At 47.2% G+C, this 72,089-nt stretch overlaps 2 protein-coding genes across 5 annotated transcripts; both read right to left on the reverse strand.

Moving 5' to 3' along the window:
- Positions 1 to 1,290: 1,290 nt before the first annotated feature.
- LOC143015820 (phospholipid-transporting ATPase IH-like) lies at positions 1,291 to 27,201 on the reverse strand. 4 transcript variants are annotated; one of them, XM_076169923.1, is made up of 30 exons: positions 26,676 to 27,201; positions 18,839 to 18,961; positions 18,627 to 18,716; positions 17,798 to 17,878; positions 16,935 to 17,042; positions 15,729 to 15,857; positions 14,785 to 14,888; positions 14,617 to 14,667; positions 14,439 to 14,503; positions 14,266 to 14,347; positions 14,019 to 14,169; positions 13,722 to 13,919; positions 13,459 to 13,632; positions 13,202 to 13,368; positions 13,014 to 13,085; positions 12,324 to 12,397; positions 12,120 to 12,223; positions 11,688 to 11,869; positions 10,985 to 11,218; positions 10,725 to 10,902; positions 10,539 to 10,641; positions 10,287 to 10,432; positions 9,855 to 9,914; positions 9,625 to 9,752; positions 9,405 to 9,540; positions 9,006 to 9,029; positions 8,163 to 8,228; positions 7,651 to 7,754; positions 7,345 to 7,510; positions 1,291 to 4,326 (listed from the first exon to the last, which is right to left on the reverse strand). In XM_076169923.1, the coding sequence occupies exons 1-30, from the start codon at positions 26,712 to 26,714 to the stop codon at positions 4,078 to 4,080; spliced, it is 3,588 nt and encodes a 1,195-aa protein (XP_076026038.1). In that variant the 5' UTR covers positions 26,715 to 27,201; the 3' UTR covers positions 1,291 to 4,077. The 4 variants fall into 4 exon arrangements, with proteins under 4 accessions (XP_076026038.1, XP_076026039.1, XP_076026040.1 ...); XM_076169925.1 differs by lacking the exon at positions 1,291 to 4,326 and adding an exon at positions 5,955 to 6,763; XM_076169924.1 differs by lacking the exon at positions 9,006 to 9,029 and having other exon boundaries at positions 26,676 to 27,200.
- A 22,947-nt stretch (positions 27,202 to 50,148) lies between these two features.
- LOC143015833 (transcription factor Sox-1a) lies at positions 50,149 to 51,186 on the reverse strand. Its single transcript, XM_076169942.1, has one exon. It carries the CDS (start codon positions 51,184 to 51,186, stop codon positions 50,149 to 50,151), a length of 1,038 nt encoding a protein of 345 aa, XP_076026057.1.
- Positions 51,187 to 72,089: the final 20,903 nt, after the last annotated feature.

Genomic DNA, 72,089 nt, shown 5'->3' on the forward strand with positions numbered 1-72,089 from the left:
GAGGTGAAGATGGAGAGAAGCGGGGGGGCGAATGTCGCAGATGTGATCCCGGCAGAGCAGAGGGGGAGAGGAGGGAGGGAGGGGAGGCAGAGGGGTGAAGTCGCTGAGGATGTGGACGTGATGAAGAGAGAAGGGAGAAGAGGTGCTTGACTGTCTGTGGTAGAGGAAGGAGAGGCGGAGAGGAGGGGGGTGTGCCACGCTGGGAGAGATGGACGCTCACGATAAGAGCGGCAGATGATGGGGTGGTGCTGAAGCTGCTGCGGCCGTGACAACGCCTCCGCCGAGGGATGCAGAGGAGAGGACGCCGGCGCAGGAGAGGAAGAGGAGGAGGAGGAAGGAGGGAGGCTTCATTCACACATGCCCACGTCAGCCCCAGCACACATGATGGTGCAAACCTGTACAGACAGAGCGCGGGAGGGGGGAGGGAGGAAGGGGAGGGAGAATGAAGGTCAGCTCGTCGTCAGCTTTGCGGTTTCACACCTACAGCTGATGTGACGGCGCCCTCTAGCGCGGGAGAGAGGAATAACAGCGGTGTGACGAGGCAGCTCCAAGACAGACGTGCGTTCATACTGAAAGCCAACACTGCCCCCGTGTGGTATAAAGCTGTAGTGACAACAAGAGCACGCGCCCTGATGCTGATATTTGACATTTGAGCGTCAGCTGTCGGTGGTTTCAGAAAATATGAACACACAGATAAACATTCAGCGTTCACTTCCCTCACCGGTCTACAATATGTGACAGTGGAGTCACTTTACCGTAATGTATCCATGGAAACACACATTTAAGCCCTCACACACCCCAAACCCCAGAGAATATCTTGTTTCATACCAAAATATCAGTATTACACACAGATATAGTTCTGTCTGTAAGCTGTTATATAACCAGACAGACAATAATACCTGCTTGTTGCCAAATATGTCCTGTTGTGTAATGTTCCTAATAGGTAAAGTAATATCCCTCATTGAACTGTTTCCTGTCTGCTTCCCTAACAAGAAAATCAATCCATCAGGCTGAATCCCTCCAACCTTACGTATCTGAAGAGCAGGAGGAACAGTGTGTATACGTGTATGTGTTAGTTCTGATGCTTACGTGGACAGAGGGAGGACTCGATCAGCTGGAGTGTGAGGGGTCTCAGCTTGTGGACATTCACTCATTATTGGAGGGTGAGAGATGCAAACCTGAGTAAGAATCAAGAGTTTCATGTTATAAGAAACAACGTGACCTCTGGACCGACACCTCAGGTTTGACCTCAACGACCTACAGAATACAGAGCAGACCCATTTTTACTCTTTCTTTATTACAAGCAGAATGACACTACAGTGCTTTGCCCTCGTTTTGCTACAGACAGGCTGGCAAAGAAGTCAACATCTTTTAAAATCTTTATACAAAAAAACCAAAAACAGGTTCTCAAAACCCATTTAGTAAATAGAAACAGAGCTGTACTGAAGGTGATGAAGATGACGTGCGTGCCGCCCCGCTCGCCTTTGTAAGAGCGCAGCAGTGTGTCGTTGACGTTTTGGGGACCTTTCGCCGAAGCTCGGGCGCCACAAAACGAGCACCTGCTGTCCGGCTGATGGACGTAGAAAAAGCTGTTTGACATTCTGATCAGCAGAAGAAGAAGAAGAAGAAAGGCTGGTGCGATAAACCCACTGGAGACTGGAGACACCGAGCGACGTTCATTCCTATAAGTCAAGTTATTTGGTCACTTTTATTCACACCCCCCCTCCCCCCCCCCCCACTGACTACAATCCTTGTAGAAAAATAACTTGAGAGTGAGGAAGAGTGAAGAAGTGTAAATCCCCAGCAGACAGACGATAGACCTTTTGTTTGAGAGGGGAAACCATCCGTCGCAGAGCAAAGTGCAGAGTGTGTGTAGACCTATTGGTTATTACGTAATCCTCTACCGTCCTCATATAATGTATTCTGCTCTCATTTTGGTTACAAACTTGGAACACGCACACACACACACACACATTCTAACAGAGTTAAAATAGAATATCTTCTCTCTGGGATACAAAAATAGCAAAAGAAAGAACAACAATGGACGACGACAAAGAAGAACTAGTGAGAAGGTGGTGGTTCCCCCCTGTAGTGCGTCTGGATAAGGACAATAAAATATACACTCTTCTTCCTCTGTCACACTATGGTAATAAAATAGACCTTACTATAATACTGTTGTGAGCTTTGAGTGTGTGTGTGTGGCAACAGCACAGTGAGGTGGACACTGCAGAACAAGCATAGGGGGGAGGAGGGGGGGTCTAAGGGGGGACGGGGGGGAAACAGCAACCAAAGAAACATCCTGATTTGTGATAAAGCATTTGTGTCCCGTCACACCGGTTCTTAAATCTGTACATGTAGGCAAATGGCAATGTGTGTGAACAATAAAATGTACAAACGTATAAAAGTGCCTCAGAGTCTGAGCGTGGAGACGTAGAGACTCGGCGGCTGTGTGATGAGGGAACAGAGACGCTTTGGAGAAAAAGGAGGTGGAGATGTTAGAAATGTAGAAAAGATCCTTCAAACACCACCGGCTACAATCTTCACCTAGAGGACGACGCCGACGACGCCGCAGCTCCACATTCTATTGATTTGATTGTGACATCGCCGATTCAAGTCTCCCTCCGACTCACAACAGACTACAAGAACCCCCGTCTCTATATAATACATATCAAAAGTATAAGTTACATCCATACATCAACAGTGACTGCCATCAGTACTTTTTAACAATATTAAAAACAGGGAAAATGTGACCTGACATTAGCATTCTTACAGATCGGACATTAACTTTTGCATAACACGTAGCATGGCAGCAAGCAAACACCAGAAGAGTCCAACAGAGTCAGCACAATGCAACACAGAGTCACAGCCAGTCGTTCAGAGCGTCCGCACACGGAGGCCGCAGCACCAAGAAGCCACCTGCAGCCTCTGCTAATGACTAAGGGGGCGGGGGGGAAACATGCTGCTGTTACCATGCACGGCCACACGGTGGCGGGAGAGGGCAGAGTGTGTGCTCGTCGCTGGGTAAGGGGAAAGAAAAGGTGTCATGATACGGTTGGTGATGAACGACGTCTGAGAGTAGGAGACGAGGGAACAACCGGGGGAGAAGAAAGGACGGACGAGCGGCGGAGGAGATGCTACACGCTGCGCCGGAAGATAAGACGGGAGACAAAAGTGGACACAATGGCGGAGGTACAACAAAAGAGGAGGAGACACAGTGAAGCAGACACTTCTGCCCCAGAGCGTCCTCATGTACTCTGGAAACATGATTAAACCCACTACAACTCTGACCCCGGGAAATGAGAGTGTATGAATTAAGGCAGGGCGGCTAGAATACAGAATGCACGTCCCTCTTCCTCCTCCTCCTCGCCCTCCTCCCTCCTTCAGCTGATGGGTGTGTGTGTAAGGCTTTAGAAACACACCGCCTCCGCGTTTACACCTTTCCTCCTTTTGGCTCCTAGCCTGCTGCTGTGTGGTAACTGTAAGGCAAAGGTGTGTCACATACATACAGTACAGCTCGACACAGGCACCCACACACCCCCACACGTACACACGCACACACGCACACATGCACACGCACACACACACACACCGGCAGGGCGTGAAGGCGCTGCCCTTACTTGGCTGGACCACGGACGTAAATATTCCCAACGGACATTTAACACTTAGGGGAAAAGTCAGGACACGAGCGGAGGAACAGGCAAGAGAGGATGAAGAGTGAAGACCAGGATGAAGAGAACAAAAAAGGGGCCTAACCAACGCGTTGGAGACGAGACGGGACAGAGCCGCCACGTTTGAACACTGGGAGTCTCAGACAGCGGGACGTCTTCAAGTAATTCTTCGAGAGCTCGGGCGAGGCTGAGACGGAACGGAACAGAGGCGTGACCGGAGTGAGGATGAGGAGTTGGGCGGCCGTATGTAAAGGGTTGTCCTGTGAGGTGGAGCCCAGAATGCACGTGGTGAACGAGGCTCCGTGCTGCAGACCGCGTGTACAGTTTGGTGTTTTGTGTTTGTTTTTGTATTTTGGAGATCCTTGATCCTTGAGATGCACGTTTGCCCGCAAAACATTCACTGAAACGTTCACACCGACGTCTCGGGCCCGGGAGCGTAGTAGGCGAACCCCGCCCCCGAGAGGCGGAGCACACGTGGGCTGAGGGCGCGGAGGTCGGCCCCGCCCCCTTCAGCCAGGCGGGACAGCAGTTTGTGGGGGAGGGGCTCCGCCGCGCCCCGCTGGAGGTGAGACGAGTCTGCGCTCTGGCCTTTAGCCGACCGACGGGAGGACAGCGGAGTCAACTCTGCCACGAGACCACGGACCGGCTTCTGTGAGGCCTGCAGGAGGAGGAAGAGGAGGAGAAGAAGGGCGAAACATCGTGAGAAATACTGAAGTAGAAGAGGAGAGCAAGATGGTGGTAAACATGCGGGAGAGACCAGAGAAGAGAGACTGAACGGGACGGCTATGATCAGAGGGTTTACAGGTTTGTTACTCATTGATAAGACAGATAGTTTGTTCAGCTGGTTCAGGTTCAGAGAGGACAGGAGACTGAAGCTCTCTGACTTTAGGACAGAAACCTACTGGACAGATTGTTCCTCTCAGTATTGAAACCCTCTGATCATAACAAACACCCATCATGTTCCACTGGTTAGGATGAGATTCATGCAATGGGAGGTCACTCAAGCCTGCACTCCCACTTTCCAACACTAGATGTCCTAAGAGTTTCCTCCTCTGCAAAGATTTGTCAGGATGCTTGAGAAATCTGGGGGTTAAACTATACTGTACTAGTTTTGTGAGTATGTGTGTGTGTGAGTGTGTTGGATTAATTACTCAGAGTAATCTGACATCAACACACAGGACACACACACAGGGGGGCGTGGCCTGATTGATATCTACCGAGTCAATCTGTTAAATGAAGAGGTCAAAATCTCAAACTTGAGGATCTTGTACTGTGTGAGTGAGGCGCCCCCTGCTGGCCGGTTCCTTCATTAGGAGGGGGAACAGATACCAGATAGATTCTCTCTGCGTCTGAACCGGGTCACTGGCACTGTACTGATTGACTGACACAAACTGGAGTGTTTTTAGCCTGACCCCACCTCAGCAGTCAGTCCAGTGGTTTGCTTCATGAGGCCTCTGAAGCTAACAGAGCCTTACTGCATTCCCTCAACAGTGCAAAGACACTTAAAGCTAAATCCACCTTGTGATGCTGTAATGACTCTAACACTCTAACCCAATCATATCCACACCCTTCTCTCAGCTGCTCTAACCTCATGAGCTGCAGAATGATGAGAGAGCCAAAACGCTTTCTGAGGCAGCCGTGGATAAATTGGATCCAAATAAATGTTTAACTTCATTTGGTGCGGCTTTTAAGAGCTCTATAGATCAGGTGAGGTGGATCCATGAGGGTCCCTTCAGAGGCCTGCAGGGCGGAGGTGTTAAGTGAAGCCAGCGACCCGGGTCAGACGCTCATTTCCTGTTAACATGTTGGTGAGAGTGCTGGAGTATCACTTGAAGCGGTGTGTGTGTCTAATCACATGGCTGCAGCTCAGCTGGTGTTAATATGCGTCCCACATGCAGCAGGAAGCGCAGCGTGCCTTCAGACCGCCACTGCAGAGTTAATAGGAGATTGTCGTTCCTGAGCGCAGGTTGTGATGGAGACAGATCTCTAGTGCGGCGGCGCCTGGATGCAGCACGGCCCCCATGCAGCGGGCGCAGAGCGGCGCGGGAGCATCACTGCGCCCGGCATTAATAACCCAGCTCCCCGGCGACAAAGCTCGCTGCGCGTGGTTACCATTGTGACCCTGGCCCACGCGGCGTGGCTGCGGGACATCATGGAGTCGTAGGTCCGAGCTGCTTTTCTTCCACCGTCTCCCTCGCCGGTCCTCTCGGGGTGTAGCGGGTCTCTCTCACCGCCCGCCTCTGCACCAGCGGGGCCCGGAGAGCCCGCGGCCTTTACCTTCTGTGGACCATGTTAGAGGAGAGAAGGTGATGACGGGCTCCGGTCAGACTCGTATCCGCTTCCACTCCAGTCTGCCGGCTGCCATCAGACTCCATCATGAATACGACCCGATCGCATTTCGCTTGGCCGCTCACATTTTGATTTGATGTGCGGGAAAGTGTGGCCGCTGCTGAAGTGACAGATTACACCTCTGCAGATTTGCTGATTTGCATGCAGCCACAGATGACAGACGATCTCTGGTGCAGACGACAAATTACTATCAGAGCTGTTTGATGGACGCAGCGCCGAGTGTAATGGATTATAATAGATTCTTTCCTCTAAACCCTTTAAATAAAACGGAGAAAAGCTGCAGATCTTCACATTCAAGGATTTGAAGTGAAGCGTTTGCAATCTTAACTTAACTTCACCTCACGTTGACGTTTCACAAACACACGGCGAGGTGGACATCAACAAACATGATGAAGATGGAGAGCATGCCAACGACACGGTGGATACAACGGACACACAACACACACAAAACACACACATGAAATACAAATCAAACCTGTCTTGTATTGCAGAATCGCCAAGACTTAAGCGTTGCTGTTAGTGTCACAGAGTGCGAGGTGTGTAGACGGTGTGTAGACAGTGTGTAGACGGTGTGTTAGACATGCCACCATGCAGACAGAGACGGGAGCGTAAAAGAGAGAGAGAGAGTCACCTCCTCTTGGCGCTCCTCTCTCGTCTCTCTGGGCCGATCAGAAACTCAATCTGCTGGACGACTGAGAAAGCATGAAGATGGTGGACGGCTCCACAGTAAGGCACGGGCGTTTGGACTGCAGACGGTCCCGCCGGAAAGAGCGAGCCAGAGGGGGAAGGAGAGGAAGGAGAGGAAGATGAAGAAGGGCAGGAGGAGAGAATTCAGACAGAACAAAGGGCGTGTGAGAGGGAGGGAGGGAGGCGTGGAGTTTGATGGTCCGTTAGGAAGCAGCGAGAGGAGAGAAGAGGAAAGAGCAGAGCAGGAAGAAATCAGTCAGATCGTTCATTCTCATATTTGTGTTGGCAAGATGAATCCTAACGCAACGCTGGAAATAATCGTCAATTAATACGGGAGGCATTTGGAGCAAATCCCACTAAATGCCTCCTGCACACTGAGCGATAACGCCTGAGTGTGTGTGAGACGCTGTGTGAGAGGAGAAGAATATGGAATGTTAGTCAGAATTTGTGTCAGGTTGCAGAATATTAAGACTGAGGCAGAGCAGATAAGTCAACACATCCTCAGCTCGTCCTCTATCTGGCAGGCCGACGCACTCGTTTACCCCACGTCTCTCACGCTGCCATCCAGGACGACTGGCTTCAGCTAACAGTGTGTGTGTGTGTGTGTGTGTGTGTGTGTGTGTGTGTGCTCAGGTCCCACCTGTGCACGTTCGGTGGCTGTGGGACACGTGGCCCTGCAGAGGATCTTCTTGATGACGTCTGGCAGCAGGCTGACGGTGATGAGCAGGATGATGCTGAGCCAGGCCGGACCGCTGGACAACATCTGCATGAAGACGTAGTACATCCTCTGGTAGTTCAGGAAGGGCCTGGGAAAGGGGGGGGGGGAGAGGGAGGGGAAGGGGAAGGAAAGAGAGGATCAATACACAAGCTCCCCCCATCGCTCTCTTGTGCGATCCGTGCGTGGGTTGGTCAACGTGAAGGTGAGCGTGCAGAAGGCAGCAGGTACCAGATGATGCCTCCCCACAGCAGAGAGAAGATGACGTAGAAGAGCAGCGACCCCCAGATGACAAAGTGATTGATCCAGGTCCAGTGGTGTGTGTCCAAGGCCAGCTGCAACACACAGAAGACATAAACACTCCGCGCTCGCCCAATCGATAACTGCGCCTACGGGCATCACCGCTGTGCAAACTGAGAGGCCCAGCGCAGTCAATCACGTAGATCACATGCTGCTTAGCACGTGCCTCATTACACACACACACACACACCCTCGCTCGCTCGCACTGACGGTGAACTCATTCCCGACAGAGGAATTATGTAAGGTGTCAGCGAGTGACACACACACACACACACACACACACACACACACACACACACACACACACACACACACACACACACACACACACACACACACACACACACACACACACACACACACACACACACACACACACACACACACACACACACACACACACACACACACACACACACACACACACACACACACACACACACCTTGAGTGTGACGGTGAACACCAGCACAGTGAAGACCAGAGTCCCGAAGGTCCAGTTCCCAAACATCTACATGGAGAAAGAGGGGAAACAAACACAGGTCAGTCTGGTCAGTGGACACACACACACACACACACCATCACCAAACACCCTCACATCACACCCTCACATCACACACACATCTGCTGCAGTGGGAGGTCTGGGTCAAACACGTCCACATTTCTGTGCTGGACGATTCTCTGGAGGTTTTTGTTCTGTGTTTTCAAAGCAGACATCAGGAGAGGACAGATGGGAGACGAGAGCAGGGAGGGAGGAGGGAGGCAGGGAGCGAGGGAGGAGGGAGGAGAGATGGAGGAAAGGAAAACGCAGAAAACTGGGGATTTATGTAACAGCCATGTTTGGCTGTGGGTGTCGGTGTGCCCGTCTTTACTCCACAAAGGAACTCACACACACACACACACACACACACACACACACACACACACACACACACACACCCAGCCCCAATGCAGAAACACACTACACATGTAACAGAATTTATGCTACCGCAACAAAAGACAAGAATAATGTAGGAGGGGAGGGGGGGAGCGTCTACAGTCTCTACTATGTTAGTGGAGTTGCTAAGATCAGGTACTGTGCAGGATTCAGAGATTAGGAGACGATGGAGCGCTAAGGAAGCTACACATCCAGATGGGAGTGCATGGGTGACTCAGAGGTGAGGGAGAGGATGGAGGTGGAGTGGATGAGACGGTCAAACTGAAAGCCTGAAAGGGTTAACGACGGGAACTTAAAAAGAAGAAGAAACAAAACAAAGAGAGAGAGAGAGAGAGAGAGACAGAGGCTTACCATCTGTGTGTTGGTGGTCATAAGCTGAGGAAGAGGAGCAAAATAACGAGAGAGGAAGCAGAGGAGGAGGAGGAAGAAGAGGAGGAAGAAGAAGAGAGAAAAGAATCAGGACAAAATGAACTTCAGGATGTTTCAACTTAAAAAAAAACCAAACAGGACCAAAAGGCAATCCAGAACTGTTGACATGATACAAATTAACAACACAGAGAAAGATGCTACTGCTCTGTCGCTATGAATGAGAGCCCAATGTGTGTCTGTCTACAGGGGGCGCCACTGAGCCAGGAACCTTACCGTGACTGACCGAGACCGCACAGTTCCTCCCTCCTCACTCACGGACGAGTACCAGTTGTGTGTACATGTAGGGGCAGGCGGGACGGGGGCTGGGTGGGCGGGGCTTACCTGGCCGTTGCTGGTGAAGGTGGTGTTGTCAAAAAGGAAGTAGGCACCAAAGAAGAAGATAACGGCGTCGAACACACCCAGGCACGTCCAGTACAGGAAGACGGGCCAGCGGAGGAGCGAGTTCTTGGCGATGTCCCTGAGACGCACGGAGAGGGGCGGTAAAGACCAGAAAGGACCGGCGACCTGATGGAGGCCAGTCTGGCGTTTCCATGGAGCTCACCTGTACAGAGAGGGCTCCCTCTTCAGCGCCTCTATGGTGAGGTGCTGCTCTACCAGGCTGTAGAGGAGGATGGGGAGCGAGGTGAAGCTGATGTTGTAGAGCGTCAGATAGGCCGTGTCGTACAGGGGCTGCCAAGAGAGAAGCGCCCGACATGGTTATGTGTGTTTAGATGTGTTGTGAGGGCAGAATACACTGAACTGTGAGCTCTGAGATCTAGCGGAGATGTTTACCTGCTGGGAGAACCCACAGAAGAACTGATACAGGAACTGAGGGAAGATGAAGCACACGTTCTGGAGGGATTTAAGGGAGAATAAAGGAGCAAAAGGAGAAAGTGATTAGCATGTGATGAGCAGACGCGGGGAGATTTGGAGGATGTAAAAATGCTACTATCTACACATTTCTGTTTATGCAAAGACGTGCGTGCTATAAGCTCATTGAGTGGGCCGCAACCAGCCGGCCTGCCAAGCGGAAGAGCGTGAATCCGTTGGCAGGGCAGCGGGATGCCGCCTACGCTGATCATCCTCGCCCAGGTTCCAGGAGAGAATGATGCACCGGGGATTCATGAGATAGCTCCCAAATCTGCTGCTTTGTTTGGTTTGGAACTGAGACACGGTGATTAACATGTGTGAGGCGGGGGAACGCACAGATCATTCATCTCCTACCTTGTAGAAAAAGTACTGAACAAGCTCAGCGATCCGGATGTAGTAGTAGTGGCCGTGAACCAGCAGCATCTTCTTCAGGTGTTTGAACTTTGGGATGGCGTAGTCGCTGTTCCTCGCCGCCTGCCGTCCTTCTTTACCCATAATGCCTGCGGGAACAAGAGATCTGTTACGTGGGATCTACACAGGGACATAACATTGTGATGATGTGAGCGCGCCCGTGTGTGTGTGTGTTTGCCGATGAGATGAGCTCACCGATGCCCACGTGTGCCTCCAGGATCATACTGACGTCGTTGGCTCCGTCCCCGATGGCCAAAGTTATGGGTTTCTCCTTAGAGGCTTTGATTAGCTTCACAATCTGCGAAAAACAAAGAAAAACTTGAAATCTGCCTCCCTAGAGCCTCAGACTGTTTGGCAGGTGAAGCTGCAGGTTTTCCGTACCTGCGCTTTCTGCAGCGGCGCCATTCGACAGCAGAGCACGGCGCTGCAGTTGCGACAGATGTCCAGGAAGATCTCCCTGTAGCTGGCCGGGCCGGAGCGCTCCTCGCTGGGCTTCAGCACCGCAGACAGAGTGGCCCCGTCGATGATCAGACCAAAGTCCAGGCAGTCCACTGACAACCTGGAACAGATACGCAATGTGAGCCCGCCTGCAAAGAGTGTGTAAAGTATCGGTTTGCTCTGTTTACACTTTGTCCCCATACCCGGACATGGAGCGCTGTCTGAGAACCGTCCTGTTCAGCTCAAACAGAACGTCGTGCAGGCTCTGCTCCTCTGTGCGTTTCTTGGTCAGCTCCAGGATCTGCGTTGTGCGGCGGAACAGCTTACTAGCGTAGCAAGTAGCCGCCGCCGTCTCCATCTTGTCCCCTGTCAGGACCCACACCTTCATCCCGGCCTTGTGCAGGGACTCGATGGTGTCTGCAGCCTTCTCCTGGAGCCTGCGTGTCAATATGTCGATTACTCCTTAAACCCGCAGGTTGGTGAGGTTAAAGCATCCATCAATCTCCCAATCTATCAATTAATCAGCCGCTGATAACTCATCAATAAATGACCACCCCTGTCCCGCTCCATCACCGGTTTGTCTTTCAGGGAATCAATCTGCCAGTCAGAGGATTGATCAGTTAGAGAAAAATGACTTTAAACGTCAATACTGAAGTCACACTGACTGAGCAAAGATAAGACGGCAGGACAGAAAATATTGCAACAGGGAAAAGGAAACAAATGGCTCAGGAGAGGCAGGAAGTCACGTTTTAGCACTCAGAATGAGTCTTGCTCACCCTCATGAGTCGTGACAATGTTACGGTTACGGCTTCATGACTCATTAATTCTCCCTTCTGTCTCCCTGCTGCTGCACCGCTTCTATTTTTTTTTTAGATTTTCCACCTCTCGCTCTCTGTGACGACCAACCTGTCCTCCACTGCCGTGGCCCCCAGGAGCACAAAGTCCCTCTCGATGATGTCATAGGCCTGGGCCAGCCTCTGCTCCCTGTCCTGCAGGGCCAGCTTGGCCTCGGTCAGTTGGTGACACGCCTCCACGTAATCTGACGGCGACAGCCTCCGATAGGCGACGCACAGCGTCCGCAGGCCCTCCTGTGTTACAGCAAAGACAGAGATGCTGGATGATGTTGTGACACTTTTCCCGTGTGTGTTCTGGGATTTGCTGAATTTGATTCTCTGCAGCTTGGAAAAGCAACTGGAGCAGCATATAAAGTCATCACGGGACTCATTAATTCATTTCTTTTATCTGGGGCAGTGGCTCCTTAATACACAGAGCCTCATTACTGAGCTAATGAGGATCATCAGAGCCGGTAAATATTCTCTCTGACGTCTCCGCACTCACCACAGCATTCTGCTCCACCCGGGCTTTCACTTGCTCCACTTTCCCCGACACCACACGTGGGAAGATGGACGAGTCTGCCCCCTTGCAAAACAGCAGGTACTCTCCTGAGGGACCACAGACACACGCATGGCCACATACATGAACACGCAAGAGAGGAAGAGGAAGCACACTCAGCAACTCAGCATGTGAGCGTAGAGGTCTTACCTGAGCTTGACCTGACGATCACGCTCATTCTCCTCCTCACAGAGTCAAAGTTCAGCACGTGAAGCAGCTCAAACCTGCGGGGCAAAACATTTCTGATTGATTGAAGTAAAACAACAAACTCAGGAGCCAAACTGAAAAGAATCTGAAAATCTGCTCTTATTCTTCTTTCTATTCCAGCTGATCTGGCTTTTTCTATTCAGTGAATTGTAGAACGGTCTGCTGGTTTAAACCACGAGCCAAAAAGAGGAGGCTGAAGTATGAAAGTAGCATAGTGCAGTTTGCCTTTCGGTGCCCCCCAAAGTCTCACATCTGCTGGATACACATCGTTCCTTCTCTACCTCCACTGCTCTCTTAAAATAGCTCACTATTGACAGGCCACTGCAGAGAGTGATGGAGGCAGAGAGAGAGAGAGAGAGGGGGAGAGAGGGAGAGACAGAGGGAGGGAGAATTTGCTGCCCTTCATTCTTTTTGGGAGAATTTTGTTCTGACTGGACAGATTCTACCTCCTAATCCTTGTCACTCTTTGTTGTGGCTACACTTTTTTGTAAGCGCTGTGGAATATGATCTATAAAGCTGATATCTGTTTACCCCCAGGGCAGTTTTACATGAGGAGGAGGAGGAGGAGGAGGAGGAGATTAACTCTCATTTAATCCTGTGGTGTAACACACACAGGCACTTAGCAGGACGCACCTTTCAATTTCATCATCTTTGTTGAGGATCTCCATGTGGTTGTCCTTCAGTCTCAGATAGGTGTAACCCAACCTGGCAACACAGGGGCGAGGGAGGCGGTGAGTGAAGTTACTGTGTTACTACGCATCTGCATGTGTCACACAAGCCTGAGTCCAGACTCTGAGCCCGGCGGCGTGTTTGCGTCTTACCTCTTCATCCCTTCCACTAAAGCCACCTCGTCGGGCGAGGAGGAGATGTAGAAGGAGGTGGGCCTGCCCTGGTGGATGCCCCTCTTGATGCCGTCCACCGTCTCCTCCTCCTTCACCTGCACCGTGTGGCACAGACACAGCGCCCGGAAGAACAGGTCCTCGTACTCCTGCGCCGCCACGACACCATCAACTTTAGTTTATGTTTTCTTTGGCATTTGGAGTTGCGGTGTCACGTGTGTGTTGGTGTGTGTTCTTACCCTCCTGTATCCTCCGGGCGAGGAGTCGATCATGTCTATGCTGGAGGCGGCACTGAGGATTTGGCCGTTGCAGATGGCGTGAGGTATGTACACGTTCCCGTCCACGCAGCACTCGATGAACTCCATGTTGTTCTCCGTCAGAGTTCCCGTCTTGTCGGTGAACACGTACTCCACCTGGCACGAGGGGAGGAACGCCATAAGGCCGGGTTAAAGGTCACGTCTGTACACATCTGTGACGTATGCTCTCGCCTGAGCGTGCGTACCTGCCCCAGCTCTTCGTTCAGGTCGGAGGTGTTGACCTGCGCTCCTTCTCCCAGCTCCTCGTCAAACATCTCCTCGTCCCAAGTGATAAAATAGGAGCCCAGGAATTTTTGCATCTCCACAGTGACGTACATCGACACCGGAATGATGTAATTAAACAGAACCATGAAGGCCAGGAAGTCTGTGAACGCTCGGATCACCTGAGAGAGAGAGAGAGAGAGAGAAGGAGGAGCAATGTTAGAGGAGACTGAGGGTGGATGCCCAGGATGTAATTGTGAAGTCGGCTGTAGAAGACCAACCACATGGCGCTGGCGTTCGTTCTCGGTCCTGTGGTTGTACCAGGGCTCGTCTCTGTCAGGAGACCACTGCCAGGCATATTTCAGAACGGTGTTGATCACCGCTTTACTGATCAGGATGCACAGATAGACTATCAGGAAGGCATTCATTGACCTGCAGACAGACAGAGGAGGTCAGGGGGGGGGTCAGGACGAGTTGCCTGGCCAAGAACGTAAACTTAATGGTGCTAGGTGAGGATGTGAGTCGTACTTTTCTACAGCGGAGCGTTTCTGAGACTTGGACTGGTAATTCAGTGCCATCTTGGTGTCCATGCCAGTGTACACCGCAACAGCTGAGGGGAGAGACAAACCCTGGGTTACCATGACAATACCGACGTCAGCCTTGTTCAAGAGACACGAAGCAGAGCAAAACCACGGTGCTACCATAAATATATTGTGTGTTCTTCAGCGTGGCTCCTCTTAGAAGAAGGTTCTCAGCCCCGAGAGGTCTGCAAGAACAAGAGAGTCTGAAATAAGAACACAATCTAAGGCATCTGAATCATGCGCACAGTCTGCGTCATCGTTACAAAGCATGATTGATGAACATTAAAGACCAACCCACCTCGCCACAGGCTCCTCTTTGTCCTTGTAAATGTTGATGCGTCCCACAAATCTGGAGGAAAACAAACAAACGGATCATCGGAGGGCGAGGCAGAGAGGAGCGTCTGTTTCCAAGAGTTTGTGTAGGTGTTTACATAAGAGTGAGCATCAGTGAACATGTCACACTCACTTGTAGAGGTCAGGCTGCGGTTGTTCACATTCAATAGTGGCGTGTAGAGAATCCACCTCCTGCTCCGTTCTAAAGGCCATGGTATCTGGTACTGCATAATAGGTCTGAGGGAGGGAGGATAGGAGGAAGGGCGGAGGAAAGGGGGGGAAACACGGGGAAGAGGGAGAAAAAGACAGGAAAATGTCAGCCGCAGTTACTAATTAGAGTCGGGTGGCTTCTCTCAAGTCTGGTGTCGCGGCCCCCAGCTGGCCTCCTGCATGACGGGCTGGAGACAGCAGGCGGGGGAGCGGCGTCATTATACGACTCCTCAGGTCAGCAGAAGGCAGCATGCTGGGACGGTGAGCACACCAGGGGGGATGGAGGAGGAGAGAGGATGGAGGTGGGGATTCTATCGGCTGTGTGTGTGTGTGTGTGTGTGTGTGTGTGTGTGTTCAGTCATGCATAGGGTTGTGTGAGTGACACGGATGAACATCACTAAGGAGGATGAAACGTATAATGGGATTCATCGCTGCGTGCCATATAAGTTTATGAATTTTGCATGTGTGTGTGCGTGTGTGTGTGTGAGAGGTTGTAGCTTTACTAAAGTCAAACTTCACTCAAAAAGCAAAGTACAATATCAACACACTACAGTTTCATCCAGTTCTAGATCATAAGAATAAGGTGTCGAGGCAATGAATCACCATAAAACCTAAGAATAACAATTGGTTAAACGAATTAAAAAAGAAACATGGAAACAAAACGGAACAATTGGAACACAAGAAGGCTTTGTGTCGGTGCGTAATGAAGAAAGATCTATTTATGTACCGCTTAGATTTAGCTCCTTTACTTTAGAGGATTCCTATATTTGTGATCACATGTGGTGTGAATCATAGCTTTGAAGTGGCTCACACACACACACGCTCACACACACACACACACACACACACGGCTGTACATCCTGGTACCTTGTGACTGGACTCCCCATCCAGGCTGGCGGTGGTGACGTAGCAGGTGCCATCTTGGCGGCAGGAGGAGAGCAGGATGAGGTCACAGGGGAACGTCTCGTCCTCCCGCACCACCACCACGTCCCCCACCTAACAGAACAGACAACACATCACACACACAACATCACATCACAATATCGCATATTAACTGTTTAAAGACCAAAAGACGTGCAGCTCCACATCTGCTCTGCCTGTGACATCACTCTGAACGTTTCCACAGGATTGTAGAGTTGCGTAACAGATTATGCGAGCGGAGCGGCTTAAGCGGGGATAAATCCCATCGCCACGGCAACTGTACACACGACACATGCTCTCTGATTTTTTGCACAATTGATACATTCATCATTATTCCTGTTCCCCGTCCTCCTACTCTAATCCTTCCCTGTTGGATGTGCGGCGAGAGAGCGGACATGTGCGGCACGTGGACCGATGTCTTTCACATTTCCTGACCTATGAAATTCAGTTAAGATGACCGCCGCGGCCGCACACACAGCTGTTCTCAATCCTGGTCCTCGTGAGCCAAAGAGCTGTGTATCTGTCATCCCTCCCCGCACTGCACACAAGCGAGGAGCTAAATCTGGAGCTGTAGTAATACAAACTGCAGCGTTCTACAACCTTGTAGCGCCGCGAGGCCTCATTCTTAAGATAACCTGCCGCCCACACAAGCCCTCAACACGGGCAACAGCACCTCTGCATCAATTAGATGCATTGTTGGAGTCGTTACACCTTCCCACATAAAGAGAAAGCAAACGGTACATCATCGTCATGGTACCGTGTTTGGTACCTCCATGTGTGACTTCCCGGCTCTTAAACAAACCTCAGAATTACACAGGATAAGACGGGGAGAAGATACAGCCTTAAGTTAAGAGCAGCATTGGTCCTAATCATTCTCCAAGGGACTGGCGTGGCGCTCTAGGGGACTCTGACTGCTCTGACGCTAGAGTTTCGGGGCAATTTATGACTGGGAAAGGAATAGAGACAGGAAAAGAGAGAGAGGAACGATGGAAACAAAGTGAGAGAGAGAGAAGGAGCTGGAGAGAGATTGAGAAAGAGTGAGTGAGTGAGTAAGTGTGTGTGTGAGAGAGAGAAAGTGAGCTCTGCAGCAGTACAGTGGCTCTGCCTTTGTGGCCTCAGGTGCTTGTGCTGCTCTAATGAGGCCATTCTTACCCGTAGCTTGTGACTCTGCGTCCTCGCCACCTTCCCCTGCTGCACCACGTCCACCGGACACTCGTTTATAGAGCAGTCCGCCTTGTGTCTGAGCCAGTCCTCATAGCCCTGAGAGAGGGAGGGAGAGAGAGGGGGGGAGGGGGCGGGGGGGAGAGAGAGAGAGAGAGAGGGAGAGAGAGAGGGACGCAGAGGGACGCAAAAAAGATGGCGGGGAGGAGAAGCCAAGAGGAGGGGAGGGGGGGAAGAGAATATAGATTATTGTGCAGAGAGAATTGAGGCCAGAGCACAGTGTGAGAGAGGGAGGGAGAGAGAGAGAGAGAGAGAGGACGAGAGAGAGAGAGAGGGAGAAGTGAAAATCATACAATGTAATTAATAAGTATTGTGCTCCTCCAGCTAGTTGACCCGTTTCCTGGATTTGTAGCCGACAAGTCGCATTTTAGATTGATGTCCCAGTAAAACCCAGTAAACCTGCGGCTCCATCTATCACTAACACCGCCCCATCGCTCAGCATCGGGACGCCACCACCGCCACCGCAGCCGCCGAGAGGAAGCGTCTCCTCCAGGGGGCACGGGACACTCAGCTGGAGTGATTAACAGAGGAGAGCATTCATTATCATATTTCCCACATCACCAGACACACTCAATGGCATGTCCTTTTCTCCCAGAGAGGAATGTGTGTGTAGGAATAATAGAGCGGTAGATTGGTAGGAGTGTGTGTGTGTGTTCACGCGAGGACGGGAGCTGGTGTTTACGAGGAGGGGCAGGCTATATTTCCTGGGAAATGCGAGAGAGTGTGTGTGTGTGTGTGTGTGTGTGTGTGTGTGTGTGTGCGTGCGTGTGTGTGCGTGTGTGTGTACACCCTACCTGTTTTATGGCGGTGACGGTGATAACGAAGAAGAGGGGCAGGCCGCTGGTGACCGGGCTGGTGGGAGTGTCGATGATGAGCTGTGAGAGGAGAGGAAGATGCAGGGTGAAGATGGGAGGCAGAGGAGAGGGGGGGGGGGAGCTCGACATAGAGCGGGGAGGGGGAACGGAGCGAGCAAACAACAAACCCAGAGTGAGGGAGTAATGTGAGCCCGACCTGTCCTCTGCTATTTGCTCATTACAGACGTTACAGTAATTGGCGTCCATGCTGGCGGGGCTGAAACATGATATTGCACTAATAAATCCCAGAGAGCCCCGGTTTGGGTAATTTGCAGGTGGGAGGATGTGTAATCGTCTTGGAGGCATCTGAGTAACACGTACGCGTCACTTCAACAGCTTTTTAATGACTGTATCCTGCATAGAACAAAGAATCTGATACAAACAGAAATAAGGCTGCTGAATCTATCAAAGTTAGCCCAGATTACAGATCAACTCAGATTAGTTTTACTGTCAAATATCGATAATCTGTAACGAGAGATTCAAAGTCTTAAACGTGCGCTTTAGCATTCATAACAGTCATTTTTAAAGATAGTAAATAAAAGCTTAAGAGGACTTTGGTCTGGATACAAACAGAGTAGGATTAACTGTGTGTGTGTGTGTGTGTGTGTGTGCTGAGCCAGATTAGTCCTGTGAAAAGAGTGTGGAATTTCACACAACACTGACAAGAACGCACAAAGCCTCACGCTGCGGCCGACACTGAGGGGAAACATCAGCAGCTCAGGGAACAAATAGCATTGCTTTGTTTCAGTGCTTTGTCTGCAGAGCTCACCTGGACCAGGAAGATCACCAGGAAGTAGAAGTTTGCGATTCTTCGGAACTGCTCAAACAAGTTCTTGGGTATAAAGTTCCAGAAGGTGTACTGGCAAAAGAGAAGAGCAGCAAGAGTTTAGACGGTCAGAGGAGGGATTATGCCGTTGTCCCGGCGATGAAGAGCACGGAGCGGCGTTGAGCTCGTGCACGCAGGGGCCGCGGCTTGCTCACCTTGGAGGAGACGATGCGGTTGTCAGGGAAACGTTGAAGGATGTAGGCCTCGGCTCCTGGAGGAGGTTCTTTGTGCCCGATGTACACCGTCCGACTGTCCACCCAGTTCTCCTCCCCCACACACTGAAGGAGAGAGAGAGAGAGAGACTTCTGCTCACTTGTAAGGTAAATCTATCTCAATTTACAGATTCTAATGTGCCTAGTCTGCATATCTCTGCACAAAGAGGGGGAGGGGGGGGGGGAGGGGGGGGGGACTGGAGCACAGGGGGAGAACATGCAAACTCAACACAGAGAGGCCCGGTTGGCTTCACATTAAGGGCCTTCTCGCTGTGAGGGAGCGGCACAAACCACCCAGCCACCGTGCCAAGCATAAAGAGGTCACCACTGACTGATTCTTAATTTGATCCGCTCAAGGAAACAGCCTGAGGAACTTGAGCTAATTGTCCCTGGTGGAACAAGCTGCAAAAAAAAGGAAAGAAGCGAGGCGGCTGCATTGGGTTACTTTGGATGATGTGACTCTTAAAACAAACAAGCTCACACCAGAGGACAGGAAGCTGAGTGAAGTACGAGTCCAGGTTGGAGTTTGCGTAGGAGGGAGTCACAAAAGGATCCGAGTCATAAAAGTGCTGACTCGTCATTTCTCTCTCACGCTCTTCCCTCTCGTCCTCCCTGCAGCCTGGACCGTCCCTCAACGTCTCACTCTTTCCATCTGCAGTCTTCAAAAACAATCCGCTCCTTCTGTTCCTACCGTGCCGATCCAATGTCCTGGAGTCAGAGAGAGATTTCATATTGGATCGTGTGTGTGTGTGTGTGTGTGCAAAAGCTCCGTCTATGATCCTCCCTCATCTGAGCTAACAAAAGCGATTCTGCAGGATTTAGTAATGCGTCTATTAAACACTGATGCGGGATGTGGAGGCGCTCCAAGGAAAGACAACAGGCAGGAGACCGCAACATTCCTTTTCTTTCCACTTGGCTTCCCTGCACGACGACAAACGCTTTGGCCTGAGAGCGCTGGCAGAGCACCACAGCCTGACACAGCTCAAAGAGAAAAAGTGTTGAGCACGGGCAGAAAAGTTTGGGAACAAACGCTTCAGTGGAACCAACTTCCCTGCTTAAAATGTCCTTAACGACTTGGCAGAGGAAATCTAGCAGATCGCTGCCACTGACTGACACTCTGGGTGTGTTTAGGGGCCAGGGTTTGCGTCCTCTGACCCCGGTTACACGTCCGACCGTCATGATCTGAGTCCTCTGGGTTTAACACGAGTTGAAATTCATACACAACTACAGGTTTACAAGGTTACACCTAAAGCTTTTTCTCTGCTGCAGGTCTCACACAGCGATCAACAGGCGACTGGCAGCGGTGTAAAAATAGAAGGCGAGCCAACAGTGTCAGCTGACTTGAGACCCCTCCAAAACGTTGTGGGAACAACAACACTGACAGGGACGCAGTGGAATGAGGGGGAACGAGAGATGAGAGCAGAGGCAGAAAACGACTGCGGGACAGAACGATGACGTGAGGAACAAAGACACAAAAGGGAAGAGGAACAAAAGTGAAAGGCTGGAGTTTGAGAGTCGGTAGAGATAAAGAGAGATAAGAAACAACGCACAAGTTCAAGCGTTACAAAGATTCAGTGGAGAAACATGAAAGACAAACAGCAGGTTCATGAAATAGAAACTGTGCTGACCAGATGATGTAAGGAGTAAGAAGAGTTTGAAGTGGATACAAGAGACCCGAGACAGAATGACACTCCATCCCCTAATGACAGATAGGCTGTATGTGTGTGTGTGTGTGTGTGTGTCTCTATCTGTGTGCTTTGATGAGCTCAGACCTCTGTAGTTTCAAAAGTCAAAAATAAAACCTTACACCACGTCCAGGAAAAAGAGAGAGAGATGGAGGGAGAGAGAGAGAGACAGAGAGAGTGAGAAGGAGGAGAGAGAGAGGGGGTCAGAGAGAGAGAGGGAGAGAGAGGAGGGAGAGAAAGAGAGAGACAGAGAGAGAGTGAGAAGGAGGGAGAGAGAGAGAGTGAGAGCGAGGGAGAGAGACAGAGAGAGGGAGGGAGGGAGGGAAAGAGAGAGACAGAGAGAGTGAGAAGGAGGGAGAGAGAGAGAGAAGGAGGGAGAGAGAGAGTGAGAAGGAGGGAGAGAGAGAGTGAGAAGGAGGGAGAGAGAGAGAGAAGGGGGGGAGAGAGAGAGAGAAAGAAAAAGGGAGGGAGAGAGAGAGAGAAGGACCTGTAGGGCCAGAAAATGTCAGCGTGTGTGCTTGATATGAAAGAACAGGAGGGGAAAAGTGGCTGCTGCCACTCTGTAATTACAAACCTGGTAATTACAAATCCAACATATTGTGTTAGGAGAGAAGGTTGGATTCAAGTTCATAATGCAGTTCAGACACACTGCACTCTACTGTACTGTTGTTATTATAGATATGCTACAACAGAATACAAGAGGAACAGAAACGCATAGGAACACTAGCATGTCCTCTCTCCTTCTTGCCTTACTCCACAGCTCCTTCTCTCTATCCTTCACTGACAGCCTCATATTTCTGTCTGTGCAGCGCTCCTCTCTCTTCACCCTCGTCCCCTGGCAGCCTGTCTGTCTCCAGCCCTGACAACAGAGAGGGATGGAGAAGGAGACACAGACAGAGATAAAGAGCGTTGTGGTTTGTTACTATCTGATCATTAATCCTCACTGATCCGTATCAACCCCGGCCTGCTATTCCCTCTTCACTCCGCTGCTCCGTCAAACAAAGTGGCTGCTTGCTCGCTTGCTGGACACTGAGGCTTTGTCTTTATTAACCACACTGAAATACTCTCCGCTTCATCATCAGGGCATGAAGAGGAGAGCGAGAGGAAGGGTCAGGGGGCACAGGACAGTAGATGGGACAGAATGGGACTTGTGTGTTCTCTTTGCTGGACGTTTCAGTAGAAGCGCCTTGTTTTCACTCAGTGTGCATGGTCCTGCTGGCGCTAAGTGAGGATAGAAGCGCATTAGAATCAGCGAGGCAAACGTGTCCACTAGGCAGGAAACAAAGTTAAAAATACACGCTCCGACACGTGTTCAAACCAACACGCAACCTAAACCACAACATCATCAAGTTACATACGGTGTCAACACGCCACGCATCCAAACCCAACACACACGCACACGCGCACGCACACACACACACACACACACACACACACACACACACACACACACACACACACACACACACACACACACACACACACACACACACACTATGTATATGTGTGTGTTTCTTTAAGTAAGAGATCTGAACCAGCAGGATAGAGCGGAGACATATGCTCACACTTGTTATGTTTAGATTCATTTTGGCCATATAAGGTAAAGTGTGACTCCCAGGAGAGAAAGTCATCCTGGCATCATCTTATGTAAAGCTTTTCCATTGTGTTCATAAATCACTACATTTACATGCACGCCGGACTGCGACGGAGGCAGAAACGCAGAGTAAGCCGTACGTACAGTATGGACGGGATTAATGGGATTCCATTGTCCACAGAGTGACCCCATGCTTAATCTGGGAACTCTGCCAGATGAGGGAACACGGGCACAGAATGCTTACGCCCACGTTAAACCCAGGCCCCTTTTTACCTGCATCAGCAAACTGACTCACAATCACATCTCCCTCTGTCAATTTATGCCCATATCAATCTGATCCTGATTGTTTACATTAGAATTTTTTAAAACTTCCCATCAGATTAGAATCCAAGTTTGCCTGTAAACAAAGTGACTGATGTGAAACTAAACTGTGCTGACCGACGCCGTTTCATCTCTGCAAGACAAATCAAACACAATAATGTAGTACAGCCCATTTAAACTCCTTTATGTAAATTAAGAGTGAGAATATAAAGGGGGGGGGTTGAATACATTATGCATTCATATTTGCTGTGGCCTGTCATATAGCATTTATGAGAAGATGAAAGGAGCCCTGAGACCTTGATCTGCTAAAAAGGACCAGAGCCTACCTGTACATCACACACTCACTCCACTGCACTGCACTCATCTGCCATTAATCGCCATAGCAACGCAATACGAGCCACAGAAGGCTCCGCCGTGTCTACGAGTGTATAACACGCAGGGCCACACACACATGACGCAATAAGAACATTATTTTTCCCCCCATAACCTACAAATGGATTAGATCAGATTTCTACGAGACAAAGATCATCAAGTAAATTCTAAACGTCCTCAAGATCTGCGTCACACTCTCGAAAAACAGTTAGACCCCTTCCAAAACAAAACAGACTAGTGGACATCGCAAGAAGCAACCGGGAAGAAACTAATATGAAGATGGAATGTGGGTCACGGGAAAAAGAAGTGACAACAGCTGTTATCATGATATGTGTAGAAACACAGGGGATGTGCAGACAGGAACATATACAGTATGTGTGCCGCTATCTTGGTTGGGCAGTGGGCAGGAATAGACCGATGACGACTGAAATAGCTGCACAAATGCTACAAATCCAAAAGGATAAGTGCGAGATCCCTTTCAATGATCTTCCCTCTCCAATTTAACGTGCAGAGATTTGTTGCGCGCCTCTTTAATCCAGCTGTGTGACTTCTCTCCCCCGGCTCCTCCTGCTACTTTAATCTGCTTCCAACGAGGGAAAAACAAACATGTCAGCGGCATTTTAAAAGTGACAACACCCTGACGCAGGCCTTTGAAACTCTGCCTTGGACTTAAACCCGCTCGCTGTGGCGATCGTTCTTCAGCCCCCCCTCCCTCCTTACAACAATGCGTCGCTTTTCTCTCTGGCACACATACAGCCACACGCACACACAGCTTGGCCCATCGCGCCAAACACAAGGCCTGTGTGTTTGTCACCTACTGCCTCTCTCTCTCTCTCTCTGCACCCAGGCCTGGTCTCTGAGGTGGGGGGCGGGGGGGTTGGACAGGAATAGACTGCCCTTAGCTGCTCGGAGGGGTGGTAGATAATGTGGCAAACAGTCATCCACCAGACTGTTTTCCCTTTCAACACCTTGCAGGGGGACACGCACAGCCAGAAACTTGCTCAAAGTTGTTTCCAAAGCCTCCCACACACTCCTGGGAGCTGACGGTGAGAAGGTGAAGTGAGAAATGTGCAAACACGGGGACGTAAAGGTTGAATGGAGGAGCGAGGGAAGAATGGAAGCTCTGATGCTGATATAACCACAGGTGGCTGCTCCAGGAGTGACGTGGTCAGATTAGTTTAGAGGACATACGTGAGCCCTTATATGTACCAGGACCTTTTAATATAACCGCCGCCCAGCACACGCACACACACATCCGTCCTGTCCAGATGACCTCATGCAGTTCATTAGGATCTCGTGCTTGGTGGCACCGGTCTGGGTTATCATGCCGCCGCTATTATTACCAGGGCAACAGAAAGGTGGGCGAGACAGTGATGAGCGGAGTCAGTACACACCCATAATGCACGCAGTGACCCACGCATACACACACACACACACACACACACACACACCAAGGATGTGATCAAAGACCGCAAGAGGTCATTTAGCAGATAAATCTCATCATAAATAAATTGTCTTCCTCTTCTGCTGGCACATGAGGCTGATGAGGCAGCAGAACGAGAGTCTGTACAGACACACACACACACACACACACACACACACACACACACACACACACACACACACACACACACACACACACACACACTCCTGTGAAATATAACTGCACGAAGGCTTAACCATGCTCTGATGCCAGCAGAGTGAAAAAGGTTATTATACAACAACTCACTGTCCCATTTAAACTTCATGCACTGCAAAATGCCATGACTCCACAATTTTCCACACAAAACACATAGACTTTACTGTACAGGTCCCGTATTGCAGTGGAAGTGAGAAAACAGGTTTCTAAGCTGTACCGACACACACAGCCGTACCGCCGTGTTCGAGAAAATGAAATTTCAATCTCCCTATAATGTGCTGCGCCGCAAAGATCTAAACAATGCTTCCGACGGTGTGTGAGGTTTATTAGGCGACTGTGTTCACACTCAGAGTACAGCCCGGGCGCCTGTAGCATTAGTTAAAGATGGCAGACTCAGCAATTAAGCCACTGGCATGAGACTGTCCTCCAAAGAGCAAACAGAAGTGAGTAACAAAGCTTCAGCTCACCTTAAAGCGTGGAGGATAAGACTCACATAGGAGCGACGCATGGAGGAAGGCTCATAAACTCAGGCAGTAAAACAAAAACACATTAGAGGGCTAAATCAGAAACTCCTCCTTAAAAAAAGACATTTTACGACTTCAGCCTGGGTGGAAGTAATGGAGGCTACATTTTGGCAGTGACCTTGGTGTGAACCGTGTTTACTCCTCTCTCTCTCTCTTCGTCCAGAGGAAGAGGTTGCAAAGGGCGAGGACTCGGACGCCCTGCTAATCACCTTAATCACCTGGCGTAGTGTAATGTTTGCTCTCATTAAGGCCGCAGCTGTTGAGACGAAGGCCCGGGTTAAGAGGAGGCGACACACCAGCGACACAGGTCCACAAATACATCTGAGCCATCCCTCTGAGTCTTCATCAATATCTGATAATTGAATTAATGATTAATTCCTTGCCTGCTTCGTCTTGTTGCCATGGCAAAGTGACAACAGCGGGATGGGGAGAGGGGAAAAAAAAGGGTTGGAGAGCCTGGTGAGAGATGAAGGGAGCGTTCAATGACCCCCATCCCCCCTCCTCCTCCTCCTCCTCGCCTCACTAGTAGATCTGATTTCCCCTGACATTAGGCCTGCCGGAGCATCCGTCATGCTCCTGACACACCTTCACCCAGCCTGTCATAGTGGGCGTGCAAATACACACACACACACACACACACTCATCCGTACTTGCTTTGACAAATTCGTAACAGACACATACACAAACAGAACACACACACACAGGTGATTATCTCCCCTGCACCTGAGCCCCAGCTTGAGGTCAGGTGACAGGGTCGCAGGTCGCAGACAGGATCAAGCAAACGTCTCCATACCCCAGAGGTGTCTGAGCTTGATGAGCATCACCAGGCCACAGTCTGTTCCGGTTCCTACTACACCGCCTTTCCTCCAATTCAGCCACCCGCCCACCCACCAGCTGCTTCCTGTCTCAGTAGATCATCACAGACGGACCACGGCACTGGAAAGTTTCACTGTCCCACCAACCGGTAATACGACAGAACCATCAGCCCTCATTACGCAGCCATTTCCTGCCTACAGAGCAGGCCGGGCTGAATTCTGCTTACTGTCAGAGAATACTTGGAGGAGCAAAGAATGGCAGCGAGCGTGTGTCAGTCAGAAAGACAGAAAGGCCTCACATGTCTGAGTCCTGTCAGGTTCATGTCCTCTGCACACCAGGCAACACCGGGCAACCACAGCAACCACAGCCGCCACAAACCCCCAGAGCAGCTTCAACGACTGAACGAGTTTACCGGGACTCTGCTGGAGGGATGGAATAGCATTATTTTGAAAGAGAACCTGTTCACGGTGGCCCCTTGACACCTTACTAACACGCTCCATGTTGTGTTTTCCCCCTAACTTGTCACCAATCTGTAGCTTAGTATGCAATGCGTGAATGATGAGCCTGATTTAACTGGGTCAGCCAAGTTTATTTCTATTCTACACACTCCACAGCCATTACTGCACTCGGACCCACCGGCACAGACACACGTTCAGCCCCACAGAGACCCGGTACCGCAGCCACGAACACACACACACATACACACACAGAGAGAGAGAGAGAGACAACATGCGGTGTGTGTGGGGTTAATACGTGTTCGGTGTAAAAGCAGAGACATGAAACACACAGAGCTCCAGCGGGGACAGTGTTGACAGCCGGGGCCCCTTACGTATCTGCTGATGAGATTCCGGAGCAGGGTGAAATCCATCTTCTGAGCGGTAGAGACGTCCAGCTCCCCCTTCAATCTTCGTAAACGCTACCTAATGCGGCGCTTTTCGCCGGTATCCATGGCGCACGGCCGCCGGTGTCTGTGGTAGCGGGGAGCAGCGGCGTCTCAGTGGGCTGTTGTGATTTTCATGGCATCCCTGTGAAGACCCTCGCAGCGGCGGAGCGTTTAGCGGCAAACTACACTCACGCTAGCGGCTACATTTCAAGGGAAACGTCGCCGCAAGCGAACCGCCCAGACCCTCGACGTCGTTCTCACGGTAGCTCCCCCCGGGTGCTTGGCCGTTCGTGCGCCGCAGAAAGACGTCCCTCCGCGGGCTCCGTGTGTGTCCTGCACGGCGGTAGAGCGCGCGGTGTCGCGGGGCAATGCGATGCGAAACGTAACGCTCATACGTCAGAAGATTACGCTGCGCATGCGTGCTGCGACTCTCTCTCCACTGCTGTACAACTGTGGTTAGTTCATCATTCAACTTATACTTCAACTCTCACACGTTTATATAGGAAATTGTCATTTTTCGTAATACACTTATAATATCTAATATCTGTAACAACTCTTTCCTTTATTTTCCAGAACATATTTAAATCCAACATGCAGGAAAGTGTTACTTTTGTATAATATGAATTATCTATCAATACACAGTTTAAAACTAAACTGCTAAATTATCATGTAAAATATTGAATTATGTCTTAAGTGTTTAGTCTTGTGTGAAGTTACATTGAGGTTTATAACCTCTTGACACTGTCACCAAAAGAGGATTGGCTTTCTTTAATCAGTTTAATGGGTTAGTAGAGATTGATTTAAGAACTATACTTGATTGAATTGATGTTATTTGTTTCTGGGTGGCTGATCAAATCAAATAAGTGAGGTGTGTTTTAAAAAGGGGAGTCTGCATGTGTAAAAGTTTAAGGAGAAGAGACAAGGACAGTAGATTTAATGCACGTTTGGATTCCTCACGTGGTGCAACAAATCTGTTTGCACCATTGCATCTGTTTGCACCATTGCAAATATTTACATGGTGTTTCATAATCCCATGTGGGAACTCTGTGGGCTTGACAGACAAATTAAAACCAATGGGACTTTGTATTGATCTCAGTACAGAAATGTGGTAACTTTAAATGTTGACTATCAGAGTTCAGCTGACTGCAGCTTAACCACAGAAATCCTGAACTGAGCTGAGAGGAATCATGGGTGATCATCAGCTGGGGCAAGAATGAAACTCTCACTAACAGAACCTTACAAAAGTTCAAATGCACTTGTGAGCGAGAAGGAAATCCAAAATTAGCTGCTTCTCCATCCAGGGGGATCCTCTAGCAACGGCATAGATGGAGAGGATAGTGTCTGACCCAGACATTTCATTTGCAGAGTTATGTCTTTCAATTAGCACAGACACTATTAATAATGCATAGGGATCCTACACTCCAGCTCTGACCTACTAATGCAGCATAATACTGTTTACCAACCTCAAGTCCCAGAGGCATTTTATGTTGAATGAAGAGTCAATAGACAGACTGCAACAAGCTTTTTATTATAATGGATTGAGCTTTTCATATTTTTATACCTTCTATGCTCTTTCTCATATGCATGAAATGTATCAGAGCTTTGTAGTTTCCCATTGCACCAGCAGCAGAAAAAATGCTTCTGTTATCAAAATGTTAGAAGGATATCTTACGCGTAACTGCAGCAATGTCACAAGAGACATAAAAAGATCACAACATGGCGGAAAATGAGACCGGAATGAAAGCAGATCGGCATCTTAAATGACTCACACTTTCACATGCTGGAAGTCTGGATATGGTGAATTAGATTGGAGAAATGGGATGTCAAAAAGGGAAATGTCAGTCTGGTAACAGTTCACTGATCAATTAGATTAAATATTTGGGTAATCATACTCAAATGTTGTTTTATTTAGAATGCCTTTCCTCTGTGTTGCAGGCAAACTGGGCCTCACTGACCAATGAGCAGTGAGAGTTCCAGTGTTGATGCTTTGATTGTCTTGTTGTTGTTGTTCCAGTGGAGTGAATGAATCAAGCCATTGTTTAATTCTCCCCTCTGTTTTCTTGTGTGGGTGAGGGTGAAACACACAGCGGGGGGGTTGGTTACTTTCCTGATAATCAACTGTTGCCGTCAGTCGTCCAAAGGTAGACTTCATCCTCATCTATCACTCTGCAGTGTTCTCTGTTTTTCATATTTACATGAGACTGCTGACACTCTCTACGATCATATCCATGCTTTATCCATTCTGTCTGTCTATTCTCAGTTACAATCCATGTCCTGTCATGTTGATAAGTGTTTCCTAACTGGCCCCATTCAATTTCTGCTTTGTGATTATATTCATCCCACTTTTGTTGCAATGCAAGCACCTGACTGTGAATCTGGCTGCACAGCAGTGGATCCTGTGATGTCCCTGCTTCACCTGGCATAGAGAACATACTGTATAGAGACGAGTTATCACCAACAAAATGACTCATCAGTCTGACAGATGGGCCTCTACAAAATGTGTGCTGGAAACTAATAAGATGATAATATTTCAATGATGTAGTCAGTTGGTTGAATCCTTGTGGGATATTCAACCAGTTAGTTTTGTTGTGCCACATCTTGTCTCAATGATGAGATGGGCAAACAGTGTTCATCATGCAGACCACATGACCAGAGCCACTTCCTTTAAATGTGTTACAAAAGAACATAAAGTTACAAAGACAAAGGTCCTATGAACGTTATGATACCGATGCCATCTAAACTAACAGCAATGACGTCATCGAACAAACTTAGAATGATTTATGTCATCTAAATGAACAGTTACAGCACTGGCATCACACTTGTGCCATACGTGAAAACAAGAAAAATACAGACAAGCATGGGAAAGTGAGGAAGTAGAATATAAGCCATTGTGAGTGTTCAATCAATCGGCTCTCTCTGGTCTCGTGTTCTGTAAGTGCTTCTCACATTTAGATCAAATCAAGTATCAAGTGAAGTATGTTTACATTGCCTGATATCATATTCAAGGGCTGTACAGGCACACACAACAATGGCTCTGACCCAGCACAATGTTCTTTAAGCAAATAATGAAACGCTCTCTAAAAACATTAAGCATGGAAAGATTGTGTCTTGTGTCTGTACAGGCCTTTCCTTTATTCACCTTCATGTTCACACCAACGAGGGTCTGATGAGAGAAGGATGAGTTAGTTTGATTAATTAGTTAATAGATCAATTCCTCTATCACAACAACCCATAGCTCGCTTGATCAATGTCTGTGCACAAAGACATACAAGACATGTGGTGTATTGTGGGTCCCATGAACAGGAATAACGAGCAATCAAAGACAAGAGCAAAGCATGAAAAGCATGTATGTGGCGCCATCTAGTGGTTCTTTTGCTTAAACACATTTGTTAACGGGCCAGTGCAGCTCAACTCAAACCTCCTCCCGCCTCTGCTGGTGTAAATTCAGATAATGTGGCTGCTTATTAGTTGCTTTGATTTGTTGTAATTGAAGGATCGCTGGCAGGGACAAATCAACAGAAGGTGATAATTGTAGTGTTTAGTCACCAGGTTGTAAATTCATGAAGCATCAAGTGTGTTAACAGGTTTATTTGGCTGATTTGTTTGTTTTACTTAACTTAATGAGTTTTTGACTGTGCCGGTATGTGAGTGATTGCTGGGGTAAATGAGCTGATGAATGCCCGAACACGCATTTGAGGGTAAGCAGCTTGAGATTACATGAAACCCCTTTAGCTGATGTCAAAGGTCAGAGGTCAGAGTGTGCAGCCAACGCAACTTCTGAGGGGTAGGATTGTGCATGTAAGCGGGGCACACACACACTACAGGACACCGGTCCCCTCTCTGAGCAGAGATAATAGGTGTGTTTGTCTGTGTCTCTGGTGGAGCTGCTGCACGTCACATGCCTTCTCTCTCCGTGCCCACTCCGGGTGCCAGGAGAGGGGCTTAAACCTGCGTCTGGAGATGGAAGCTGTGGAGATCCCAGGGAGTGGATGCTTGGCACCGTAAAATAGGATTTGGGGAAGACCGAAGCAATGAAGCGAGAGGGAGAGGAGCAACTGCCAAGTCCTCTCTATGGATTTGGTGCCCCCTCCCCTCACCCCTTAAACATATTCAGTCACATACACACACACACACACACACACACACACACATATATGCAGAGAGGGAAAGAAAGAGAAGGGGGATTGTGGAGGGAAAGGGGGAGTAAAGAAAGACAGAGAGGGGATGTAATAAGAGGAACAGTGTTTTGGAGCAATAACATAGTGCAGGCAGAGAGACGTCGACCTCAACATGTGTTCCTCATGGTAACCATCTCATACAAGTCACTAATCCTGCCAGGGCTTTACCAGGTGCCTCTTGCCTGCCTATGTGAGCACATGCCTGTACAACCTAGCCTATGTGTGTGTGTGTATGTGTGTATGTGTGTATGTGTGTTCTTGGCTTCCCGCATGTTTGTGTAGATCATTCTGTACGTCGACAAGAAGAGAGGAGTGGGGAAACAAAGGGGCGGGGCTTCACACATGCCTGTCAGTTGAGGTGATTGATTTTGCGCCTCCTGTTATCGAGGCCAGCAGTCACAAGGTCCCCTAATACCCCCCCACACACACACACAAACACAAACACACACACACCCCTTACCCTTTCCTTTACACTATCAGCGGCTCAATACGCAGAGGATAGGCCTATCAAGTATCATCTCTCTCTCTCACACACATACACACACACACATCACGGCCACATCCTCTATCTAATCAGCATAGCTGGCTCGGGCTGCACAGAACAGGAACAGTGGGAAGAAAGGGGGGAAAAACAAATCAGCCACAGGAGCTGAGATGTTTCTCGGATCCCAAAAAAAGAGCCAGACACATGTGTTTGGACATTTCCTTTTCATCGAGCGTCTCTCTCTGTTTATGTATATTGAATGCTGATCTGTGAGCCCCGTTCTTAAGAGTGCATCAAACTCCGGAGCAGATAGCACTCTGAGCTCGACTGCTGTGAATGTTTTTCAGAAAGAGGAAAATCAATATACAGTGAAATGTGTTGACAGAATATTCAAGGCAAAATAGTGGAACCCCTGCATCCTTCCTTTCTTCACGCTCCTCTTCCTCCCCGGCCTCTCCCTTCATCTCCCTTTTTCCTCTTTGTCCCCTCTGCACCCCTCTTATAGACCCTTGTTTCATGCCCCCCGCCCTCTTTTGATAGATTTCTTATTTTTTTCCTACCGAGGACAATTTTTGCCATTACTTATATTATTGCTGGTTGCTGCAGACTCGGCCTTGGCTCGATTCCTCAGGGGTAATTGGAAACTGCAGGTGTGAGAGGGCACATTAGCATACACAAGCCTCGCACAGTGTACTGCTTCAGCCCTAATGGCATCATGAAAAATACATCTATCAGGCTAATGCCACAGAGATGGATTGGCACTGTAGTTAAAGCACTCCTAAAAGTGTGATATTCTGCCCTATTTCAAGCTTGTGCACTTTTCTGCTAAAAGTGTGTCTGTGCGTGTTTCAGTTGGGGGGGCAGGGGGCGCAGGGGGGGTGGCAAGGTTGGGCACCGACATGGACAAAGTAATTCTGAAGCATAACAAGTGGACAACTGTACTCACATGACCCAGAGCAGATCGAGTCCAGGTAAGAAAACACAATCTAACACAATTAAATTCATCATTCAGGCAGTTTACGCCACTAAACGGTGGTGGAGGAGGAATGAGAAACAAGACACACACATGAAGATTTCCTCCAGCAGTCTGTTCTTTAAACTGCAGCGGATGGACAAAGACATGAAGAAATCCTTTGCAAAACCACAGAATCTGCATTTTTAAATTCAAGCTGATATCAGTCATATTTTCTGATACTCCTGTGTTGTCCATTTATTAAATTATCTTGTTTTTTACACCTAACTTCATTTTCTTTGCAAATTAAATCATCAAATGTGCTAGATTGTGGTCGTTTTGCCATATTTAGAGATCCATTTATAGGAAATATAAATGAGAGAAAGAGATCATTCATTCACTCAAGGTGAAGTCCACAGATGAATCATCCTCCTGTGAAATTTACTGAGAATCTCAAAGACTGCAAAGATACCAAATATGGCTTGATGTGTTTTTGTAAAATATATGTATGTTGCATTAAATATAACAGCTGAGCCATGAGGGCAGAGGAGAGGAGAGGTGTGTGTGAACTGAATATATCACTAATTGTGAAATTGTCTAATATCAATAACAAATTTAAACACAACAATTATAATAACCACTGACAAACTACTAACATATACTATATATACACATACATATGTATTTGATTTGTTTGAATTCATATTAATTTAAGGGAAAATTTAAGGGGTAACAGGAGCAGTGTCAGAGGTGACATCATCCACTTTCATTACTTCACATTACAGCTGGAGATGAATTAATTGAAAGATGCAGTAAGGTAGCAGAGACGTCTTTGTAAATGGAACAATAAAATATGAGAGTTTTTTATTTTTAAGTATTTGGGTGTTGAAAGCTTCATCATCTGTCCTCATCATTTGAAGACAGAATAATGAGTGATAACTTTTACACAAACACATTTAATAATAATCTACATTTACATTAATAACCAAATTGTGTTTTTAATTCACCAGTTAATGAAATGCATATATTTAAACAATGGAGGAAAAAAGTCTACAATGATTGTGGGGCCAGAGAAAAATATTACTGAGGATCAAACTGCACTTTTGTTTGTAGCTAAGCTTGTTAAACCCTAAATCATATTGCAATGAATGATTTGTGTTGCCAATATCAATTACATTGACTTTAACTTCCCTGTTGTGTATTTCTGTATTTGTAACAGAACAATTTCTATATACTTTGGTGATATGGGACAAATAAAATAAAAATAAAAATGTGTTCAGCCTGGATGCTCCCAGTGACAGATGATGTCTGACTAATTGTGTATTATTTTTCTGGCATTAACGTCTTGCATGTTATCATTTTACTGTAATGATCTAATTTATGGCCGAGCTATCAGGACCACACACATCTGCGTCGGCTCATTTTGCCCTCTGCCTATCACAATATTAATCCTTCACAAATGAATCTATTAAACAGATACGATGTCGTGAGTATGAGACCATAAGGACTTTGGTCATGATGTAATACAAACTGTCAAAAACAGTATTGTAGACATCAGCAGGGGTTCCTTCTGCATACTGGCAAATATGGGTACAAGAGGGCCATTTGTGTACTCAAGAGCATGACTCATGCGTACAATGCAGCACAAGTACAAGAACACTCACACTCTGAGAGCTGAAGTGTACCTTTTGGTATTCTATTTGGCAAAAATGGCACTACATTGTACCTAATAGCATACAGCACCACTGATAAGCTTTGTACTTCAAAAGCCACAATTACTCTGCTTTTAAAAGCGTACTCTTAAAAAGTGTCACTGTGCCACAAAACTATTACTTGATCCCACTTGTGCAGGGTCGGGCACTGGATCCAAAAAAGAACATTTTTAAGCAGAGCAACCCATTTCTTCCCAGGAGGCAAAGTGACGACCCAGTTTAGACTCCCTGTAGGGTGAAATGTGGGCCCCTTCAACTTGCTAACCATAGTCATGAGTCATTACCATATCCATACACACACACACACACACACACACAAACACACAACGCACACGACGCACACACACACACACTCACACGCACGCACGCGCACGCGCACGCGCACGCGCACGCACACACACACACACACACACACACACACACACACACACAGGGCCTTTCTTTGTTCTGTCTGTAGTCTGCAGTTTTTCTTGTCTATAGAACTGCGCTGAAACAGCTTGTTAAACAGTGACATCCATTGACTCCCAGACCCCCTGCCGGGCACATCTCACTGCAGTTAGAGCCTCACTGGAGGGAAACAGCCGTCACTCCACTTTTTCAGAAAAAGGCTGCAGTTTCTTCACAGGGAACAGGGGTGAATGTCTCCCACACACACACACACACGGTGCATGTGCGCTGTGGATGGATGGATGGCTGACTGGCTGCAGGTCACATGACAAAATAGGACAGTTTGTGTAATTGCTTTGACTCAATTTCCACAACGAATTGAATCCTCACTTCTCAGGCTACACATACTTCATATTAGTTGAGTCTTGAAATACTGATTTTGCAGAGATAAAGATCAGGAACACACTTCAGTAATCACAGACAGGCCCAGTCAAGTTAAACTGCAACATCATTTGCAATCATATCACCAAAAGCTGCTCCGGGTATCAAGTCACACAATGATCACAATTATCTTCATCTTCATCCTTCTGAAATAATGATAACACTCAGGCTATATTCTAAAATCTAGAATGGCAACACCACATATCAAATAAAAAAGAGGCAGGATTTGAAGGGTTTCTGTGTAAATATTTTCTTATATATCTTGTATTTTCTTCCAATTTATTCCATTGATTCTATATTTAGGTTGTGTGAAAATGGGCCAAATGTTTGACAGGTTTTTGTCCCAAACATGTGAATTAAAGTTCCTTGAAAACTAATGTGACATATTCTCCAGAGGTAAACACTTCTTGAAAACAGGCCTGTATTTTTAAAATAAACATAAACAGCAAGTCAGCAGCAAATCTCCTGCACTTTGATTTACACCCAAAAGCCCCAAATTAAGGGTTTGTGCACTAAAACTCAATCAAAGCATTCATAACATGAAAAACAGGAGAGAACAACAATGGAACAACTATTAAAGTAAACTATGCATTTATTTGTGTCTGTTTACCACAATGACTGAATTTCTGTAGATTTTAAACAATATTTCTCTAATATTGATGAAGATGTTAGGAAGTGTATAAATAAGAAGGAGCTGCTGCTGTATGTAAGAACACACGCACCGACACTAACACACTCACACACACAAACACAAAATATATATGCATCTTTATGAGTGTAAATAAAGTCAGAATGACCTGAAAGACACTCCACCTGACTGAGACTCAGGTGTATGTGTCTTCCTAGCAGGGGGTCAGGACACTCCTGTGTTGACTGACTGTGAGGGATTATTATGGGATTAGGGGTGTCTCGGTTACCAGGGAGAGATGATAATCACAGTGGCTGTCCTCTGATCTCCACTGCGATAGGAGTGTCAATCATACAGCAGATTCTCAGAGATGAGACGGAGCACTGCTGTGCGTGTGTACATGCAAACACGTGTGTTTTCTTCACGTTGTAAGTGCAGGTGTGTGTGTGCGCCCCTATGAGGATGTTTTGTGCGAAGGTTAACAAGCTGTCAGGCAGACGAGGGGGAAAAGTGTTGCTTTTTTTCCAAAGGCGGCAGATGAGTGAATTTGTGTTTTATGGAAATAAAAGATCTCCCTCTCCTCCCTCCCTGCCTCCAGATGGTCCCTGTGGAGTGAGGGTGATTATCTGGCCCATCTGAGCCAGGGAACCTGAGAGTGTTGATGTTGGGTGGGCAGTGTGGTGCCACGCCAAGCCTCCTGTCCCCAGGAGCCTGAATACGATCCCCTTTACCTGCCCCCTGTCTCTGGTCCGCTCCCTCCCTCCTCCGCCCCACCACCGGCTAGACTTACTGCGACCCACCACCCCCACCTACCACCCCCATCCTCCGTGCCCCCCCTTCTCCCCCACCATCCCCTCCACCCCCCACCTCTGGTCCCCGCCCTGGGATAGACTTTCTTCCACCTGACAAGGCTTGGCCTGGATTACTGGAATACCTGGACAGGTAAGTCTACTGTGGAGGGTGTCAAGTGCATGTACGTGTTTGTGTATGTGCATGTGAGGGTGAGCGAGAGAGAAGGAGAGAGAGACAGAGAGAGAGAGAGAGAGAGAGAGAGAGAGAGAGAGAGAGAGAGAGAGAGAGAGAGAGGGGGAGAGAGAGAGAGAGACAGAGAGAGAGAGAGAGAGAGAGAGAGAGAGAGAGAGAGAGAGAGAGAGGGTAAACAGGCTCTAGGTTGTTAGGAACTTGGCAGGGCATTCTGTTCCAAAGTCCTCTTTAGTAATCTCATGAATAAATAAGCAGGGGTCACCAGCTCTGTTAATAAAGTCTTGCTCGTTTTGATTTTCAATCTTCTCTCTCTCCTCCTCTCTCTCTCTCTCTCTCTCTCCCTCCATCTTCCTCGGCCCACCTGCTAATTAGACCAGGTCTTGGGTTTCCCCGTCATGTGTGATATGAGTTTATCAGAGCTGTCCGTCAGGCTGCAGGGGTCAGAGAACGTTGTTGGAACGCAGCCCGAGCCGCGGCACAAACTCCACTGAGACAGAAGCGAAGCGGCAAACGGATCGGAGCTAAAATAGATCCTATCTGAGGCAGAGGATGTTTTGGTGTCCAGCTCAGAGGCTCAGCAGAGGACAAGAGTTCATGAAGGGAGCAACAACTAATATATTACACTTTCAGATCTACATATTCTATTAACATCGCTACAACACCACTCTAACCACTATTCAAGTCAAAACACATTAAATGAAGCTAAAGCACATCCCTTACCCTTAAAAACAAGTGTTCATAGATGACGCTGATGGGCCATGATGCTCTGCTGAGCACTTTGTGTCTGAGCGATTAATCTTTTAAAGCAGGACTCTGATGGTTCAAGAGTTCACTTAAGTCTCCAGGACAGGTTGATCTTTTATGACACATATTACACACGCATATTTATTCCTGTTTTGGATGGAGATGCATGTGCGGCCTTCCTAACTCACTGAAGACATTTAAGAAATTTGACATAATTCACACATAATGTTAATCACAGAATCACGTTAATGAAGGAATGACATCACAACACAAGTGCTCTGTTTTTTTTTAGACAGATTAACAAAACAATCCGACGTTAATGGATTGGAGTTATTGGTTTTATAAAAGATAAGATGGTAAATTAATTGATGATTGACTCAAAATCCTGAGCTCATCAGTCACATCTGGAGAAACACAAACATGATTCTCTTATTCTGCCATCAAATGAAGCCATCCTGCATGTTTCTGTGTTAGATGTGTGTGTGTGTGTTTCCGTGCAGCTACAGCCTTCCTCTGTTTGCGCTGGGATACACTGCGCTGCATTCAAAAGAGGGCAGTGTAGTCCCACGTGCTGTGCTTGTACGCTGCTCTCCTCTATTTCACTCCTTATCTCACACACATAAATAATGTTACTATTTGTAAACACAGCAATTATATCTATTCTGGTTCAACTCTGCATCTACGCAAGTGCAGCCTTCCTAATATCAACAGCATTTAGTTTAAAAGGCAAAAGGTCTTTGTATCTGTAAAGGTGGGGAGGCCACATAAATCAAATTCTGACTCATATCATTCTAACGCACCTTTTCAAAGTGTAGCGGTCAGACTGTAAAGCGAAACGCTGCTGCAGTGTGTAATTGCTGCAACACCCACTGACCCCACCATGAGTCGGATAATTCCTTGACTACATGTAAGAAAATTGCCTTGCGGTTAGTGTGTTATTATTTCAAAGGTTGCGTTTCCTGGCCCTAGGTGGTGTCATTAACACAGTCTGGAGTAACATGTTTAAAATCAGATGGCATTGTCACAGGTGTAACTACTGCTGTTTCATGCATGTGATTAATGTCTCTTATTTTTGATTAATTTGCTATGTTGCCTCTGGAGCCCTCGCATCTGTGATTAATGAACCTGCCGCATAATATAATGAGGTTTTGGTACATATTGTGTGTGTGTGTGTGTGTGTGTGTGTGTGTGTGTGTGTGTGTGTGTGTGTTATCTCTCTGGGAGTGTTGGTCACAGTATGCAGCATCCATCAAATCACAATTCAGTCAATGGCCACTGTAAAGGTCGAGCTCGACGTTTAGACTCTGCATGAGTCAACAGAAAAGTGAGTAACCTGTGTGACTCACTGACTGACTGACTGGCTGACTGACTAACTCGCCAAAATGTAACATATTTATTTTTCGTGGTTTTTACGCATTAACTCAATAGTTGTATGAAGTTTGGAGGATTGACTTCAGTGTCGTTCTCAAGCTTTGTAATCTGAGCAAATCAAAACAAAGCATCACCTCATCAAGCCTCTTCAGTGCATGTGTGTCGTACTTTAACTGAGATTAAAATGTCATTTCTGGAGCCGCCCAGTATTGTGTTATTGTCTTTCAGTTGTGTTTCTCTTGGTTATGAGTCCCGAACTCAAACAAACATGCCAAAGCTGTCTTCACATCTTCTGGTGTAAAAGCGTAAAAGCAGCATATTTTACAGCCAATATTCCTTCTTTTACTTTACGTGCAGTTTTGGATGCAGGACTTGTAAAGCAGTATTTTCCCATCCTGATATTATTACTCTTACAACGTCTTTCACCACTGAGGGGATAATACATAAATCCACATCCAGGCTGAGCTCAGATCTGCTCCCATGGGTCTGAGCTCAGGTCCCTGCCCAGGGGGCTGCAGAGGGTGTGACCACGACGACGCAAACCAGAGCCTCACACTCTTCCTCTGTTTCTAACCCTTAGATGCCACGACAACAAAAAAAACTTGGCTATGATTACCGCTGAGCTTTTTAAAGTCAGTCTCTAAACTGAAACACTTCCTCTATGACCTCTCCCCACATCCCCAGTGGACAGACGTAGCCGGTACAGGGGTCTGTAATTAGCTGGTTGACCCCGGGGTAGGGTTGTGTGACCCCGGCAGCCGTGAAGCGAGGATCCAGGCTGATCAGATGAGTATTTCTGAGGGATCAGTGGTTGAAAGACAGCCGCCTCCACACCTCAGCCAACACAGTCACATTAGCCAGCGCGGCCAAGACAGGCACAGTTACAGGAGCCCATCTGTCTAGCCCCAACAGAGTCACAAGCACCTGTCTGGGAAGGACGTACGACTCACACCGCGTCCAACCCACACTCACTGGACGCATAGATAGAGACTGAGGGAGCGAAACACGCCGTCCTTTACCTGCCTATAGCCATCAGTCAGGGAAGGGGGGAGCTGAGGGGTAACCTGAACCAGGTAGGGGAAGGATGGGGGGAGGGAGGAGATGGGAGGGGCAGAGCTGGCCCTCGGTCAAGTGCCTTGTATTCCACAAACAGGCCGCATCCAGTTACACTCTACCTGAGACGCGGAGCCCGAGGAGAGGATTCAAAGGAGAGCTCTCCCTCACTCCGCCGCCCCTTCATCCACTAATAGAGATTTCACACTAAAAACACACTTTCAGACTCTCTCTCTCCACGGAGTGTGTTTTCAGGGATTTAGAGGGTGAGAATGAAGACACGCTCTGTTGCTGTGAATCCCTTTCCCTTTAGCTGTAAAAGTATTAAAAGCATTCTACAGGTGCCTGCGAGCCGGTCGATAATTGGTAAATGTGGCTCAGCTGTCGCCGCTGCCTCCACCGCTCACTACGCTAATTAAAAGCTGCGAGATGGGAGAAAGGGAGAGAGTGTCATCAAGGACACGCTGAGAGATGTACACCTGAGACGGCAGCGTCGTTGATGCTCCGGGCACATCAGTATGACCTGAGCGCCGCCGCTGTTTGAAGTCCTGACAGAGAGAGGGAGCGAGACAAAGGTGTCTGGATCTCAAACCGGTGCCCTTTGGCGAGTGAAGAAAGAGTAAGAAAGGAACGAGACGAGAGAAGGAGAGGGAAGGGGGAATGAAAAGGGAGAGAGGAGAGGAGGAGAGGGTGAAGGGAAATGAGGAAGGGAGAGAGCGAGAGAGACTTTTCAATCTTGTCCGTGTGAAAGTTGAGGCCTCCTGTTTGTTGTTTGGATTCACCTGCTGTCTCTCACTCTATGTCTATTTCTGCCTCTTTACCTCTCTTAAGTCCTCATGTTTACACAAGCTGGAGCCGCCGTCTCCCTGCTGTCTAACCCTCTGCTGTTTTTCCTCCTCCTTTCCTTTCCTTTAGTCTTTGTCTTTTTTTTCCTGCTGGTTGGAAATCTGCAAGGCTTGCTCATCGGCGCCAGCCTGTGTTAATCCCCTCCCAAAGCACCTTAGCAACGCTAGGAATTTAGAGATGCTAAAAAAACACACACACACACACACATACACACACACCGACGACAACGACGACGACGACAGCGACAACAACTGTTCTTAACACTGGGCTCGTGTTGGCAAGAGTGGCCACATCTTGAGATGCGCGTGTGTGTGTTTTCCATAAGTAGTTCAGAACAATCTGGAAGGGTGTGATAACCGAGGATCTCTCAAGAGTGTGTGTGTGTGTGTGGATGTGTGTGTGTGTGTGTGTGTGTGTGTGAGTGTCTGAGCAGGGAGTGGGTCTGTAATGTTTATGGGATATAGTTCCTCTAACAGCAGCAACCTGGTAATCACTGCATGAAGTCACCTGAGATGCTCATTAGAAGGTTCCTGCTCCTGCTCGTGTCTTCAGTCTCCATGCTGGACGGGGTCGCTCAGGGTCTCAGGTCTTTGTCTCACACGTGTCCTACTTTGTTCTTATACATGTTTGACTTCTGCTCTATTGTCCCTTTTACATCCAGCTGTGTCCTCACCATGGGGACACGTTATCTGGACCCTGATACTCGGCGGCGTTGATCAGATCTCATCCTTCTTTGCTCGGTGGACGATCTTCATCCATTTAACTCAGTGAGATGCAACTGATGATAGAAAACACTGAAAACATGTTTGTTATGAGATTATTTTTAATGTAAGCCAGACACTTTGATACAAAACTCAATAAAGCCATCCTGTACCGATCCCATGCTGTCAGTTCTTTTCCTTGCTGTTTCTCCACGTGGGCACAGATCACAGCCAAGCACATCTCTCCTGCTTCCTCTCCTCTCAATCTAATTACGTGGGAGCAGTGGTGGAATAATTGAGGGCATGTTTAGGCCTTGAAATTAATAAACAAGATTAAATGTTCAAACTTTTCATAAACTTTTCACTTCATGCGGTTAATTCGTCTTCAAATTAATCATCTTCTCTCATTAATCAATTTCTCTAAGAGGCCATGTGAAAAAAAAAATCACGTTACCTTGACAGAGTTTATTTATTTATTATGAATTGGATTTTGCGGTGACGACCAAAGACGAAGGGAAAACAATTAAGTGTTGAGAGGATGAAAACATTGTGTGTATCATTCAGGTAACAATAACTGTGTTTTTTTTCTTTGAAAAGAACAAAAGGAGTCGACATGAAACAGGAAGGTTATTAACTAGAACATAGATCTATACAACCCAAGAAGATATCTGAATATATTCATGATGATTGATTGATGAAAACACAGGAAAGGTGGTTCAACACTGACGGATCTGCACGTTATTAAGCTTCTGCTATTTGTTTTTGTTGGTCCAATTTTTTTTAACCAATTTTGACAAAACGTGGTGAAAAGGTGGGGGCGTGGACCAGAGGTGGACCAGAGATGGACCAGAGATGGACCATACACATTTTTTTTTTTGTAAACTTATAGACTGGCATACTATTGCACAGCCTTGGTGGAGGTATGACTTTTATAATTGCTGTCTTACTTCCTGATTTGTTGTCAAACTGCATTTTAAATAAACTCCCGGATATAGAAATCATGAGGTGGTGATGTTGGACAGCTCTGCCATCTGAGGGGCTCACAGTGTTAAATCGGTGAGGCTGGAATGAGCTGATGTCCACGCGGCTCAGATGGGTGGAATTTGGGTGGAATAACACCAACATTTCCACTGAACTATTGCTCTGAGATGAGAGCTTGTATTCGACACTAAACATTAGTGCAGTGGGAGAAAAGGGCAATGTGGAGAAAAGAATGAGGGACAATTTGTGTCTCTGACTTTGCCGTTGACATTTTCCGTGGGGTTTTTCGCCTCAATCTTCTAGTGGTCCTCGTAATGACAAGCTGCCAGCGGACGAGGCGAAAAAGGGGGATATCTGTTAATCACAGGCCCCCCGCGGTGATCCATGGTGAGCCTTTAGTAGGGGTGGCCATGATGGACAACCTGCCAGAAGAAGAGAGACAGACAGAGAAAGAGGGAGACGGAGGAAGAGCAGATATTGATTTAGCGGAATATGAAATGTCAACAGTCAGTAAATATAGACACAAGAGGACAGAGTGTGCAGGCGTACATATTCATCTCTCTCTCTTTCTCTCTCTCACACTCTCTCTCTCTCTCACACACACACACACACACACACACACACACACACCACACAATCAGCTGGTATTTAGTCAATAGCTTGTAGGTTATCAATTCAATTACAAATGGATCAAATTTATCCCACGCCTTAAACTGTCTGATGGCCGACAACAATCTAATGGCTCAGCCGACAAAGTGAGCAGGGTTATTATAATCATTAAGGACAATTTATCTGTTATTTATCTGCAGCTTTTGGACAGATCACAGTGAAATACACATCGTTCACGTGTTCCAATCTGACCTATCTAAACGACCGGGTTCGTTGATCACTTGACCCCCGCAGAGTTCAAAGGTCAAGCCAGTTGCAGCAGCTATCAGCGTGCTGCAGGTTGCAACCAGGCACCATAAAGTGCCGTTTCTTATCTGAAACACTTTGACCCCTCATTAACCTCATCTGTACCGGGGTGAAAATTATCACCTGCCACAGAGGAGCAGAGATCCTTTAATGCATCTGCCCGGCCTGTGAGTGTGTGTGGGCCCGCGATAGAGCAGCACAGAGGGCGTGCTGGACACCCCGAGCCAGAGTGAGACAGAGATTGAGAGAGAGAGACAGAAAGAGGGAGACTGTGCCTAAATCTGCTCTAATGTTAAATCACTGAAGGGGATTTGTTGGTTATTCTCAGGGCTTCTGGAGTTCAGCAGGATTGCAGGATTATGAACCAATTTTGATGAAACTTGGTGAAAAGGAATAATTTTTGGTGTATGTTTGCAACCAAGAAGATTTATGAGCATTTGCAAGACATTCTTCTTCTTTTTGTCTGCTTACTCAATAGTAAAACACCAATCTCAATCAACCGAATCAGATTTACTGTATTTGTCCAACCATCCACTATCTATCTGGGCGATTTGGTGCAGATCTAGATTGAGTTTATCATCTAATGTTTCTTTTCACAAATAAAGCAATTAAGTCCTGTGATTATACATGGGATGTGTTAAACATGTGGCATGTATTTCCCCACAGAAGAAGAAGATATTACACTTTCCGACTGTGGGTTTGTCGAAAGAAGAAAGAAAGAAAGAAAGAAAGAAAGAAAGAAAGAAAGAAAGAAAGAAAGAAAGAAAGAAAGCCCTATTTGCTGGGTTTGTTGTGTTTAAGTAATAATGCTCTGCAGGAGGCACCATTAGTACCAAGCTATTCCAGCTCTGCTCCCACCCATAAGCACCACAGGCTCACTAATTCATGCACATGTTGTCTTCAACCATTTCACCGCGTCCCCACACACCCACACACACACAAGCCCTGCTGTGTGTTTACAGCAGGATGGTTCACACAACAGCACACACAACAATCAATGTGCAATGCAGATATACATCAATGACTTATCCACCTTCTACATTTGCACTATATGTCTATATGTCATGTTCCCTGTATGTTCACAGGTAACTGCTACACATTATAGTTCCTATCTGAATGAAGGTTCGAATGGCTTCACCGCACTTATCGGCTACTTAGAAATACAGCTACTTAGAAATATGTTATGACCCAGAGAGGATCTATAAGGAGCAATTTATGTTTTTGAGGGGATTTTTATGTGACTTCTTAACATTGAGATGCGTTTTGGGAATCGGCTTCATTTATCATTTTTAGACCCGGACAGTGTGAGCGAGGGACAAAGCTGCATGGCCTTAATATGAGATGCAACACAGATGACAGAATTAATGGCATGATGACAATAACATGCATGTAGAAATGATATCATTCAAAATGACAAAAAAATGTATAATGTAGGTGTCTGTTTTTGATGAATGCTTATTTTTCATTCAAATGTAGAGAAGACACAATGTTCAGGTCAGACTGGATTCACTGCACAGTAAACCTGACGTGGATGGATTTTAAAAACTACACATTTAAAAGGGAAATAAAGCATTTAAGACACAATGTAAAAAATTAAAACATGGGGGGATGTATATTGTATGGCATGTAAAAAAAATGGAAATGTTTATTGTGAGGTCTAATTATTCCTCTGCAATATCAAAAGACAATTTTCAGCCAGAGCCTTGATAATAATTCAGATTATTGTGCTAACAGTGCAGCTCTCTGTGCAGAGATATAGCTGCACTATTTACTGAGAGCTGCCATTTATCCAGGCAGGGATAAGTGGCCTCTTTTCACATTGTCATGAACATTTTATTATAAAGGCCCATTCTCCTCCCAGGGCAGGTGAAGCCCCCCCAAGTGTCATTTCTCTATATAAAATAAAGACGTACTGGAAAAAGAAAGAGAAAAATGAATACTCCGCCACAGATTCTTCCTGAAACTGATGGAAGGGAATAAAAAGAGGATAGTGAAGGACGCGTTCATGTTGCTCCTATTTGCCTCAGAAGTTTGGGGGTATTTGGTATCAAACATGTTTAGACTGTCTGGATAAAAGCTGGATGCTGCTTTACTCTAAACATCCGGCCTGCATGAGCTTTAGACACTTATATGTCTCCAAAAACCAGGTTAGATGATGACATCATGGTCCCACTAAGCTGTGGACAGACATCACAAAATCAAGCTGTTGTCCCACAGTCCCAATCAGGTATCCTAGGTGACCGCATGGGTTGTAGGTGCATTTCCCCAGCCTGTGCCTGTGTGCCTCAGTGTGTGCTTGCTTGCTTGCTTGCTTGCTTGCTTGCTTGCTTGCTTGTTGTGAGTGCGGCTCATTCTCATGCGATCCGCCTCGCCTTCATTATGATCCTCTGGCGGGAAATGAGAGGTCCGCTCGCTGCAGGCGTACTGATTACTGGTCCTCGGGGACTCTCTGTTTTCCACGGTAATTGATAGTTAGGCGCTACTCTAATCAAATATAGCCACCGTCTGTCTCCGTGATAGAGACCTGTGGCCTGGGGGGTGGGGGTGTGGGGTGTGTGTGTGTGTGGGGGGGGGAGGGGGGGGGGGGGGTGCTATGGTGCGATGAGGGGTATTTTCGATTAAGCAAACCGATTAACCCTGTGAAGGAGTTCTACACGCAGGATTTGGGAGACCTGTAAGGTCTTGTGCGTGGAGAGTCCGAGCTGCAACCTGCACGGCGCTCAGTGTCCCAATGTCTCCGTATTCTACCGCAGAGGGATCGGACTCAGAGCACGATGCTGTCCATGCTGGAAGACTTCTCCTCCTTTCATTGAGTGATGGACAGAGTCCACAGGGTGTGAGGGTGTGACCCCCCCCCCCCCCCCCCCCCCTCCTCCCCATACACTTCCATCTTCTTCACACACCCCCTCCCTCAAAAATGCCCGGGTTCCCGTGGAGAGCCTGGTTTTGTGTGGTCCCCCCGCACTGTCCCGTTTTTATCACCCCTCTGACGGGGTCCCCTCCACCCCGCTCCCCCTCGCACCTGCGTCGCTCCCAGGTCCCTTCAGGAATGCGCTGGGGCTTGTAATCGCCTTTGTGGGGCCCACTGAGTTGTATACGGCTGAGTGAAACTTCCCAACCTCACAGCGCGCTGGCCGCTGAATGGGACTCAGCGTGGGGCGGCTCTCCAAACCGCGCCCGCTGCCAAATTCCTACAGTGCGGAGCTCCACAATCACTCCCACACAGGCCCCGGCTGTACCGCCAGGCAGGAGGGACGGAGAGCGGGGGCTGAGGGGCAGGAGGGGCCGGGATGGATGGTGGAGGTGCGGGGGACAGAGGGGAGGAGAAGTCCGAGAAGAACTCTAAAGACTTTGCAAGCTTTGGCCCGTAGATGGACACAAGCTTATTTGGTTTGACATCAAATCAGAATTAAAAAAGAATTAATAGATTTAGAAATGTCTGTAAAGTGGCATCTAGTATGGAGGAAACGCAGACTGTACAAATAAAAAAACAAACAAATTCAATAGACGCTAAAACTGCCTGAATGTTGGACAAAGTTAAGGGAAAAATAAAGCAATTTTTCCACAACTTCCAGCGCGTTGGAGCTGGGCATAGAGCGGGGTAGCTGTGGGTAGATAGAGCAGCACTGCAGGATTAAGAGGCAGCAAGATTGTTAAACATGTCAACGTGTAATTGCACGATAAGGCCTTTCCGAGGAATTCATTGGCCCAGTTGCTTTCTCTATTCCGCGCTAATCTCGCCCGGCACATTCGCTCTGTGCAATCTGTCTCCATAATCTTCTGTGACAGAGCGGGCGACGAGAGCGGGCTGCTTGGTAATTTTTGAAGAGGGAGGGGGGACGGAGAAAATATGCAGAGGCGTGATAAAGTGACGCTAATTATCCCTATTTAGGACAGGGAGTGCAAGGGATCGGGGCTTTACGAGCAACCGGAGTGTGCGCCGGAGCTGATGGCCTCCTAGTGCGGCACATATCGGGGCGTACAAGATAAGAGTATCGCGCGGTGGAGAGATTTATTGGCCGGTCAGCTAAACACACACACACGCACGCGCGCACAGATACACACACCCACACACACACGCTCACACTCGTTCCACACACACACATACACACCTTGTCCATACATCGCAGCCTACACTCACCCGTCTTCCACCTCGAGGTGTCATTTATTCGGGTTAAATTTGCCAGAACGGCGCCTCTTTTAGCCTGGCGATGCGCCGTGACGCGCTCCGCCTCTCCGGTGCTTTCAGCCTTTAATCCGCATCTCTTCACATCAGTATAGATAAGATACACCCCCCCCCCCCCCCCATCCTATACACGCGGTGCAGTGTGTGTGTGTGTATGTGTGTGTCTGTGTCCATACATGCCGCTCCGTATGCGTTATGGAATTCAAACTCATTTCCACAAATTGTTCTACACTCTGTTTTTATTGAATAGATTGAGGCGCAGCCAGACGTTACACGCTCACGATGAGGCCCTAACAGGTTTAATTGACATGCCATGCAAGTCTTCATCAGTGTGAAATAGGCCCTTTAACTATGTATTTGAGATTAATTGATTTTTTTTTTAAACGTCTAAGCAGGCATACGTTTCCCACATTTGCATGTTTATGGCTATTAGCCCGTATATCTACACATGAGGCCCGGAGGCAATAACAGCATTAACCTCAATGTCACAACCAGCTGTGGCCTGTCAGAGGAATGATGTCACATCCAGTCTGGTTTCTTCCCTTCATTATTTCAAGATGATTAATAATGTGAGTGACACATACATGAGGGGGCTTCCTCTAAAGGGGGTCCTCCATTTGTCAAGATATCAGTATTTAACTTTATCCAAGGTCCCAAAACTCCCGTTCGTTTAAAAATCTGCCTGATTCTACGCGGGTGATGCAGTCAAAAAAATAGTATTAGAGTATTAGAAGTATTAGATTGTGATGAGTCATCAGTTACTCCACGCCTGGAGTCAAAGGGTGCGCGGTCATTGTTTGGGTTGGATCAGTTTGTGTCGCTGTGGTTTGTGGATTGGGTGCAATAATCCCAAATAATTCCTCAATCTGTGCTGCAGTGCGGTGCAGTGCAGTGCAAGTCTGCAATCAGGGGGAAAGTGTGCAGGAGATTTATGATCAGTGACCCGCGATTGGTTCCCAAAGCAAAGACTCAGAGCTCATACGAGACCAGTGTGAGTCACAGTAAAGCTGCCACAATAAAAGTTGATTTGTGGCGTTTAAACTCTTCCCTTCACACTGATCATCTGTCTGACAATGAGTAAAGGCAAAGAGCTGAGCGTTAATGTGTATTTAACCTATATGTGCTGGATGTAGCTCACAGCAGCCTGGATAAAGTCTCTGTGTCGAGGTTTAAATAAATTGGAGCTCTAGTTCAGGTGGAAGCTCTTTGAAGGTCTCTGCATTATAAGTCCTTTCATTAGTCTTCATCATTTCCTGTCTCAGGCTCAAGGATTTCTCAGGGATTTAAGGCAGAGAAGCACCGCACACACTCAAGCTCTGATCTATAATATTAGGTGGAAATGTGCATTTAACGGTTCGTGCATTATGGAATTAAATCTAATATTTGAAATGTGGTGATCACATCTGATCGACTGAGTTATCTGTCAATAACATTCTGTGATGTTTTAGGTTTTGATTTAATGCGTGTTGCTTCTGTGCTCTGAGCAGGAAATTGCAAAAGTGTCGTTTGACCAAAGTTCAAATAGCAAAATAGCAAAATGTTACTGAAATCAAAATCTATTAATGAGCAATGAAAGGGTTAAACACAGACTAAATAGATTCTGAAATTCTTGGACGCCTTAAATCTGTCTTAACAAATCTTCATCTCTATTAAGAATCATCCAAAAGAAACAGGAGCATTTCTTCATAATAATTTAATAATCTAAATAAAGACGTGTTCTTAATCATGACAGCTTTTATATACGGGGCTTTACTGCACACACACATGGCTTCACTCAGCAATATCAGCAGAATTCGTCAATAATTTACAGGATAGAATGTGTGAGGAATCATGTTGCTATGAAAGCAGAGGCGAAATTCAGGCCATCAAGCGCGGCCTGCAGAGTCTAAAGATCTGAGATAGATTCAGAATAAGAACAATATTTATCCTCCAGTCCACTAAAAAGAGAAAGAAGCCATTTAAAGTCGAAGTTAATCCTAACGACTCCTTTAAAAGTTCAGCTCCTCAGCAGCCAAACAACTTAATCCCACCAAGAAATGACTTTCCTTATGGCCTGCAGAGCGAATCTCTTATGCACAATTACGCACAATTAGTGTGTGTAAACGCCTGTGGGAGCGCTGGAAATTTTCTAAGAGGCGAGTATTGATGTTGTTCTCATCTCCTAAAACCGGAAACACTCTTGTTAGGACGTAAAAATAATCAATCTAAGACCGTTTTTTTTTTAAGAATCAAAGCAACATAGTGTGAAATTTATTCAATTCTTCTTTCAATGCAATATCAGAGCTTTTCAGTTGCAGAAAAGCACTTAAATTACAACAGCAGTTGCCCGTCATCCTCTGAAATGTTAAAATTATTCACAATTTACAATAATTAGAGTATTACAATAAAAAGAGATGATTTCCAGGATGGAATAAAGACACTGGCTTCTGCAAATGAACACAAATATTTAAAGAGTGCGTCTGTTCCATATCTTTTAAAGCACTTTTTTTTCATGATTATGACACAGGTTTTTATCTCATTTTCAATAACTTACAGGAAACCCCCCCCAAAAATATGAGACAATTGAACCAAATATCCCTGTGAACTTGGCGTGTAGCCCACAACTAAGACGGGGTCGATAATGGACAAAAAGATGAAGCACAATAACCAATATTTCAGCATCATATTCGTTATATAATTCCACTGTGGGCTATTGAAAAGAAGCCGTGATGAATATGCTATTTACCCTTCATTTCATTTACAATTTCATAAACATTCTGTACAAAATGCAGGTAGTTCTGGGACCGGGATTATTTAGAAAAGAGGTAAATATTTGGTTATGTGTTCGTTGTTCAGTTTACATTTATTGTGAGAGCTCTAAATGTGTGTTAGAGGGACCGTCCCGTTCACTCCAGCCGCGGCGCTCTGGTAGTGCTGCGGCAAGGCGTGGAGTCTACTTTGCATGGACGGGTCCCCGGGCTCTCCGGTGGGTAAATACATGCTTATCATCTCTCTCAAGTCTCCGGGGCAAGGACCCCGTGAGTGTGTGCCGCTGACGGGAGGGCTTACGCTCGGCTCCGACTTCACCAGCGACCCTAACGTCCCCATGGCGGCCGAGGAGGACACGCCGGAGCTCTGGTGCTGCGTGTAGGTGATCCCGCCGTAGCCGGACGGAGAGGCGTTCATGTAGCCCTGAGAGTTTGAGATGGGGCTGTACTGCAGGGTGGTCATGTCGTAGCGGTGCATGGGCTGCGGGTTGTGTGCGTGGTGGTGGTGCGAGTGGTGGTGGTGGTGGTGCGCCCCGCTGCCCGGGTGCTGGCTGTAGGCGAGCTGAGCCTCCTGCATCATCGCTGCGGCCGCCGCGGCTGCAGCCACCTGCCCGGAGTACGCGCCGTTCGCCCAGCCGTTCATGTGCGCGTAGCCGGAGCCGGCGGAGCCTCCGTGGCCCCCTGGGCTCTCTAGCCTCTGCCCGACCCCAGATGAACTCATGCCGACCCCCAAACCAACTCCACCGCCCCCGCCGGCCCCTGAAAGCAGTCCACCGGCCAGGGAGTACTTGTCCTTTTTCAGCAGCGTCTTGGTCTTCCGTCTTGGCCGGTACTTGTAATCCGGATGCTCCTTCATGTGCATGGCGCGCAGCCGTTTCGCCTCGTCGATGAAAGGACGCTTCTCAGCCTCGGACATCACTTTCCACTCGGCGCCCAGCCTCTTGCTGATCTCGGAGTTGTGCATCTTGGGGTTCTCCTGAGCCATCTTCCTCCTCTGCCCGCGGGACCACACCATGAACGCGTTCATCGGTCTCTTCACCCGCTCCTGGTTCGCCTTGGAGCCACTGTTCGGCCCCGTTTGCCCCGTGGCCGTGTTCGTTTGTGGACCAGGGGAATGGAGGTCCGTCTCCATCATCATGCTATACATTCACCTGGTTGTCAAACTTCGCCACCAACAGATGAAAAAAAAGTCTATTCGAGGATCAGCTGCTCAGAGCGGAGGAGCTTTCCTGAGCCAAAGTGAAGCAAATGCGAGATGACAAATAATCCGAAACGGGTTTTTAAAGCTTTTTTTCCCAGCGTCAGTGTTTTCTTCCCTCTTCGTCTGCTTTGGTTCACATCCGCTGTGATAGAATGCGCGTTGGAGCCACTTTCCCTGTCGGAGTTGGGAAGTTAGTTAAAGCGGCGGCCATATGATGCGCGCTGACAGCGGTTAAATGAGCCTCAAGCGGCCAATGAGGCTTTAGCAGGGGGATGATTTGCATGGCGTTTGGTCAGGTGACTCCCGGGCCGCGGAGGAAGAGGAGGAGGAGGAGGGGGAGGAGGAGGAGGAGGGGTGGGGGGTTGAAAGGAGGGTCACCCCCACAAATAGCACGAGGTATTACAATTTCCAAACAGACTCCACAAACTGCACAAAAACCTCCATATGTGTGTGTTAGCTGATGAGTTCTTACACTGAGGCCAAACTACATATGTGTGTGTTATTGGACATTTTAGTTTAAAAACGCAGCATGCAGCAAGTTAGAGGTAAGCACATCAGGCTTCATACAGCAATACACACATTAAACTATTATAACTAATAAGATACACACACACACACACACACACACACACACTAACATGTCCACTGCCTGACGACTATTCATGTTACACTTGATGCTCATCCAGAGACTCAGAATCCATTTTGCATCTCTCTCTCTCTCTCTCTCTCTCTCTCTCTCTCTCTCTCTCTCTCTCTCTCTCTCTCTCTCTCTCTCTCAGTTTCTCGCCCCCCCTCTCAGTTTCTCGCCCCCCCCCCCCTCTCTCTCTATCACCCTCTATCTCTCTCTCTCTCCAGGTATATTCGCCGTGAAAGAAAAGAAGAGGAGACATTTGATATAAACTGTTTTTCTAACAGAAGAGCCGAGGGGGCAAAGCGCCATTATCGCCGTCTGCTGGCGACGGTGCCTCAGTCCCGGCCGCCCCTCTCCTGCCTCCCCTGCCTCCCCTGCCTCTCCTGCCTCGCCTCTGTGCTGGGGCCACAGCTGAGCATGAAGCGCCACGCGTGGAAACATGTTTGCAGACTCATTACGCGGCGGATGGACTTTATTTTGCTTATTAATATCGAGTCAAGTAGCTTGTTTGTGAAATCATAAGAAGCAAAGGGGGCCTGTGCATCTTTGGGTCCGCATATATAATCCACATTTCACAGCTGACCTCCCCTGAAAAGCCCAATCAACCTCTAATTGAAAGGGAAAACGTAATACCACTTCCCCACGGCGAGACTAACGATTTAATCATTCCATCGTTCTTTGCTGTTTTTAATTAGAGCTTAGCCCTGATATGGCGCTCGGTTTAGGCCTCCGGGAGCGGGATCAGTTCGGACGGATCCCTAATAGGGTTAACGGGATCTCACAATGGTCAATAAACATCTGCAGCGGCCCAGGCCATGTGGCTCCAGATCGCATTATAGAGCGCTGACACTCTGCATGTGTGAGCCCCTACGGACCACACGAGACCCGCTCACATGAACACACACACCACCAATGACACGACGAATGATAACAACACAGTATATAAATGACGAGTCTATTAGAATTATGCGCTTAAATGTAAGAGCAGAAATGTGGATTTTACCGTCAAAACGATCAGATCAGCATATGAATACGAATGAAACAAGAACAAATAAATACAGGATGACGTTTTGTTTTTTAACATATCTTTTACATATTTTGCCTATGATGCATATTTACAATTTAAACCGAATAAACACTAATCTATAACTATTTAAGCTTCCTTTAAAAATGCCACATCTGCCTTAATAACGGTCTAAATGACGTTTAAGTATTTTATTATAGTGAAATCATTATCATCATCACCCGATCTCGTGATAAATAATAATAATAATAATAATAATAATAATAATAATAATAATAATAATAATAATAATAATTATAGTAATAATAATAATAAATATAGTAATAGTAATAGTAATAGTAATAATAATAATAATAATAACGGTAATATTACTGAGCCTTGGTGTCGTGGATTAGCCTTTAAGGTGACACTGGGACCCTTGTGGCCTCTATTTACTCTCTGTGTCATCTCCCATCAGACTGCACATGGTTCATACGTCATGACAGATATTATCAGATACCTTTGACATATAGACTTTTTTCAATTCCAAATCAGAATTTTGCCACATGAGAGATTGCTCCTGACTGCAGCCTGGAGCCTCCGGAGCTCCACAGCAGCAGCAGCAGCAGTGATCGCTGCGTGTTTCAGCCCTGCGCTCACACGTTTTTGTGCAGGCTGAAGCTGAAGTGTCACTCAGCTGTTTGGGTTACTACCATTCTGCTTTAACCGTTTGTGATTTGCACCCGCGGCACCACTCATCCATCCTGGCCGGTTGCAGCTGTATTACACCATACACACCGGCTCCCTTTAATCTGCACTCCGAAAATAACTCAGCCACAGTTTCCATGGGATCCGTGGTTGTTGCGTGTGCGCGCACATAGAGACACGCACAGGAACACGCACAACAACATGCACACACACAGGGGAAGGAGGTCTCTTTAGGGGGGACATGTAGTTATATTTATAAATCTAAACCTCGGCCTGTGCGTTTTATTCTCTGCCACTTTAAAGCTCCTGGACACGCAGAGATCCAGCGAGCCTCAACCTGCAGCATCAGAGATCAGGAGGACGGAGAGCAGCCTGTTGAGAAGTGGAAACCAAGCGCACACAGCTTCTACTAAACACTCTGTGGAATTATTCCACATTTCATTTGCCTTATTTGTTTCTGGCGAATTAAGCTAAGACAAACCAGAGGAAAGCGGCGCAGTGAACCCGGGCTCAGCAGCCGGGCGCGCCTGAGACACTTTCACTGTCACGGCAGAGACGCACTGCGCCGCTGGCTGGAGAGCAACCGGTAGCACCAGACGCGCACAGCCGCTCACTCACCCTGCAGCCAAGACACTTGTTCCAAAATAAGCACAAACACACACACACACACCCACGCACGCACTTACACACACACACACACACACACACACACACACACGCTATCTGCACCGAATAAAAAACGCCAAAGCGCTGACATGCACAAATAAAGTCACGGATTATAAAACCGGGAAAGACGCATTTATTTCTCACGCAAACGCTTTAAACTCACAGCAAAAAAATAAAAATAAAAATCTATTTTACGCAGAAGAATGAAATCAAGCAGTCGTGCCGTCTCGTGTGCGGAAACTTACGCATGTCTCCCTCGTCCCCTTAACTGCAGCCCGAGTGGGTAGACGCCACCGTCCATGCTCCTAAAGCCGTCCTAAACCCTCCAAAGCCTCATGTAAGACCGCTACTCCCACTAAAATCTGGCCGCTCGAGTGCCAAGGCCACCCATGCCCGGTGCCCAAACCCACTACTCAACACACACTGAGGGGGAGAGACAAGAAGAAATGACATTTATTATACACTCTAAAAAAGACAATTCCAAGTTATTGTTTCTCTCGGCGAAAGGGGTTTGCTTCTAACATAATGAAGCGTCTTTTGTGTGGCGCAGAACAATACAAAACATGTATTCTAATAAATAGCCACTTTTTTTGTTGGCTCTCCAGGATGAATGGGCTGGAGCGGCGGGGCTCTGAAAGGCAGCTGTGCGCATTCGGGGAGGAGGGGAGGGGACTTGGCGAAGAGCCCCGCATCCCCCCCACCACACACACACACACACACACGCACACACCACCCCGTTCCTCCCCCCCCCCCTCCTGGATACTGACTCCCATTACTGATGCTGGAACAAGAAGAGAACACAAAAAAAAAGAGGAGGAGGAAGAGGAGGAAGAGGAGGGGTGGGGGGGGGGGGGGGGGGGGGTGACTTTGGAAGCTCTTTTGACTCAGGACGCACACTGCTTCCTGTAATATCCGACTATCACCCAAATATTATTTCACGGAAATCGTTGCATTATGAAACACACACACACAAAGACACACACACACACACACACACACACACACACACACGCACGCGCACACTCACACGCGCACACACATAGTCCACGTAAAGCTATACTGTGCGGGCCAACACGCACAGCTTGCCAGCACATGGCTCTGACAGCTTCAGGATGGAGAAACGTATACACGTCCCGTATACACACACCCCTACACACACACCCCCCTACCCACACACACACACACACACACACACACACACACACACACACACACACACACTACATCTCTTCGGTTTGCTCAGTTTCTCCTCAGGTGGATTCACTCCGTTATTCTTTATTAATTAAACCTGCAGATTAATTTCTCACTCTAACCTTCACCCTTCCTGTTTGTTTACCAAAGCAGGGGCACCAGGCCGTGCGGAGATCAGGCACGCTGTCGATTCTCCTCCAGCCTGTTGCTCGTCTGTTTTCCTGTTAGAATCGCAGCCTGCAGCATGGCTCGCTGACAAAGTGACCATGGAGGTCCTACACACAGACGGCTTGTGTTGTTTAGGGACGCAGAGCTACACACACACACATGACACAGCATTGGTGATGACCATAGAAACCCATTCAGTTCAACAATCCGTAAAAATGGGGAAGCAAATTCAACAATGGGCCTTAAAGGGGAACATCATCATCACACACACACACACACACACACACACACACACACACACACACACACACACACACAGATTGAGATTAAGGAGTAACTGCACAGGGGACTTTGTGCTATAATGAATCTAAATTGGTGACTTCTTCTTCTTCTTCTGTAACATTTTATGAACCATATTGCATAGAAGCGTGAAACAGACAGACGACAGAGGATTTGTGAAGTAAATTGTACGTAGAAGCTGTTTTGTACGAGCGCGTACATACAGCACTAATTTATAGTTTTTAGTAAATACCACAATCCCTCATGTCTTTTGACAATTAAAGTGGAATGCTAACCCCAAACTGCCAAACGGAAAGTCTGCATTTTTGACAGGGAGAGCATAACATGCCATTCAAATCTGGGGCACTCTTCATGTCTACGAGCAATTTGTTCTTTTGTTGTTCCGTCTGCTCTAATTTCACCTTCTTCTCCTCGCAGAATCACATGAGAGGAGCACAGAAGGGCTTGATGGAGTGGTGAGTCAGAGACAAGATGACATGAACAAGTGAGAAAGAGTGGAGAGAGGGAGAGAGAGTGAGAGAGAGAGAGAGAGAGAGAGAAGAGAGAGAGAGAGAGAGAGAGAGAGAGAGAGAGAGAGAGAGAGAGGGAGAGAGCAGGGAGTTCAATGTCAATCCCATGGCAAACAGCAGTGGATAATCATGGGCTTTAGGAAAACACTGTGTCCATAATGCTATTACCCAGGATTACCTACTCCAGCAGAGAGGGCGAGACTCTCCTCACGATGTGCCACAGACCTTTTCAGATAATCATCTTATCACAGATGACAAAACCAGAAGAAACATCCCATTATTCACCCAGGGGAAAAAACTCCACCGCATGTTTAGGCGAAGTCGTATCGCCGTGTTACATTTCTGGAGTGGAAGAATATCAGATTTTAACATTAGCATGCTCGTCTCTCCCCCTACTTTTGCTCACTTCCTGTCTCCGTTTTCGCTCCCTCGCCGCCCCTCTTCCTCCTCCTTTTCTTTCTCCCCCCCTCCGCCGCCCCGCCGGGCAATTATAGACAAGATTTTATGCATTGTTCGGCTTATCAATTAGCCATAACACCTTCCCCTCTGATTGGCCTGTAATGAGCGTAATGGTTTTAACAGTCAGGAGTTGCAACTCTGCGCTGTGCTAATGGTGTCACCACGGCGATGCATTCGGCGTAACAGCTCGGCGGGGAAGGAGCGGGGAGGGGACGAGGTAAGTCAGGTCTCCCTAACACGTCTCTAATTAGAGCTCGCAGTCATTACTGATGTAATAGGGTGTAACACTAATGGCTATCAGACGAGGCCCCACAAACAACAGTGTGTGTGTGTGTGTGTGTGTCTTGTAAAGTGAGAGGAGCAGTAAATTTATAGAAGAGAAAATGGTGAGAAGACGAGATGAAATGGAAAGTATGGCAGTTGGGTCAAGGAGTGAGGGGAGTGATTAGGGAGACGTGTGGCGAGCAGCAGAGGAGGTTTTAAGTACTCAAGCCAGACAAGGTCAGGAACCATTAATGGAAGATCTGTTTTGTCATGACGATGAAATGTGTCATGTGACGCACCGGACAGGTTTGCGGATTGTCAAGGAAAAAAAGAGTTAAGGATGAAAAAAGGCACAACAGGCCGAGAGAAGGGAGGCGAGGGTTGAGAGGGGGGGGGGGGGGGGGGGGGGGTTTAGTTAGACTCTCTGGCACTTAGACCTTGTTAGCACTCTGCAGCCCTCACAAACACACACACACACACACACACACACATCACATGCATGTTTTAACACCTTTAAGCACCAAAGGAAAAAAAGAAAGAAATGCAAGAAAGCAAGAAAAGCAGCATGGTAGAGAGAGAGAGAGAGAGAGAGAGAGAGAGAGAGAGAGAGAGAGAGAGAGAGAGAGAGAGAGAGAGAGAGAGAGAGCCTCTATGTCTCAGGGGGCAGAGTTCAGGTCTGAGTGTTTCATATGTCAACATTCACCTTATCAGGTTTTAAAAGTGTGCTACTCTCATCTATACACAGATTCATCAAATAAATCTAGAAGTGCACTCACACCTCCACCAAGGCTGAAAAACTTTAGGGCAATATTTGTCTTGTTCTAGTAAAATCTAAGTCCACCACCCATACTCAAATTGCACCTATTGATATGTCTGACTGCTGGATTACCTTTGAAGATATATTGAAACACACACACACACACACACACACACACACACACACACACACACACACACACACACAGTGCTGTGAAGTTGCACCTTGAAGGATCGCTGCATTCTGCAAATCTATTTGGTGCCATAACTTTATATTTGCAAAAAAGCAGCTTGGCCTTTTGAGGGAGCCGCAGGACTTCAGGGGGGCCCCTCTATGCCACAGCCTGAACTTGAGCGTGTGTGTGTCTGTGTGTGTGTGTGTGACTTCGGGGGGCTCCTGGCAGCCTAACTAAAGTCCCCACACCCAGAATTTGAAATAAGGTCATCATCCCCGGGAGGCCCCAAGTCAAAGCACTTCCTTCACCTGCCCTTTAACTCTCTTCATCACCTCCTTCTCTTAACTCATCCCTCCTCCACGCTCCCTCCTCTCCTTCTTCCCTTTATGTCCTCATCTTTCCTTATTTTCTTTAGTTTTTACAGTCATGTCATATTTGTTTCTCTTATTTTCTTTAGTTTTTACAGTCATGTCATATTTGTTTCTTCAACACATGAAGTACCGCAAAGAAATAAGTGCTTTAAAAATGCTCCTTTACTTCAACAGCTGCAACTCACTTTTGTTTCTTACCTTGTTTTGGTCTCTGTCTCTTCGGTTAATGGCGTCGGGTCTTAACTCTGTAATTTGATTGGAGAAATGAATATTTTGGATTAGCGAAACATTAAAAACAGAAATGACATTGTTAGTAGATAAGGCAGGTAATAACTGTATTAAAGCTTGTGTGTGTGCGTGTGCGTGTGTGTGTGTGCGTGTGTGTGTGTGTGTGTGTGTGTGTGTGTGTGTGTGCGGCAGCAGAGATGCATATCCAATAGGACGCTGAGTGAGCAGGACAATAACACACTATTCTAATGCTAATCAAGGAGGCCATTAATGTTTACATTCAAAATCAGGCCTCCCAAAGAAATACATTCACTGCCTGCTAAACTAGGATAATTAGTTCCCTCTTAAACCCATATTCCATTAACTCAGGTGAATCCATCCCAGTTTCATCAAATTTCTGCCTCCTTTTGCATGATAATGCAATTTAAAAGCAAATGACATATTCAGACGACTTTGGGAGGGAGGGCGCCCGTGAGCAAATAAAATATGTGTAAAATGCATCTTGTTCTTTCCTACGTGAAATTGTAAATATTTAGAAGTGTTTGCATAATTTAGTGTGACTGATTTATGCACAAATTCTTCTTTAACTGTAAACAGCTTATTGCAGATTAGCGAGTGATGTTTCAAACGCTCACTGCTGCTTTTCTGCACACTTTGTATAAATGACACTTCATATTAAAATATCAGCACTTTGCTGCGAGGCAGAAAGCAGCAGAACTTAATGTTGGAGCCGGTGAGAATTTACAGACAGCCAACATTTGGCTTCTGTCGGGGATTTCAAATTGCACTCTAACTTTACTTCCCGTCATTACCTCCAGCCAGACGCTCGTGTTTTCACTCCGTTTGGTTGGTTAGTTAGCAAAAAGACTGATTTTCACAACCCGTTACATTTGGGTTCTGATCTGGATCCAGGGGAACATGACCAGGTAACGTCTGAGTGGCACTAAGTGAACTATCAGTAGGTCCACTTTCTCACAGATCTGGATCAGGGTGCAGAGCTGCAGCACTATAATCTGTATGTACATGAGGGTGAACAATAATGGAATCGCTGTTCAGTAAAGGTCTACGGCTTAGGTGCCTGGAGGGAATGTGAAAGGAAATAGCCACATAGCCATAAACGCACACATGCATGCATAGATACACACATGCACGCATAGACACACACACACATATATACAGTATTAGTGTCCAATCATTCAGCAACATCATTTTCTCCGAATTCAGGTCCCCTCAACTTTGAAGTATCGAAAGTTGAGGGGATCGAAAAGACAAAAGCCCAAATTAAATGTTTGTCATGGTGTGTGTGTTTGAGAGAGACAGAGAGAGAGAGAGACAGAGCCAGAGATTAATGTCTGAATGTTAGTGACCAAGCAATTTTGCCATTTTGCCTTAAACATTTTGTTTTTCTTTCTAGCTTCACATGTGATACACACACTCACACTCACTCACACACACACACACACACACACACACACACACACACACACACACGTACACACACACATACACACACACAGTGTAATGGATAGGAGCTGGCTGAGGGCGTCTGTCAGGGGCGACTGTTCTAATCAGAGCAGTGGGGAGAGAGATAAAGGAGAAAATAATGAGTGTGGCATCAGGCCTTTCATAGCGCAACAAAAGGCCACGGGATCAGATAGACACACACAATGTGGAGAGGAGAGGAAGGGAGGAGAGGAAGAGAGGGAGAGAAGAGAGAGAGAGAGGGATGGGAGGAGGTAGAGTGGGGGTGAGAGAGAGAGAGAGAGAGAGAGAGAGAGAGAGAGAGAGAGAGAGAGAGATGGCCGCGGAACGGGTTTCTAATAAGCCATCTTGCACTGTAGGCGATGTAGGCAAGAGAAGCTCACGTCGCGCAACCACACGAGGATTCCACCCAGTGCGGTTGTGGGTAATCTCTATGACAACAGATCATCAACAGATAGATGGAGATGGATCAAACACTCTCTCCCCCGCCATAGGTGCACACACACACATGACACATACTTCCATTTTCTCTCTCCCGCTCTCTCTCTCTCTCTCTCTCTCTCTCTCTTTCTCTAAGTTGTCGCCCCAGTGGCCTGTTTCTCCTCGCTCATTAGTGCTGCTTCATTTGCCGTGTGTGTGATAATTTTCAGTCATCCTTTGATTATTAATGCCTAATTTACCCAGATTACACTCCTTTGATTATTAATGCCTAATTTAGCCTGATGACTCCAATCATTAGATAGTGCCCAAATTGAAAGCAAAACAACCTCAGTGGTCTCCCAATGTACCGATACAGCCTGTGTGACAGATAATGATACTGTTCCGGGGGTGTTCGGAGTGTTAAGTCAACGGCCGTGTTTTTACCCAAACTCCCATCAAACTTTAAAGAGAAAAGAAATACTAATTAGAAACTGCAAGCTAGGAGAAATGAGCAGGCAGACTCAGAACAGAAAATCCTATTCAGAGACTTAATGAGCTTGTCGAAGCTGAATAATTGATTTCTAATTCTAGCCTGCAGCTGTTGACCTAAGCGGGGAGTGTTTTGAATGGAGATGAAATATGTTGCACTCTGACGTGGCACTGTTAACTTTGTGGAAGTGGAAGTGCGACCAAAATATTCCCCGCCTGCCTTTAAGGGTTTATTTGGGCTGTAAGGACAAACAAGCAGGACAAAAGCTTCATCCTCTGCCCAGATCTCCATTTTGGACAAGATTGAATAAAAGCCCCCCCCTTTTTTTCCTCCCCGGTTCTGGACCTGTTAAAGCCCGGTGAGGTAACTCCTCTGCTAAACTCTCCCTGCGCACAAAGCGTCGCCAACCACGCTCCATATCGGATTGTTGCAGTTTTTATGCTTCCCTCATTTGCTGTGGAGTGATTCTTTGTTGCCCTGTGTGCACGATCATATCCTGGGGGCTCTGGGGCAGGAGCGGCACAGAGCACCCTGTGTGTGAACCACAGCCGCCCAGCGTCCCTGTAAGATGACCTCACGGAAAATAGGCCTAATTATTGCCGTGACAGCCCGTGCTATCATATTCTGCCAGATCAGTCACTACGTTTGGGGGGGGGGGGAAGAAAAATTAACAGAAATATATACCACTGTGCCATCAACCCCCCCCCCCCCCCCCCCCCCTTAACCCAGCCTATTTATTTTTAATACCCTAATCAGCAGGTCCCAAAGGGGGCTTGGCTCTCAGTCACCCACACAGGCAGACACAGGTGAGTACAGGTAAGCCAACAGGAAGCCAGGAGGAGACTGAGAGCGGCTGTAAGGGAGTGACGGTGCGTCGTCTGACCAACTGAAACAAAGATAGCTTTGCGTAATTGCAGAAATTTGCGTCCGCGTAAATGTCTCGGAAGCATGAGAATTGTCTTTGTGTGGGGGAACTTTGAGCACAAGATGGGACTGGAGGGGCTGGAGGGGCAGGAGAGGCTGGAGGGGCTGGAGGGGCTGGAGGGGCTGGAGGGGCTGGAGGGGCTGGAGGGGCTGGGTGAGGGAGATGGCAGGAGATAGCAGGATAAAGAAGCGGTAGAGAAAACAGAGGTAGAGGAGAAAAGGCACGGGAGAAGGAGGAGGCAATTACAAGACACACAGAGTTTAAGGAGGACGGCTGTGATTAAACCGGGCACCGTCCTATTCCTGAAGCCGCAGTCATTAGAGTTGGATCATTATATGATAGATTTCAGGGCTATTTGCCTGGTTTTGTTCCCAGAGACAGAGCGCCGAGAAACACCCTGGGAATGAGACATACTACACCAACGGGTACCTCCGTGAGAAAAAACAAGCCCAGTGTCAGCGGCTGGTACTGATCTGAGGAAGAGGCCGGTGTTTAACACGGCTCTCTGTGTCGGAGCGGCAAGAAGAAGGTTTGAATACGCCGCAGTAGAATTACGATGAGAGAGAGTTTCTCCTGATGTGGACCTTAGAAAACCCCCGTCTGAATGAGAGCAGACGAGGGGAGCGGGGAGAGAGCAGAAGCATGAGCCCGACGTAACGCAGCCGCTTCCATTCAGGCAGGAACGCCGCCAAAAACATGTTTTGCAAAAGCTGCCATAAATAATAACCAGCAAGTGACAGATTTAATAATACAGAAATACACAGTGACACAACATAACCACAGCATGAACCTGTTCCTCGCCAAAACCGGGGAACTAGAAGGTAGACGGCCACGCTAAAGGTTACTGTTAGTGTTGACACCACACAGAGCCAGACCGCGGTGGAGAGAGTGGCGTTCTGTGGGTGGAAAGTGCGATTTATGTCACTTTGTTACACAAACTGTCGACGTCTCTCTGCTATTTTTAATTTCAGGAACGTGGAAAACAAATGCAAATAATGAGTTTGGAGTTTGACCTGTGTGATGAGAGCGACGGCCGTTTATACTCAAACAATGCTGCAAAATGAACACGGTGATGCATTCAGGAGGTGTGCAAACACACGGGCACACACACAATCAGGCAAGAGTAATAAGCTAATAACCTGATTAATTCCACTGATTACAAAATCAGCCGCCTCGAGATGATTGTGTTTTGGTTTGTGTAATGCGTGTTTGTGTGTGTACGGTGCGTTTGAGAGAATGTGTGTGTGTATGAGGGTGTGTGTGTGTGTGAGTTTTTTTTATTTTTTTTTTTAGCTGGGGATTGAAAAGAATACAGTAGCGGTGGCCCCTGTAACCCGGCCCTGCCCTCCGCCCGCGGCCCCTCTCTCCGTCACTGGCCATGTGTAGTGTGTAATAGGCACTGACAGTCGTGGTGCAGGTCAGTAACCCTGTGGCCTTCTCTAATTGAGGCTAAGGATCCCGGCTTGTCCTGCCATCTATAATTAACTACATCATCTGCAGCCGTATGAAAGATTCAGCTGGACTGGGAGTGGCTGACACATGATCCTGCTGTTGGTGTTTACTGCTCGTGTGTATAATTGTGTGTGTGTGTGTGTGTGATCGTACTGTAGTGGAGGCACATTGACTTTGGAAGATTTTTTTGATTTAAACAGCAGCAACTTACTTTGTGTGTGTTATAAAAGTGGACAACAAATGCAATTTCACCTCATCTGAGTTGAGTCTCTATAATCTGATTTTCTTCTAGACAAAGTGCACAGTAAGGTGTACACACACACTGATGGAATTAAATACGTCCTTTTCGTCCGCTGAATTTACTCGACTTGTTGCCAAATGGACTCAGGGGAGGAAGCCAGCGGCACTTGAGGGAACGCTTACGCTCATTTTACCATGGAGCATTTATGCTCGAGTGAATTGTTTAACAATCACATTGTCAAGAACCGTAACCGAACACACACCACACCATGAACCACGTGTGTGTCCATCTCAGTCTTCACGCTTACAGCAAAATGGAACACCAAACACCTTAATCGGAGTAATGGCGTATTCCGATTATTGCCAAAGATGGGACTGTGGGTGTGTGTGTGTGTGTGTGTGTGTGTGTGTGTGAACGTAGCAGAGCAAAGATCCACCAAACGCATAAAGAACCTCATTAAATGCTAATATATCCTTTCTCCTTCCCTTAGTCTCTCCCTTCCCCCTTCCTTCCCTCCCATCTTGATCATTGGCACAACAGAAACTTGAAGTGTACTTTGCCCCTTCAAACACCTTGGCTCTACCTTCCCCTGCCCTCACCTCCTCCTCCTCCTCTTCCTCCCCCTCCTCCCCCCCTCCTCCTCCTCACGAGCTCTCCCTCCTCGCGCTGCCCCACTCAGCTCCTCTCTCTTTCCTGTCGATGCCTTTGAAATGCGGCTTTCAAAAATACTGCTTTTTGAATTAATGAATCATTTTCGCCAGGTGTCGATGGGGGGGGGGTGGGGGGGTAGAGAGGGTTGTCGGCGGGGAGGGAGTGGGGGCTAATAAATACAGAATGGAGAGAGAGAGAGAGAGAGAGAGAGTCTCGCCACCGCCCCCCCTCCCTCCCCGACACACACACACACACACACACACACGCCTTCCCTTTCCTCCCACAGCCCTCCTCCACCCCCAGCCTGAGATGAAAGGCCCAGCTCGTTCCTGTACCTTTAATTTAGAGCTGAAAAGGAAAATGAGAGCGGGGGTGCGAAACATGCTTATGAATATGGAGAAAATTGAATGAGAACCATCCCTTTGAATAAATCAGTCTGAGCGTCCCCAGGCCCCGCCGGAGAGGAAGGTCACAGGAGACCCTTGGATATACAGATGGAGAGCAGCCTGATGGACCAGCGCATATTGTGTATATGTGTGTGTGTGTGTGTGCCTGTGATATATGTGTGTCCCTGTTATGTTTATATAAAAGTTTTGCCACTTTCAGGCTTTTTTTTTCTAAATAGGAACGCCTGATTCCCTCGTGCTGTTGCCGGAACAAAATTCAGAACCGGAACAATCTGGATCACGAGCCACTCCATTCTTTCAACAGGTTCCTTTAATTCCTTTTCCCCCTCGAGCTACAAATACCGTTTTCACATCGCCCCACAAACACACACACACACGCACACACACACACACACACACAGAAGCCATGAGGAGTGTTGACGATTTGGTTTTCATTGTTCTGTTTTTAGCATTTTAGGAAAATCCTGATATGGGAAAAGGAAAATCGTTAAATCCCAAAAGAGAAGATTAAAAGGGAAAATATGTAGAAAAATGCAAAGAGATGAAGTAACGATGCTGTGGTTGTTTAGCTTTGTGCTCACAGTAAAGGCTGATATTAATAATTAAGTCTAAACAATCTGCACTAGTTTCGACTTGAAGGTTTCACCCAGCAGCTCCTCAACCATCAGAGAGGAGAAACACTGGAAAAGGTGCACAAACTCAACTTCTACTACCAAAATACATCCCAGGTCCCTGCAAACTTCATGAAAACCTCCCTGAGTTCCGGTAACATCTAGAAGTGAGAGAGAGTCGGCGTTTCTTAAGTTTTCTGTCTCTGCACACTGAACTCTGTTGCTGACATCACATTTGTAAGTGGAAAAGTATCCAGGAGATATTTGACTTTGGCAGTTCAGAGATAAAAGACTTTTTACTCTGCAGGGATGAGTGTGTGTTAACCTGCGACTCACAGAGGCGAGCCTACGTCAAAGAAACTTCTCCACTGAGTCTGAATCTGTGGAACTCGTCTGGCTAATGGACCTAATTTGGTGATATTCAATGAAGTAAAGGCTTAAAGATTGATAAGTAAGCTAATAAATTGATTAAAAACTTGTAAGAAAGAAAAAATAAATACACACACAGGAGATACTGCTCAGTCTCTATACACACTGAGGACCATATGTGTGCACACACTGTATGCAGGGTGTAGACCGAGTTGTTTACGTTCTTATAAGGCTCTGGCTCATTCATTGCTATTTGACATTCAGATAATTTCTATTATTTTCCCCGCAACAGCTCAGCGAGCGCAGAGGACAGAGAGAGAAAGACGGCGGATTGTGAGGACTCTGTATCATTTGGACGTTGTCCCTCACCCGGGCCCCCGTCTATTGTCAGAGGGAAGCCAGGAGAAATCGAATTCTCTGCTGCTTTGCCGAGCGAGGAGACACTGACTGACACTCATGAGTTAAATGCTAATTGAAGGCAGCAAAGGTTTGACTGTGAGTTCTGAGAGCTCAGGCTGAATGGCGCATGGCCTTGGACTGAGATCGCTACAATAAGAAGGAGCTGAAACCATGTGTGTATATTCTTAGTACTAGTGTGCATGCAGACACTCTTTTGTGCGGATAGAGAGTACGATACAGTTTTTGTTCATTTCATTAAATACATATATACAGACCCACTGATAAAGAGCTTTACCCTAAAGTCATCAACCTACGTCAACATCCAACCAACACTAACTAACTAATCAATCATCACACCAATTAACCAACCAACCAAGCAATCAAGGAATTCATCCAAGACTATCTGATTCATCTTCTGATCACCAGTCGATTTTCAGTATTTTTTCCAAGAAGTGGGGTTCCTGAGCAGTAACCTGTACGTTCTGAGCTGTAGATGACCTCATCCATTAGAGTAAAAGGGTGAAGCAGTTTGGGGCAAACACACTTCCTCAGCCTTACTGTCACTGGTATCAAACACATCCAGCTCACAGTGTTGTTACCGCACAGAGAATAGATTAATCCTCCACAACCTCATATTGCAGTTTTAGGTCGTGGTTTCTATGTGTACTAAGCAACACACACACACACACACACACACAGATATTACATTCCTGAAGTGCCTGTGTCTCTCTTCTTCTCTCTTTTTTTAATTATAAAGACAGATTTAGTTGTTATCTAAAATGTAGAGTCAAATAAGCCAGATCCTTGACATAAGAAAGAGTCTGCGTCTACAAAGACGCAGACGTTTCCTCTCAGGTCACAGGTCCAAACGGCTCAATGGTCACTGATGCCTCCACACATCACAAAGGCTCTTCAGGTTCACATTTTCTGATTGCAGCTGAGGTAAAGGATCACTTGACAACTTAAACATCCAAGACAAGATATGAGGGAATGAGGGACAACAGGAATGGGATGCTAGTGTAGCTCTGTGTCTGCTGGATGCACTGTATGTAAGTTTGCTAGCATATTATCAATCCAAGGATTTCTTTGGTTAAATGATTCTTACAGATATTCATCGACACTTTCCCTTTCCCTTACACGGGGGAGGAGACGGAAACAAAGGCCGCACAGAAATCCAGACTGAATCCATGTTTATCGTGCTAAAGAGAATGGGAAGCATTCAGCTCCTGAGCAGGAGGAAGCATTGACTTTGGATCCTGATTCATGACGGGCCGTGTTTATAGGTAATAAACAGCGCACCAAATGCTAACGGCTTTGTTCAAAATGAAGATGGTTGACTGTTCAGGGTTGACATCGTAACCTTGTGCTAAATCAGGTGTGAAAAGAGTGATGCTTAGTGTTAAAGCCTAACAAGTATCAGTCTAGGACGTGGGCTTTGCCAATCAGAACCTACAGTACATCTTCTAGGTCGATTCTGCGATGGCAAATTGCCTTTTTAGAGGACGGTTGGTTTCCCTGCACCCCCACCGCTTCAAATGAGTGAAAACGCTACAAGAAAAAGCTGCCGTGCTCAGTAATCCGCAATTGAAGGACAGACACAGATTTCCTTCCTGTGTAAATATAAGCATGATGCATTAGAGCATTGTCTCTATTTCTTTTCACTAAAAATTTCCTGAATATGTTTTTATGTATAGATGAATTAAAATAATGTCGGCTGAAAACAGCAGAGTGAAAATTCAATGACAGTTATTGACTCAACTTCACCCTCCATTTACATTCCAACTAAAGAGTCACAGCTTAGACTAATTGAACATTAATCTGATTGGCTGGAGGTGTGTAACAGCAGACAGCCGCAGTGTTTTAGTACACAGAAGAAGAAGAAGAAGAAGAAGAAGAAGATGAAAAACTACATGAGGTTGTCGGCTGAAAAAGAGACGCAACCTCCACCATTTATGGATGACACCATCCTTTGAGAGACTTTTGAGTCATTTAGTGGAAACTGTAGCTGTGAGGTTGTGTATGTCACAGTACTTGAAGCACAGTGGGAACGTGAGCAAGGAACCGGCAGAAGGAACAACATGCTAGATAGCTCCGTGTAAAGTAGTTGCTAATTAAGTTCTGAACACCTGATAAGACGAGTCAGCTGTGTTCACTTGATGTACCTCCCGCATCTCTATGGGCTAAATACCCCTGATTTAACAAACCCTAAGGAAACTGAAGGAATACTGGATCCTAATTTGTCTGCTTCTCTGTCTTGCACAGCAGCACAGCAGCGTTTGTTATGATTCCTCATCAGTGATAATGGGCAGTATTGAAAATCTCATTTCTGACTTTCCGATCCAAACATACAGCGGTGTCTAATGGCCTTGACCTTCCAAATGTCTATGTGGAATCAGTGTTAATAGCGGTAACGCACATTGAGCACTAACACATACAGTACACAGATTGTACATGAAGAGGTGGAAGGGGTTGAGTACTGCTAAGCTAAATAGTTTTCCAGCAGAGCATAATTGAGACTATTCTTCAGCAGCATGTCTCTAGCTTACGAGTTCAGGGCCATGACCTTAATGTGGAGAGGCATCAGTCTTTTCTTCTTCTTCTTCCTCATCCTCCTCCTACTCTTCCTCCTCTCTTGTCTCTCGCACTGCGGTTGTTGCTAAAGGTTTATATTGATTTCTCCTACCTTCCTCCTCCCGCCGTTTAGTCAAAACTATATCGAAGGACATGAAAAAGGACACTGGCAGTTATAATGAAATCAGCGTTGACAAGGACACAAGAGCTCTGAAACCAATTTACCTTCAGTAAAGACACAAAACTTAGGCAGCCCTTCAATCTCTTTAAATTCCAGGTACAGTTAAGTTAAGGGTGCAAGGAAGTTGGGGTTACACCTATGCAATCTTGAGCATCAATTCTTGCTCCATAGGTGAAATGCAAGGGAAAAAAACAACTTTGCCTTGATTTAAGCTGGAACTCTTTACACTTACTTTTATTTAAAGTGTAGATGTTCGTCTCAGGGCCGTGCACCTCTCACTGATGTGCTAATGACAACCTTATTAGTCAGAAAGGACTCAGATGCTGCAAACCCCTTCAGTGAGGGACATCTGCGGCTGACAAAGCCTGGAAGGCCATGTCATCTAGCCTCAATGGCTAATGAACAAACACAAGGATTTTCTCTGAGATTCATTATCGGCACATTGAATGAATTCCAGCTCCTTTTGGTTGTCGTTCTCAGCATATTATCTTCCCATCAGCCTGTCAATCACCTCTGCTCACAAACAAACCCTTATCCGCCTACATAAACATAGATACACACTATCAAACACACACAAACACGGACGGACGCAAACATGCGCACACACACACACACACACACACACACACACACACACACACACACACACACACACACACACACACACACACACACACACACACACACACACACACACACACACACACACACGACGTGCACACAGCCACAGAAAATCAGATCAGCTAATTAAGATGTGATGGGTGAGTGGGAAGTTAACTCAAACAGGGCTGGACAGATGTCTCACTCTGCTGACTTCAAAAGGAAATAAGGAACACAAGGCCATGTAATGTGATTTAGATATAATGCTTCCAGGTCAGGGGTGACGGCTAGACCGCTGGGCAGCAGGAGAGCAGCTGACAGGCGTGTAACTAACCATGACGGATGGGAATTCAATGGACTGCCGACTCCGCACACTTGGAGCCGGACGGGCACAAATTACATGGCTGAGCACCTTGTTGGGTAGAAGAAGAGGGGACAAGAGTCAATTCCCTCTTGGAATATTTTTGGACGATTCTCTTTTCAGTAACCAGACAGTGTGAAGGAAATCCTCCCCTCTTACATCACAACAACAACAACAACGTCAATCAATCAGTACGTTTACATGCAAGCTAGACTTTTAATTTGTACTGCGATTAAGGCAAATAAAGAGCGAGCGAGACACAGGAACGGAACTAACAGGATTATTGTGACGGTGACTTGTTTAATCGGCTTAAGATGGATGAAACAAAATAGTAGATTTGAAGTTTATACATGTAAATTAGAGTGGTGAGTGTGTGAGAAATGGCCAGCTGCTCTGGGAGTCGGAGGCACATTCACCGAGCCTTTTCAATAAATGCTCAATAAACAAATTAGAGCATGAGCAAAGTAAATAAAGGCGGCGCGGCTCTCTGATAGGATCTCATTTGGGAGCCGCGGAGCATAATAGAAGAGCGAGAGAAAGAGAGAAAAAAGAGACGACGAGATGTTTTCAAAAACTCTGAGAGAAATCAGAGGTGAGCTGAAGGGGTTGGGGAGTTTTTAGAGGTGAGCTATTAAAATACAAGGCGAGCGTGCAGACAGCAAAGGAGGAGGTGAGGCAGGGAAGCAAGAAAATGGATGGTTAAAACATTTTCTCCATTGTGCTCCGGCTCCTCTGTACACTCTGAGAAATTAATAGGAGAAATTAGCAAAGCAATTACCACCTTTAATTGGACTAATTCTACTGGTCTTGTCACAGCTGCATCCAGACGAGCACTTTTAAACCGTCTCGCTCATGTCTTCTTCACCCCTTCACAAACGCTATTATTAATTTCACAAATTTCCATGGACCTCTTTTTTAACCCCTGACACCGGTGTCACCGAGGGTAAACTGCTGTCATCTTCCCCCAGATTATTATCTTCCATCAGTATCTCTCTCTGGCTCGACACGCTACACCCTCCATCCCGCCTCTGTCACTTCTTCATCTCTTACTCTCCGCGCAGGGAAACAATGCTGAAGTCGAGAGAGGGAAAATGGCTGCAATCAGCAACCGCTTCAATTTTGTGTACAAACAGCTCCATCACTGCAACCATTTGGCCTCTTTTGTCTGACTGGTTACGTTTGACTTCATCCTCCTCATTGTGTTTCCACCCCGTTTGAACTCGGTGAGAGTTTTTCATTCTGCGCGTCTGTTTCAGCTGACTTAATCAAAGGACTTGTTGAAACAGATTGAGACGTGCGTCCTCGCCGTGTGAGCCGCAGAGTCGGGGTGGAAAGGCAGAGGATGAGCTCAATGATTTCTCGTTCAATTTGACAAAATTGCCCACTGGAGAGAAACGAGGGTCCCACCCTGTCAGGATAAACTCACCCCGGCTGTGATCACTAGCTGTTGTTGAACATTATTGGCTTAGAGATTCATTGATTAGATTGATCCCCCAGTGTTTGGGTTGAGTCCAAATGTGTTTTCAGGTCGGTAGGGGCGACTGGAGCATCTGTTGCCCCTGATAGCTTTGACTTATTTGACTTTTCCTGACACAGAAAGATGGCCGCCTGCTTTGAAGAGCCTCTGATACGTTGGCCGCAATACGTTAACCCGGCCCACAGGGGCGAGTCCCGCTGGGGCCACTCACACAACGTCCTGCCCAGATGGGCTGATGGGAATCAGAGGAAATCAATAAGCAATGATAGACTTCTGCTGTCCACTCAGCTAATCCTGTTAGTGATAGCTGTGGATTTAATCGAATGGTTGCACACACTTCAGACATGGAGACAAGAGTGTGTGTGTGTGTGTGTGTGTGCGCACTCACACACACACACACCTCCAAGTACACTTAACCCCATAACATTCTTATGGATAAGATCTGTAGATCTCCAACGCCTCCTCTTTCTTTCTTTCCCTTTTATTTATTTCTCTCTCTCTCTCTCTCCCTCTATCTCTCTCATCCTCTCTCTCTCTCTCTCTCTCTCTCTTCCTCTCTCTCTCTCTATCCCTGTCATTTTGTTGAGACAAGCAGCAATTTGAGAGACAATCCATTCAGCGGTTACCAGAGAATCAGTCAATTTCATAAATCCTTTGCTCAGAGTCCAAGTTGGACTGGATTGTGGGAGCGTCTTCTCTGGAGCTGAGGATGTGGAATAAAGGCACATTTTGTCACTATGATCATTTGATAAAGGATGTCTTTTTTGATATGGAGATCAGCT

Source organism: Genypterus blacodes, unplaced genomic scaffold (assembly GCF_046128005.1).
Source record: "Genypterus blacodes isolate CSIRO-AG114 ecotype Tasmania unplaced genomic scaffold, CSIRO-AGI_Gbla_v1 ptg000214l_1, whole genome shotgun sequence".
Classification (NCBI taxonomy): Eukaryota; Metazoa; Chordata; class Actinopteri; order Ophidiiformes; family Ophidiidae; genus Genypterus; species Genypterus blacodes.

Coding starts and splice junctions, on each gene's coding strand:
- LOC143015820 (XM_076169923.1), bottom strand. CDS start 26,714: ATGGATTTCACCCTGCTCCGGAATCTCATCAGCAGATAC. Junction 10,642..10,724: donor CGCCGCTGCAGAAAGCGCAG/GTACGGAAAACC, acceptor TGTTTTTCGCAG/ATTGTGAAGCTAATCAAAGC. Junction 10,433..10,538: donor GGAGGCACACGTGGGCATCG/GTGAGCTCATCT, acceptor TTGTTCCCGCAG/GCATTATGGGTAAAGAAGGA.
- LOC143015833 (XM_076169942.1), bottom strand. CDS start 51,186: ATGTATAGCATGATGATGGAGACGGACCTCCATTCCCCTGGTCCACAA.